The sequence below is a fragment of the Lepidochelys olivacea genome (genome assembly GCF_965140295.1).
Source record: "Lepidochelys olivacea isolate rLepOli2 genome assembly, chromosome: 13".
NCBI lineage: Eukaryota > Metazoa > Chordata > Testudines > Cheloniidae > Lepidochelys > Lepidochelys olivacea.
This window is the reverse complement of record NC_140423.1, coordinates 36,289,156-36,361,244: the sequence shown is the minus strand read 5'-3', so window position 1 is coordinate 36,361,244 and position 72,089 is coordinate 36,289,156. Positions and strand designations below refer to the sequence as shown.

The following is a 72,089-nucleotide window of genomic DNA, read 5'->3' as shown; positions in this document are numbered from 1 at the left end:
TCAGGTAGTTGAAAGCAGCTATCAAATCCCCCCTCTTTCTTCTCTTCCACAGACTAAACAATCCCAGTTCCCTCAGCCTCCCCTCATCAGTCATGTGTTCCAGTCCCCTAATCATTTTTTGTTGCCCTCTGCTGAACTCTTTCCAATTTTTCCACATCCTTCTTGTAGTGTGGGGCCCAAAACTGGACACAGTACTCCAGATGAGGCCTCACCAATGTTGAATAGAGGGGAACGATCAGGTCCCTCGATCTGCTGGCAATGCCCCTACTTATACACCCCAAAATACCATTGGCCTTCTTGGCAACAAGGGCACACTGTTGACTCATATCCAGCTTCTCGTCCACTGTAACCCCTAGGTCCTTTTCTGCAGAACTGCTGCCGAGCCATTCGGTCCCTAGTCTGTAGCAGTGCATGGGATTCTTCCATCCTAAGTGCAGGATTCTGCACTTGTCCTTGTTGAACCTCATTAGATTTCTTTTGGCCCAATCCTCTAATTTGTCTAGGGCCTTCTGTATCCTATCCCTACCCTCCAGCATATCTACCTCTCCTCCCAGTTTAGTGTCATCTGCAGACTTGCTGAGGGTGCAATCCACACCATCCTCCAGATCATTTATAAAGATATTGAACAAAACTGGCCCCAGGACCGACCCTTGGGGCACTCCACTTGATACCAGCTGCCAACTAGACATGGAGCCATTGATCACTACCCATTGAGCCCGACGATCTAGCCAACTTTCTATCCACCTTATAGTCCATTCATCCAGCCCATACTTCTTTAACCTGATGGCAAGAATACTGTGGGAGACCATGTCAAAAGCTTTGCTAAAATCAAGGAACAACACGTCCACCGCTTTCCCCTCATCCACAGAGCCAGTTATCTCGTCATAGAAGGCAATTAGATTAGTCAGGCATGACTTGCCCTTGGTGAATCCATGCTGACTGTTCCTGATCACTTTCCTCTCCTCTAAGTGCTTCAGAATTGATTCCTTGAGGACCTTCTCCATGATTTTTCCAGGGACTGAGGTGAGGCTGACTGGCCTGAATAAGAGTATCCACACAGGGAGTGGTACCAGTATAAGTATATTGGTTTAACTATAGGAGTATAATTATCCCAGTGTAACTGGTAAAACTTTCTTATGCAGACAAGCCCTTATTATTCAAAATAATGTTATTTTTTTCTTTGTCTTTTCAGTTTTTCTTTCTCCCGCACCTGTCCCCCAATTCAGTCTTGTGTTTCCTTTTCCTGTTTTGCTACTGAACTCTGTTGAAAATCTATGATTTTGGAAAGTTTGTTTGTTTTGAAGAAGGTACATCACCAACAGGAATTCACTAAGTGTGTCAATAAAGCAGTCAGACATGGGTTAAGGAGAGAGAACACATTTTGGCTTTAAGAACAAAACAAAAGAGATTGAGAAGATTAGGAAGATTTAGGAATCATAGAATCATATAATATCAGAGTTGGAGGGGGCCTCTGGAGGTCATCTAGTCCAACCCCCTACCCAAAGCAGGACCAATCCCAACTAAATCATCCCAGCCAGGGCTTTGTCAAGCCTGACCTTAAAAACTTCTAAGGAAGGGAATTCCACCACCTCCCTAGGTAACGCATTCCAGTGTTTCACCACCCTCCTAGTGAAAAAGTTTTTCCTAATGTCCAACCTAAATCTCCCGCACTGCAACTTGAGACCATTATTCCTTGTCCCGTCATCTGCTATCAATGAGAATAGTCTAGATCCATCCTTTTTAGAACCACCTTTCAGGTAGTTAAAAGCAACTATCAAATCCCCCCTCATTCTTCTCTTCCGTAGACTAAACAATCCCAGTTCCCTCAGCCTCTCCTCATAAGTCATGTGTTCCAGACCCCTAATCATTTTTGCTGCCCTTCGCTGGACTCTCTCCAATTTCTCCACATCCTTCTTGTAGTGTGCGGCTAAAACTGGACACAGTACTCCAGATGAGGCCCCACCAATGTCGAATAGAGGCGAACTATCAGGTCCCTCGATCTGCTGGCAATGCCCCTACTTATACACCCCAAAATACCATTGGCCTTCTTGGCAACAAGGGCACACTGTTGATTCATATCCAGCTTCTCATCCACTGTAACCCCTAGGTCCTTCTCTGCAGAACTGCTGCTGAGCCATTCGGTCCCTAGTCTGTAGCGGTGCATTGGATTCTTCTGTCCTAAGTGCAGGACTCATCAGATTTCTTTTGGCCCAATCCTCCAATTTGTCTAGAGCCCTCTGTATCCTATCCCTACCCTCCAGCATATCTACCACTCCTCCCAGTTTAGTGTCATCCACAAACTTGCTGAGGGCGCAATCCACACCATCCTCCAGATCATTAATGAAGATATTGAACAAAACCGGCCCCAGGACCGACCCTTGGGGCACTCCACTAGATACTGGCTGCCAACTAGACATGGAGCCATTGATCACTACCTGTTGAGCCCGACAATCTAGCCAACTTTCTACCCACCTTATAGTGCATTCATCCAGCCCATACTTCCTTAACTTGCTGACAAGAATACTGTGGGAGACCATGTCAAAAGCTTTGCTAAAGTCAAGAAACAATACATCCACTGCTTTCCCTTCATCCACAGAACCAGTAATCTCATCATAGAAGGCGATTAGATTAGTCAGGCATGACTTACCCTTTGTGAATCCATGCTGACTGTTCCTGATCACTTTCCTCTCCTCTAAGTGCTTCAGAATTGATTCCTTGAGGACATGCTCCATGATTTTTCCGGGGACTAAGGTGAGGCTGACCGGCCTGTAGTTCCCAGGATCCTCCTTCTTCCCTTTTTTTAAAGATTGGCACTACATTAGCCTTTTTCCAGTCGTCCGGGACTTCCCCCGATCGCCATGAGTTTTCAAAGATAATGGCCAGTGGCTCTGCAATCACATCCACCAATTCCTTTAGCACTCTCGGAAGCAACGCATCCGGCCCCATGGACTTGTGCATGTCCAGTTTTTTTAAACAGTCCCGAACTGCTTCTTCCTTCACAGAGGGCTGGCCACCTCCTCCCCATGCTGTGCTGCCCAGTGCAGTAGTCTGGGAGCTGACCTTGTTCGTGAAGACAGAGGCAAAAAAAGCATTGAGTACATTAGCTTTTTCCACATCCTCTGTCACTAGGTTGCCTCCCTCATTCAGTAAGGGGCCCACACTTTTCTTGGCTTTCTTCTTGTTGCCAACATACCTTGTTACTCTTAACATCCCTCGCTAGCTGCAACTCCAGGTGTGATTTAGCCTTCCTGATTTCATTCCTACATGCCCGAGCAATATTTATATACTCATCCCTGGTCATTTGTCCAATATTCCACTTCTTGTAAGCCTCTTTTTTGTGAGGAGCCTCATAACATTTTCAAAAGTATTTAGAAGCCAAAGTCCCATTTTCAAAAGTGCCTTAGCGACAAATTTTTTAAAGTATTTAGGTGCCTAAAGCATCTAGGCGCCGAAAACTCATTGATTTCATTGGGTGTTTGGCACCCAGATGCCTTTGAAAATCCCACTAGGCACCTAAATACCTTTAAAAATCTGGCCCTAAAACAAGTTTGAACACAGGACTTAGGCTCTTAAATACTTAGACTCTTAAATAGAAATCAGTTTTCTAAGTGTCTTAGGTACTTTGGAAAATAGGATTCAGCATCCCAAATCAAATATAAATTTTACTCTTAATTTAAGAAGAATGGTAAGGACGTTCTAAGGAATCTAGGGGAGTTAGGCAACCCTTTGAAATTCAGTGGAATTTGGTTGTATAGCTGCCTTCGGCTCCTCTGACAATCCCTGCCAAAATGACAAAGAGGGAACAAGAAAAGGTAAGTAAAATAAGGGATGGTATCAAATAGATCAGCCATGAACTTCTATTCACTCTTTTTCGTAAAGCGTTGCCACTGAACGTTGTATTTAGCTCATTTAGGATTTATGAAGGAAATAATTTTTACACAATGTGGATAGAGCCTGTGGAAACTCACTGCCGAAGTAAAGGGACAGTAGGAGACAGAAAAAGATAATCCATTTCTATGGGTACAAAGGTTATCCACAAATACACAAGTTAGCTGAAAATGTACAAAGAATATCAGCTTCCATTCTTCAAGTCATAGGTCATCAAGTAACTGCCAGGGTTTGGGGATAAACTTTCCCTAACATGGGCTGGGATTTTCAACGTTAGTTAGGCATCCAACTCAATTGAAAATCAATGGGAGTTGGGTACCTATCTCTCGTAATTGTCCTCTTAAGGATCCTACATAAGAACATAAAAACGGTCATACTGGGTCAGACCAAATGTCCATCTAGCCCAGTATCTTCTGACAGTGCCAATGCCAGGTGCCCCAGAGGGAATGAACAGAACAGGGAATCATCTAGTGATCCATCCCCTGTAGCCCATTCCCAGCTTCTGACAAACAGAGGTTAGGGACACCATCCCTCCCCATCCTGGCTAAAAGCCATTGATGGACCTATCCTCCATGAATTTATCTAGTTCTTTTTTGAATGCTCTTATAGTCTTGGCCTACACAACATCCTCTGACAAAGAGTTCCTCAGGTTGACTGTCTGTTGTGTGAATAAATACTTCATTTGCTTTTTTTTAAACTTGCTGCCTATTAATTTCATTTGGTGACCCCTAGTTCTTGTGTTATGAGAAAGAGTATATAACACTTCCTTATTTACTTTCTCTACACTAGTCATGATTTTATGGACTCCTATCATATCCCCCCCTTAGTCGTCTATTTTCCAAGCTGTAAAGTCCCAGACTTATTAATCTTTCCTCATATGGAAAGTGTTCCATATGCCTAATAATTTTTTATGCCGTTTTCTGAACCTTTTCCAATTCCAATATATCTTTTTTGAAATGAGGCGAACACATCTTTACGCAGTATTCAAGATGTGGGCAAACCATGGATTTATATAGCAGCAAAATAATATTTTCTGTCTTATTATATATCCCTTTCCTAATAATTCCCAACATTCTGTTAGCTTTTTGGACTGCTGCGGCACACTGAATGTATGTTTTCAGACAACTATCCACAATGACTCCAAGCTCTCTTTCTAGAGTGGCAAAAGCTAATTTAGATCCCATCATTTAATATGTACAGTGGGAATTATGTTTTCCAATGAGCATTACATTGAATTTCATCTGCCATATTCACAAAAAGAAAAGGAGGACTTGTGGCACCTTAGAGACTAACAAATTTATTTGAGCATAAGCTTTCGTGAGCTACAGCTCACTTCATCGGATGCATTCAGTGGAAAATACAGTGGGGAGATTTATATACACAGAGAACTTGAAACCATGGATGTTACCATACACACTGTAATGAGACTGATCACTTACGGTGAGCTATTACCAGCAGGAGAGCGGCGTGGGGGGAACCTTTTGTAGTGATAATCAAGGTTGGCCATTTCCAGCAGTTGACAAGAATGTCTGAGGAACAGTGGGAGGTGGGGGGGGGGAATAAACATGGGGAAATAGTTTTACTTTGTGTAATGACCCATCCACTCCCAGTCTTTATTCAAGCCTAAGTTAATTGTATCCAGTTTGCAAATTAATTCCAATTCGGCACCTGGAAATCCTGGAGCCTTGTGCCTGGAGCCTTCACCAATCACTCATCTCAGGCATTAGCACCCTGACAGCAGGATTGCCAGACTATGGAGACTCCCTCCTCAGGCCCTACGCTACCAGCACTCCCAGATATCTTCGAGACACCACTGACTTCCTGAAGAAACTACAATCCATTGGTGATCTTCCTGACAACACCATCCTGGCCACTATGGATGTAGAAGCCCTCTACACCAACATTCCACACAAAGATGGACTACAAGCCCTCAGGAACAGTATCCCTGATAATGTCATGGCAAACTTGGTGGCTGAACTTTGTGACTTTGTCCTCATCCATAACTATTTCACATTTAGAAAAGGAGTATTTGTGACACCTTAGAGACTAACCAATTTATCTGAGCATAAGCTTTCATGAGCTAGATCTACTCACTTCATCGGATGCTGTAGCTCACGAAAGCTTATGCTCAAATAAATTGGTTAGTCTCTAAGGTGCCACAAGTACTCCTTTTCTTTTTGCGAATACAGACTAACACGGCTGATACTCTGAAATATTTCACATTTGGGGACAATGTATACCTTCAAATCAGCAGCACTGCTATGGGTACCCGCATGGCCCCACAGTATGCCAACATTTTTATGGCTGACTTAGAACAACGCTTCCTCAGCTCTCGTCCCCTAATGCCCCTACTCTACTTGCGCTACATTGATGACATCTTCATCATCTGGACCCATGCAAAAGAAGCCCTTGAGGAATTCCACCATGATTTCAATAATTTCCATCCCACCATCAACCTCAGCCTGGACCAGTCCACACAAGAGATCCACTTCCTGGACACTACAGTGCTAATAAGCGATGGTCACATAAACACCACCCTAAACCGGAAACCTACTGACTGCTATTCCTACCTACATGCCTCCAGCTTTCACCCAGATCACACCACACGATCCATTGTCTACAACCAAGCTCTACGATACAACCGCATTTGCTCCAACCCCTCAGACAGAGACAAACACCTACAAGATCTCTATCAAGCATTCTTACAACTACAGTACCCACCTGCTGAAGTAGAGAAACAGATTGACAGCGCCAGAAGTGTACCCAGAAGTCACCTACTACAGGACAGGCCCAACAAAGAAAATAACAGAACGCCACTAACCATCAGCTTCAGCCCCCAACTAAAACCTCTCCAAAGCATCATCAAGGATCTACAACCTATCCTGAAGGACGACCCATCACTCTCACAGATCTTGGGAGACAGGCCAGTCCTTGCTTACAGACAGCCCCCCAACCTGAAGCAAATACTCACCAGCAACCACACACCACACAACAGAACCACTAACCCAGGAACCTATCCTTGCAACAAAGCCCGTTGCCAACTGTGTCCACATATCTGTTCAGGGGACACCATCATAGGCCTAATCACATCAGCCACACTATCAGAGGCTCGCTCACCTGCACAACTACCAATGTGATAGATGCCATCATGTGCCAGCAATGCCCCTCTGCCATGTACATTGGTCAAATTGGACCGTCTCTACTTAAAATAATAAATGGACACAAATCAGATGTCAAGAATTATAACATTCAAAAACCAGTCGGAGAACACTTCAATCTCTTTGGTCACTCGATTACAGATCTAAAAGTTGCAATTCTTCAACAAAAAAACTTCAAAAACAGACTCCAAGGAGAGACTGCTGAATTGGAATTAATTTGCAAACTGGATACAATTAACTTCGGCTTGAATAGAGACTGGGAGTGGATGGGTCATTACAGAAAGTAAAACTATTTCCCCATGTTTATTCTCCCCCTCCACCCCCTCCCCCCACTGTTCCTCAGATGTTCTTGTCAACTGCTGGAAATGGCCCACCTTGATTATCACTACCAAAGGTTCCCCCCCACGCTCTCCTGCTGTTAATAGCTCACCTTGAGTGATCACTCTCGTTACAGTGTGTATGGTAACACACATTGTTTCATGTTCTCTATGTATATAAATCTCCCCACTGTATTTTCCACTGAATGCATCCAATGAAATGAGCTGTAGCTCACAAAAGCTTATGCTCAAATAAATTTGTTAGTCTCTAAAGTGCCACAAGTACTCCTTTTCTTTTTGCGAATACAGACTAACATGGCTGCTACTCTGAAATCTGCCATATTGTTTCTCAGTCACCCAGTTTTGTGAGATCCCTTTGTAACACTTCACAGTCTGCTTTGGACTTAAATATCTTGAGTAGTTTTGTATCATCTGCAAAATTTTCACCTCACTATTTACCCCTTTTCCAGATCATTTATGAATATGTTGAATAAGACTGGTCCCAGAACAAACCCCGGAGGGACATCATTATTTACATCTCTCCATTCTGAAAACTGACCATTTATACCTACCCTTTGTTTTCTATCTTTTAACCAGTTATAAATCCTTGAGAGGACCTTCTCTCTTATCCCATTACACCTTACTTTGTTTAAGAGCCTTTGGTGAGGGATCGTGTCAAAAGCTTTCTGAAAATCTAAGTACATTGTCATAAATATAAAGGGAAGGGTAAACACCTTTAAAATCCCTCCTGGCCAGAGGAAAAACCCTTTCACCTGTAAACGGTTAAGAAGCTAGGATAACCTCGCTGGAACCTGACCAAAATGACCAATGAGGAAACAAGATACTTTCAAAAGCTGGAGGGAGAGAGAAACAAAGTCTCTCTCTGTGTGTGTGATACATTTGCCGGGAACAGAAAGGAATGGAGTCTTAGAATTTAGTAAGTAATCTAGCTCGAGATGCGTTAGATTCTGTTTGTTTAAATGGCTGAGAAAATAAGCTGAGCTGAATGGAATGGATATTCCTGTTTTTGTGTCTTTTTTGTAACTTAAGGTTTTGCCTAGAGGGATTCTCTATGTTTTGAATCTAATTACCCTGTAATGTATTTACCATCCTGATTTTATAGAGGTGATTCTTTTACTTTTTCTTCTATGAAAATTCTTCTTTTAAGAACCTGATTGCCTCTTTCATTGTTCTTAAGATCCAAGGGTTTAGGTCTGTGGTCACCTATGTAAATTGGTGAGGATTTTTATCTAGGCTTCCCCAGGAAAAGGGGGTGTAGGGTTTGGGGAGGATTTTGGGGGGAAAGACTTTTCCAAGCGGGCTCTTTCCCGGTTATATATCTGTTAGATGCTTGGTGGTGGCAGCAATAAAGTCCAAGGGAAAAAGGAAAATAGTTTGTACCTTGGGGAAGTTTTAACCTAAGCTGGTAAAAATAAGCTTAGGAGGTTTTCATGCAGGTCCCAACATCTGTACCCTAGAGTTCAGAGTGGGGAAGGAACCTTGACATACACTATATCCACTGGATCCCCCTTGTCCACAAGCTTGTTGACCCCCTTCAAATAATTCTAGTAGATTGGAGAGGCATGATTTCCCTTTACAAAAACCATGTTGACTCTTCCCCAACAAGTTATGTTCATCTGTGTGTCTGACAATTCTGTTTTTTGTTTACTATACTTTCGACCAATTGGAAAGTCAGGCTTACTGGCCTGTAATTGCCAGGATCACCTCTTGAGCCCTTTTTAAAAATTGGCATCACATTCGCTATCCTCCAGTCATTTGGTACAGAAATGATTTAAATGATAGGTTACAAACCACAGTTCGTAGTTCTGCAAGTTCACATTTGAGTTTCTTCAGAACTCCTGGGTGAATACCATCTGATCCTGATGACTTTTACTCTTTATTTTATCAATTTGTTCCAAAACCTCCTCTAATGACACCTCAGTCTGGGACAGTTCCTGAGATTTGTCACCTAAAAAGAATGGATCAAGTTTGGAAATCTCCCTCACATCCTGAGCCATAAAGACCGATGCAAAGAAGTCATTTATTTTCTCCGCAATGGCCTTAATGTCCTTTAGTGCTCCTTTACCATCTTGATTGTTCAGTGGCCCCACTGGTTGTTTAGCAGGCTTCCTGCTTCTGATATACTTAAACGTATTTTTGCTATTACGTTTTGAGACTTTCGCTAGCTGTTCTTCAAATTCTTTTTTGGCCTTCCTAATTATATTTTTCCACTTCACTTGTCAGAGTTTAATCATAGACTCATAGAATCATAGAATATCAGGGTTGGAAGGGACCTCAGGAAGTCATCTAGTCCTCAAAGCAAGACCAATCCCCAATTAAATCATCCCAGCCAGGGCTTTGTCAAGCCTGACCTTAAAAACTTCTAAGGAAGGAGATTCTACCACCTCCCTAGGTAACGCATTCCAGTGTTTCACCACCCTCCTAGTGAAAAAGTTTTTCCTAATATTCAACCTAAACCTCCCCCACTGCAACTTAAGACCATTACTCCTTGTTCTGTCTTCTTCCACCACTGAGAATAGTCTAGAACCATCTTCTTTGGAACCACCTCTCAGGTAGTTGAAAGCAGCTATCAAATCCCCCCTCATTCTACTCTTCTGCAGACTAAACAATCCCAGTTCCCTCAGCCTCTCCTCATAAGTCATGTGTTCCAGACCCCTAATCATTTTTGTTGCCCTTCGCTGGATTCTCTCCAATTTTTCCACATTCTTCTTGTAGTGCCCGAGCAGCATTTTTATACTCTTCCCTGGTCATTTGTCCAATTTTCCACTTCTTGAAAGCTTCTTTTTTATGTTTAATATCCTCAAGGATTTCACTGTTAAGCCAAGCTGGTCGCCTGCCATATTTACTATTCTTTCGACACATCGGGATGGTTTGTCCCCGTAACCTCAATAGGGATTCTTTGAAATACAGCCAGCTTTCCTGGACTCCTTTCCCCCTCATGTTATTCCCCCAGGGGATCCTACCATCAGTTCCCTAAGGGAGTCGAAGTCTGCTTTCCTGAAGTCCACGGTCCGTATTCTGCTGCTTACCTTTCTTCCCTGTGTCAGGATCCTGAACTCGACCAACTCATGGTCACTGCCTCCCAGATTCCTACCCACTTTTGTTTCCCCTACTAATTCTTCCTGGTTTGTGAGCAGCAGGTCAAGAAAAGCTCCCCCCTAGTTGGCTCCTCCAGCACTTGCACCAGGAAATTGTCCCCTACATTTTCCAAAAACTTCCTGGATTGTCTGTGCACCGCTGTAGTGCTCTCCCAGCAGATATCAGGATGATTAAAGTCGCCCATGAGAACCAGGGCATGCGATCTAGTAGCTTCTGCGAGTTGCCGGAAGAAAGCCTCATCCACCTCATCCCCCTGGTCCAGTGGTCTATAGCAGACTCCCACCACTACATCATTCTTGTTGCTCACACTTATCATAGAATCATAGAATATCAGGGTTGGAAGGGACCCCAGAAGGTCATCTAGTCCAACCCCCTGCTCAAAGCAGGACCAATTCCCAGTTAAATCATCCCAGCCAGGGCTTTGTCAAGCCTGACCTTAAAAACCTCCAAGGAAGGAGATTCTACCACCTCCCTAGGTAACTCAGTCCAGTGTTTCACCACCCTCTTAGTGAAAAAGTTTTTCCTAATATCCAATCTAAACCTCCCCCACTGCAACTTGAGACCATTACTCCTCGTTCTGTCATCTGCTACCATTGAGAACAGTCTAGAGCCATCCTCTTTGGAACCCCCTTTCAGGTAGTTGAAAGCAGCTATCAAATCCCCCCTCATTCTTCTCTTCTGCAGGCTAAACAATCCCAGCTCCCTCAGCCTCTCCTCATAACTCATGTGTTCCAGTCCCCTAATCATTTTTGTTGCCCTTCGCTGGACTCTCTCCAATTTATCCACATCCTTCTTGAAGTGTGGGGCCCAAAACTGGATACAGTACTCCAGATGAGGCCTCACCAATGTCGAATAGACATTCTAATAGACACTTCTAAACTTAATCCAGAGACACTCAGGTTTTTCTGCAGTTTCATACCGGAGCTCTGAGCAGTCATACTGCTCCCTTACATACAGTGCTACTCCCCCACCTTTTCTGCCCTCCTGTCCTTCCTGAACAGTTTATAACCATCCATGACAGTACTCCAGTCATGTGAGTTATCCCACCAAGTCTCTGTTATTCCAATCACATCATAATTCCTTGCCTTCACCAGGACCTCCATTATGCTCTGTCCTTTTTATTTTCTTCACTAACATTTAACTTTCACTTTTTAAAGGATGCCTTTTTGCCTCTCACTGCTTCTTTTACACACTCACCTATAGCATCAGCTTCTGGCTACTGATGGAGACAACGTACAAGATGATAAGAAACTATCTTCTGATGTGGTGTGGCAATTGTTATATTCTTGTTTCCTTACAATGTTTTAAAATGATCATTAACTTAGTCCTCGAAGAGTGGGGCAGGAGACTGAGTTTGCTTCTTGGACATTTTAAGGTGAACTGGCTGAATACTGATTCTAGTTATTCTGGTATATTTGTATATTGTTATTACTTTTCTTTATTGAGATAGCTGCATGGAAAGGAGGAAAGGAAGTGGGGAAATCAGATGTTCATCAGAGAATTCATCCTTCTGGGATTGGAGAATCTCCCTGAACTGCAAGTTCTTCTCTTCCTCCTGTTCCTAGTGATCTACATTGTGACCATGGTGGGAACATTCTCATCATTGCCCTAGTTGTGGCTAATCGACACCTTCATACCCCCATGTACTTCTTCCTGGGGAACTTGTCCTGCCAGAGACCTGCTACAGTTCCATCATCCTGCCCAGGATGCTGGCCAGTCTGCTGACCGGGGACAGAAACATTTCTGTTAGTGACTGCATCACGCAACTTCATTTTTTTGGTTTCCTGGCAGCTACAGAATGTTACCTCCTAGCAACGATGTCTTATGATCGGTATCTGGCGATATGCAAACCACTGCATTATGCCATCCACATGAATGGTAGGAACTGCCTCTGGCTGGCATCTGGGTCTTGGATCAGTGGATTTCTGGGCAGTACAATAATGACATTTTTGGTATCACAATTAACTTTCTGTGGCCCAAATGAAATTGACCATTTCTTTTGCGATTTCACCCCAATGATTAAACTCTCCTGCAGTGACATCAGCCTGACCTGGGAAGCAAAAGTGGGATCAGCCTGACCTGGGAAGCAAAAGTGACATCAGCCTGACCTGGGAAGCAAAAGTGGATGGGAATCTGGGAGGCAGTGACCATGTGTTGGTTGAGTTCAGGATCCTGACACAGGGAAGAAAGGTAAGCAGCAGGATACGGACCCTGGACTTCAGGAAAGCAGACTTCGACTCCCTCAGGGAATGGATGGGTAGGATCCCCTGGGGGACTAACATGAAGGGGAAAGGAGTCCAGGAAAGCTGGCTGTATTTCAAAGAATCCCTATTGATGTTACAGGGACAAACCATTCCGATGTGTCGAAAGAATAGTAAGTATGGCAGGCGACCAGCTTGGCATAACGGTGAAATCCTAGCAGATATTAAGCATAAAAAAGAAGCTTTCAAGAAGTGGAAAATTGGACAAATGACCAGGGAAGAGTATAAAAATATTGCTCAGGCATGTAGGAATGAAATTAGGAGGGCCAAATCGCACCTGGAGCTGCAGCTAGCAAGAGATGTTAAGAGTAACAAGAAGGGCTTCTTCAGGTATGTTGGCAACAAGAAGAAAGCCAAGGAAAGTGTGGGCCCCTTACTGAATGAGGGAGGCAACCTAGTGACAGAGGATGTGGAAAAAGCTAATGTACTCAATGCTTTTTTTGGCTCTGTCTTCACGAACAAGGTCAGCTCCCAGACTGCTGCGCTGGGCAACACAGCATGGGGAAAAGATGGCCAGCCCTCTGTGGAGAAAGAGGTGGTTAGGGACTATTTAGAAAAACTGGATGTGCACAAGTCCATGGGGCCGGATGAGTTGCATCCGAGAGTGCTAAAGGAACTGGCGGCTGTGATTGCAGAGCCATTGGCCATTATCTTTGAAAACTCATGGCGATCGGGGGAAGTCCCGGACGACTGGAAAAAGGCTAATGTAGTGCCCATCTTTAAAAAAGGGAAGAAGAAGGATCCTGGGAACTACAGGCCAGTCAGCCTCACCTCAGTCCCCAGAAAAATCATGGAGCAGGTCCTCAAGGAATCAATTCTGAAGCACTTAGAGGAGAGGAAAGTGATCAGGAACAGTCAGCATGGATTCACCAAGGGCAAGGCATGCCTGACTATTCTAATTGCCTTCTATGACGAGATAACTGGCTCTGTGGATGAGGGGAAAGCAGTGGATGTGTTGTTCCTTGACTTTAGCAAAGCTTTTGTCACGGTCTCCCACAGTATTCTTGTCAGCAAGTTAAGGAAGTATGGACTCGATGAATGCACTATAAGGTGGGTGGAAAGTTGGCTAGATTGTCGGGCTCAACGGGTAGTGATCAATGGCTCCATATCTAGTTGGCAGCCGGTATCAAGTGGAGTACCCCAAGGGTCGGTCCTGGGGCCGGTTTTGTTCAATATCTTCATAAATGATCTGGAGGATGGTGTGGACTGCACTCTCAGCAAATTTGCGGATGATACTAAACTGGGAGGAGTGGTAGATATGCTGGAGGGCAGGGATAGGATACAGAGGGACCTAGACAAATTGGAGGATTTGGCCAAAAGAAATCTGATGAGGTTCAATAAGGATAAGTGCAGGGTCCTGCACTTAGGACAGAAGAACCCAATGCACAGCTACAGACTAGGGACCGAATGGCTAGGCAGCAGTTCTGCGGAAAAGGACCTAGGGGTGTCAGTGGACGAGAAGCTGGATATGAGCCAGCAGTGTGCCCTTGTTGCCAAGAAGGCCAATGGCATTTTGGGATGTATAAGTAGGAGCATAGCGAGCAGATCGAGGGACATGATTGTTCCCCTCTATTCGACATTGGTGAGGCCTCATCTGGAGTACTGTGTCCAGTTTTGGGTCCCACACTACAAGAAGGATGTGGATAAATTGGAGAGAGTCCAGCGAAGGGCAACAAAAATGATTAGGGGTCTGGAACACATGACTTATGAGGAGAGGTTGAGGGAACTGGGATTGTTTAGTCTGCAGAAGAGTAGAATGAGGGGGGATTTGATAGCTGCTTTCAACTACCTGAGAGGTAGTTCCAGAGAGGATGGTTCTAGACTATTCTCAGTGGTGGAAGAGGACAGGACAAGGAGTAATGGTCTCAAGTTGCAGTGGGGGAGGTTTAGGTTGGATATTAGGAAAAACTTTTTCACTAGGAGGGTGGTAAAACACTGGAATGCGTTGCCTAGGGAGGTGGTGGAATCTCCTTCCTTAGAAGTTTTTAAGGTCAGGCTTGACAAAGCCCTGGCTGGGATGATTTAATTGGGTATGGGTCCTGCTTTTGAGCAGGGGGTTGGACTAGATGACCTCCTGAGGTCCCTTCCAACCCTGATATTCTATGATTCTATGATTCTATGACCACCCTGGTGACTCAGATACTTTCTTCCACTGAAACCCTGATCCCGTTTCTTTTAACCATGACATCCTGTGTTTGCATCATGATCACCATTCTTAGGATCCCTTCCACCAGCAGGAGGCAAAAGGCCTTTTCCACCTGCTCCTCTCACCTTGACGTGGTCACAATTTTTTATGGCACCATAATTATCGTCTATGTGATGCCAAAAAACAGTACACTGAGAGAGCTGAGCAAAGTGTTCTCCATCTTCTACACCATCCTTGCTCCCCTGGCCAACCCCCACATCTACAGCCCGAGAAACAGAGAGGTCAAGGAGGCCCTGAGAAAAGTTTGCTCTTAGTATCTTGCATTCACGTGTTTTAATGCATTGGAATAAATCAGTCTGGATTTATTAGCCAGGAAGCACTATTTAGGACACATCTAGCTCTGGCCGACCCCCTCATCTACAGCCTGAAAAACAATGAGGTCAAGGAGGCCTTCAGAAAAGCTCTCAGTAAACTCATTGCACAAAATTCTCAGCACCGTCTCTGTAGAAGTAAATGGAGCTATGCTGGTTCAACCAGCTGATTGGCTGCTCCATGGTGATCACAAGACATCAGATGGGATTCATTAAATGAGAATTAATCCCTATGGTTTAAAAAGTCTGGTTGGGCTGCAACTAGGTTGATGAACACTCAAACCATCCGGCACCATCATAAAAGAATGTTGGGATGTATTGAGTTCTCAGACAACTGCATCGACTTTAGGACAGGTGTTTGCTTCACTTCGCACCTGTGGGATGCATGGGGTGGGTTGTGGGGGGTAGTGGGTGTCTCAGGGGTGCAAAGGAGGCTAAATAATGAATCCCACCATGTGGAGGATCTGAAATGGAGTAGATAAATCTGACCAAGATTGCAACAGACAAGATCCATTCTAGGGTTGAAGGTGCTAAAATATATAACTCGGTGAAAACATCATTTACCGATGGCTGTCTGTCAGGGTTTCCTCCCCACTCTGAATTCTAGGGTACAGATGTGGGGACCCACATGAAAGACCCCCTAAGCTTATTTTTACCAGCTTAGGTTAAAAACTTTCCCAAGGTACAAACTTTGCCTTGTCCTTGAACAGTATGCTGCCACCACCAAGTGATTTAGACAAAGAACAGGGAAAGGACCACTTGGAGTTCCTCTTCCCCCAAAATATCCCCCCAAGTGCTTACACCCCCTTTCCTGGGGAGGCTTGAACAGTTCCCAGCAAAGGTATCACACAGACAGACAAAAGCCTTTCCCCCCCCCTCCAGATTTGAAAGTATCTTGTCCCCTCATTGGTCATTTTGGGTCAGGTGCCAGCCAGGTTACCTGAGTTTCTTAACCCTTTACAGGTAAAAGGACTTTGCCTCTGGCCAGGAGGGATTTTATAGCATTGTATACAGAAAGGTGGTTACCCTTCCCTTTATTTTTATGAAAATGTCCATGGTGGTTGTCTATGTAGCATTTTAATATTTTGACTAATATTTCCATTATAATGAAACAAAAACAAAGCAAAGTATCAGTCTTATTTATTGTGTCTGTCTTTCCTTTCAGTTAATACACTTCTCATAATATCTGCAGTTATGAGCATTCATTTTCAGATATCAGTTTTGGCAGCAGAGAAATCAAGACTGATCAAAGGTCAACAAGCAAAACAAAATGACACACACAACACAAACATAAAATCTTCCCTCTTTTCTTCACATTACAATCCACCAGCTCAAGCCAGCTTAGACTTCAGTAAGCATTTAGCAAGTGGCATGATGATCTAAATCAATGGTTTTCAACCAGTAGTTTGTGGACCTCTCGGGGTCTGCAGACTATATCTAAGATTTTCAAAAGGGGTCACACCTCCATTTGAATTTTTTTAGTGGTCTGCAAATGAAAAAAAATTGAAAACCACTGATCTATATACAAGGCTCTTGTTTTGAGGTCGGGAAACACCAGCTTCAAATCCTTAGCCAAATCTAGCTGTTAGTAGGAAAGTTATTGCATGATGAGAGATCTCTTCACGGATATACTCTGTGTTTGACATAGGAATCACTTAGTGAAATTCTACAGCCTCGTAGGGGTCCTTTCTTCTGCTAAAATTGACAGGTGAAGTTGTGTCTTGGCTTTTACTTCAATAGGACCAAGATCTCATGTACTGCCCACTGAACAGAGCCTGGCCCATTGACCAAATCATGGGAGTGAAATTTAGGAGAGTTGGGAACACATGCTGGGTGTGACACATATGGTATAATTTATTAATCCCATATCATGTTGGCCTTGTTGTACAATGGGGTTTTCTGCCCAAATGTTTTTGATTCAGGTGCTTCTCAGTGGAGGTGAGGGGGAGTGATTCAGGATGGTTCAGGCAAGACATAAAAACAAACACCTGACATGCTTGGCTTTTGGGGAGAGGTATCAGCATACATTGAGTAGTATGATTCCTGGACCCATCTCAATCTTGACTGACCTGGGGAGAGGAAAAATTGCTTCCCGAAGGCCTGCCTGTACCTCCCTACACATGCTTGGGGTGGGACTGATGCCATGACCTTAGCACTGATTGACCAGAGTGCATGCCAAGAGGGGTGTGAAACATTTGATGGGGGTATGGAAAAGTTTGCCTGAGTGCCTGAAAAAGTTTGACAACTTGGGATCACCTAAATTATTATCCTGGAATGGTTGATAGGGAGCAACAGAGCGTAATGATGGGGAAGGGGTGGCTATACTGTATAATGGAAACTAGGGGCAGCAGAGAGTAGGGACAGGGAAGGGGCAGCTATACTCTATAATGGGCACGAGAGACAGTTGGGGGTGAGGGATGGGAAAGGATCAACCATCTCACCAATTTAAGTGCATTTAGGATCAGATTCTGATCTCAATTCCAGCTGAATATGGAACTCTGAAGTCAAAGCCTTTCCTTCCTGTTTCCAACAGTCTAACTAAGGTCAGAATCTGGCCTGTTATCACTGACATTGTACATACTGTTACATTTTCATTCCATCCAACCATTATAACATAGACAAATATCCTTCCAAGCATTAAAATCATGATTCATCATTATATTTCATGTTCTCCCCACATAGTCTTTCGTGAAATAAGGATGAGTGGGAATTGTTGCTAGCAAAGCTTTGATGCACAACATTATTCCAAATGGAGGTAGACTGGGTCCATGTTAAAGTATTTTAGATTAGGTATTTCTGTTTGGTTAGTTGGGAAGAACAATTGTCTACTTTGTTTTGTAGTGAGAAATATAAAGATAACCTTATTCATCCCCAAGAGCTGGAGAAAACAAACCAATTCTCTTCAGGGAAAGAGATGACAACAAGAAGATGCTTTCAAAGAAGCATCCCACAGCAAATGGTAGCTTCTACATAGCTGGGGTATGTAGTATTCCAATGTGCAAAGGCAATAATGATATAGACTATGGATAAAATGTTCAAAACACCTAAGTGATGTATGTGCTTAAGTCCTATTGTAAATCAATGGGATCTAGGATATATGCAGTTGTGTCTTTTCTAAAGCCCCACCAGGCCTGATGTTGACCTAGGAATACCTAGCATCTTTAGATGCCCTCACTGTGGTGTTGTGTATATTACTCTGATTCCCCTTAAATTACTACCCACAATTGATAGAGGAATCCTTAGGGCCTGCTGCAGTTCTTTCAATCTTCTGTGTTCACAGGACTTTGAGCCATATCAAAGCAGTCCTGTAGGCTCAATAGGAAAGCAAGCCAAAATCATCAAAGTTAATAATTTTGGCACTGTCCCTGAAGGGTTTGTGGAAAGGTGCCTTACCTTTTCCATCCTGCCTGTTTTTTTTTTAAATAGTCGCCTGTTGAGTTAACCCCATATTGTCATACAGAAAACAGTGTCAGTAACCAGGCCAACATACAACATTAGTAAATTATTACACAGCAGCTCCAGATCCATGCTCTAGTTTCACACCAGGTTCCTGGGATGCAGGGATCATTGAGTGAGACTCTCTGCCCTTGTTTGTATGGGAGGTCAGATTAGATGCACATAATGGTTCCTTCTGGCTTTTAAATATAAGGATCTATGAACAAATGAAAGCTGCAGATGGAGATGGTGCTTATTTCAGTGGTTTCTTAGGAGTGAACCAAAATTGCCAAGACTATGATAGGGAACAAGACATTGATTGATTGCCTTTCAGATTCAAAAACAGCTCAGGGTATCACGTTTTAGTGTAACCTAAATGAGTTAGCTCAGTGTCACCAAATTCTCACAAAAGCCACAAATCGATTGAGAGATTTCCTCAAAGCCTCCTTGACCTCTTTGTTTCTCAGGCTGTAGATGAGGGGGTTGAGCATTGGAGTCAGGACTGTGTAGAAGACAGCGAACACTTTGTTCAGGTTTCTCAGTGTATGTGTTTTTGGTACGACATACACCATGATTAGGGTCCCGTAGAAGGTTGTAACTACAATCAGGTGAGAGGAGCAGGTGGAAAATGCCCTTTGCTTCCCAGTAGTGGATGGGATTCTTACGACAGTGGCTATGATACAGATATAGGATGTCAGGGTGAATAGAAATGGGGGAAAGATATCTATGGAAGCAAAACAGAAAGCAACAAGTTCTATCAAGTAGGTATCACTGCAGGACAGTTGGACCACTGGGGTAAAGTCACAGAAGAAATGGTCAATTTTACTGGGGCCACAAAAAGTTAATTGTGACATCAAACATATTAATATGGTGACAACCACAAAGGCAATGATGCAAGATCCTGCTGCTAACTGGAGGCAAAACTTGCCATTCATAACAGTTCCATAATGCAGTGGTTTACATATAGCTAAATACCGATCATAAGACATCACAGATAAGAGGTAACATTCTGTAGCTGCCAGGCCACCAAAGAAATAATACTGTACAAAACAACCACTAACAGAAATGGTTCTGTCCCCAGTCAGGAGACTGGCCAGCACCCTGGGCAGGATGGTGGAGATGTAGCAGGTCTCTAAGCAGGACAAAATCCCCAGGAAGAAGTACATGGGGGTGTGAAGGCACTGATCAGCCACAACTAATGCTGCAATGAGGATGTTTCCAGCCAGGGTCACAATGTAGATCAGTAGAAAGAGCAGGAAGAGAAAGCTCGTCAGTTCAGGGAGGTCTCCAAAGCCCAGGAGGATAAATTGCTTGACGGCCGTTTCATTTCCTAGTTCCGTGTCTGCCATGGGTTCTACCTTTGGAAGAGAAAACTGAACTGGCAGCTGAAAAACATCAGGGTACTTTTCAATGTACTGCTTCTATTTCATTGCACAAAGGCTTAGTCCCCCATATCCCCTTGTGGTGATTTGTCCGAATGGCTGATGCATCATCTGACCTTCTGCTTTGGATCATGTATATTCCTGTTTCCCACCTTCTCCAAGAAAAGATCAAAGAAATTCTCTACTGATCCATACCCCTGACAGAACTCTGAAAGTTTCATTTTTTTATCCTCAGTGGTACCCTAAACTCCTATTATTTTACAGCAGAAACAATATCCTAGGCTGGGATTTCACTTCTGATCATGTTTGCTTTTTTTCCCCCTTGTTTCAGGAAATAGACATTAATAAGAACATAAGAATGGCCCTACTGGGTCAGACAAAAGGTCCATCTAGCCCATTATCCTGTCTTCCAAGAGTGGCCAGTGCCAGGTTCCCCAAAGGGAATGAACAGAACAGGTAATCATCAAGTGATCCATCCCCTGTTGCTCATTCCCAGCTTCTGGCAAACAGAGGCTAGGGAAACCATTCCTGCCCATCCTGGCTAATAGCCATTGATGGACCTATCCTCCATGAATTTATATAGTTCTTCTTTGACCCCTGTTATGGTCTTGGCCTTCACAACATTGTCTGGCAAGGAGTTCCACAGGTTGACTGTGCACTGTGTGAAGAAATACTTCATTTTCTTTGTTTTATACCTACTGCCTATTAATTCATTAGACAGGGCCATCCCTAGCCATTTTGGTGCCCTACACAGCCCCCCTGAGGGCTGTGGGGGGGCAGGCCTCCTGGGGGGGCAGGAGCAGGCTTGGGGGGCAGGTGGGAAACTGCGCCCCTCAACACACCGGCAGCGTGGAGTGGGCTGGGGCTGGGTTGCTCCACTTACTGCCGCTGGTGAGTGCAGGTCCAACCCCTGCTGTAGTCCTCAGGGGAGTGGGGGCTAGGCTGGGGCAGCGCAGGGGTGGGAAGAGGTGGGGCTGGGATGTAGCAGGGGTGGAGGCCATGGTGAAGAGGCAGAGCAGGGGGCTGGAGCAACACCCAGCTGCATAGGGCACCAGGAAATTTGGTGCCCCAAATTTCTTGGTGCGCTACTCAGCAGCATACTTTGAGTATGGGTAGGGACGGCCCTGTCATTAGTTGACCTCTAATTCTTGTATTATGAGAAGTAGTAAACAACATTATCTACTTTCTCTACACCAGTCATGATTTTATAGACCTTAATCATATTTCACCTTAGCCATCTCTTTTCCAACCTGAAAAGTCCCAGTCTTATTAATCTCTCCTCATACGGAAGCCGTTCCATACCCCTAATAATTTTTCTTGCCCTTCTCTGAACTTTTTCCAAGTCCAATATATCTTTTTTGAGATGGAACGACCACATCTGCACGCAGTATTCAAGATGTGGGCGTCCCAAGGTTTTATATAGAGCTAACATTATTTTCTGTCCTATTATCTATCCTTTTCTTAATTATTCCCAGCATTCTGTTCCCTTTTTTGACTACCACTGCACACTGAGTGGATGTTTTCAGAGAATTATCCACAATGACTCCAAGATCTCTTTCTTGAGTGGTAACAGCTAATTTAGACCCCCATCATTTTGTCTGTATAGTTGGGATTATACTTTCCAATGTGCATTACTTTCCATTTATCAACATTAAATTTCATCTGCCATTTTCTTGCCCAGGTCACCCAGTTTTGAGAGATCCTTTTGTAGCTCTTCACAGTCTGCCTTTGTCTTAACTATCTTTAGTAATTTTGTAACATCTGCAAATTTAGGCACCTCACTTTTTACCTCTTTTTCCAGATGATTTATGAATATGTTGAATAGGACTCATCCCAGAACAGACCCCTGGAGGACATCACTATTTACCTCTCTCCATTCTGAAAACTGACCATTTATACCTACACTTTGTTTCCTATCCTTTAACCAGTTACCAATAAATTTACCATTTACCATTATATACTAATAACCCTTAATGTCATCCATTTTTAAAAGAAGTATCGGACACAACTCTTCTAAGCTATAGAGTTGACTTCTCAATCCTGATCTCTTTCTTTATCTCCCTATCTCTCCCTTTTAATACACTGATTTCTCTCTTCACCATTTTTGAAGAGTTGATGATTTTTATACTTAGGCATTATTAAATAGAACATGGGAACTGTCATACTAGATCAGAGGAGTGTTTTGTTCAGTGTCCTGTCTCTCACAATTGACTGATCCTTTCTCCCAAGGAAATGCTGGTTTTTAGTTGAAAAAAAAGTTAAAACATCAAAACATTTAAAAAAATATATTCATTTGTCAGTTATTTTTGCTTTGGCCACTGAACTGGCTGAAAATTACTGAACATCTTTTAACCCCAAACCAAAATATTTTCTGGTTTTGCCTCAAACATTTCTCTCTTATTTTGTGTTCTTGGTGTTCCAAGTAAAAGTGAAAGACTTTTGCAGGAAAGCAGACCCTTTTGGAGAAAGCTGTTTTTTATCAAAACCTCAGTTTTCCAGTCTAGAAAACTTTGGATGGAAAATTTTGGACCAGTCTTAATATCAACACAAAAGTTGGATTTTGATTTGAATCATCTGAATATGCCCAAGTACATTAGATAATCTAGTTTCATAAGAGAAATAAATACCTTTTTTTCGGGTCTTAAAGCAATGTATATCTCTCTGGGACAATGAAGAAATGTGTTATATAATTCTGTTGCTTCCCCAGGAGCATTTGATACTGGTCACCATCAAACAGAAGCTACTGATTATATGGACCACTGAACTGCTCCGTTCTGGATCCATTCCTATGTTCCTGGTCACCTATAGGATCTTCCTCTTATTATGGTAGGAGAATTTTAGGACTTAAGTGTTAATGAAGACATTTGACCTCCTGCCTGTGACATCTTCATGTCCAGAGTGTGTCTGGACCCCTTTTAGCTACCAACAATGTTGCTTGGTGTTACTATGAAGTGTAACATATGAAGCTGCCCACAGCTTCTCTTCTCACATAAGAGTTATAAACAAACTCATGTCTGCTCCTTCTAATTCTTCAGTCTCTGCAGATTTATATTTATCAGACTTGGGTTCATTGACTCATAGATTATATGACTAGAAAGGATCACGGTGATGATCTAGTCTGACCTTGCATCTCATAAGATATATCTACAGTGCATTGTAAACCCAGGTCTCAGTGTTTCCATGCCTGCACTTGAGCATCCAGACTGCACTGCTTACAATGTCTGGGCCTGAAATTATGTGCAGTCTGGACATACAGGGATAGGACTTTCCTGAATTCATTCCTCTTTGAACTAGAGGAGATCTTTTAGAAAACCGAGACAAATATATGTTAGCCCTTTTCTACTTTTTCCCTTTACAGTAACTCCTCGCTTAACGTTGTAGTTTTGTTCTTGAAAAATGCTACTTTAAGCGAAACAATGTTAAGCGAATCCAATTTCCCCATAAGAATTAATGTAAATAGGGGCGATTAGGTTCCAGGGATTTTTTTGTGTGCATATATATATGTACACACACACACACACACATATATACAGTATAAGTTTTAAACAAACAATTTAATACTGTACACAGCCGTGCTGATTGTGAAGCTTGGTTGAGGTGGTGAAGTAAGAGGGTGGAAGAGGGTGGGATATTTCCCAGGGGATGTCTTGCTGCTAAATGATGAACTAGCACTCGGCTGAGCCCTCAAGAGTTAACACTTTGTTGTTAATGTAGCCTCACACTCTACAAGGCAGCAGGAATGGAAGGAGGAGAGTCAGCATGTCAGAGAAAGAAAGAGACACACACCCTGTGTGTGAGAGAGAGAGACGTATTTCCCCTTAAAGTACGCTGACCCCACGCGAAGTACATTGCCTTTTTAAGTAGATAAGCAAATTGAGACAGCAAGCTCCCTCCCTCCTGAGTCCTCCCCTCTCCTCCCGCCCCCCCACCCCCCGCTGTGTGGAGATAAGGTACAGGAGCGGGGGGAGCAGGAGTGAAGGGAGGGGGACACCCTGACATTAGCACCACTCTTCCCCTCCACCCTCTGCACGGCAGCAGGAGGCTCCGGGGAGCAGCTCCAAGGCAGAGGGCAGGAGCAGCACAGGACAGTGCGGGGTGGGACACCTGAATTGCCAGCAATTGGTAGCCTGCTGGGCGGCTGCCACACAGCGAACTTAGGGGAGCTGATAGGGTGGCTGCCGGCCCACCCTGGCTCCGAGCCTCCACCACCTCCAATGGCTGCTCTCCCTGCAAGCAGTGGACAATGGAGGCAGCTGCCAAACAATGTTATAAGGGAGCATTGCGCAACTTTAAACCAGCATGTTCCATAATAGATCATCAATGTAACAATGAAACAATGTTAACCAGGAAGACAATAAGTGAGGAGTTACTGTATCTCTTTTTCTTTTTTCTGTAGAAATTCAGGGTTGTGTCTCCATACCATGGTCAAGATATCCAGAAGGGACCAGAGAATTTGGGTGTTCTGCCTGAAATATGTTAAGGGCACCTGGTTTTCAGAATGTGCATCTTCAAGTTGTCTCAGTTCAATCTCCTTAAAACTTAGGTACCACAAAATGGTTAGAAATTTTTGAAATTCTTGGCCACTGCCCTGAGAACGTGATTACTTCCAGTGTGAATGCAAGCAGAAATGAGTCACTCCTGATTCATACTGATTTAAATGAGAGAACCTCACATATTGATTTATATGGGATTACACCAAGTCTGCTATTACAGCTAGAGTTTTCAGCTCAATGTTCTGGATTTAAGAGAGAGAGAGAGAGAGAGAGAGAGAGAGAGTCTCTGCAGGGAGTCTATAGTGATGAGAGAAATAAAGACAGACAGAGAAAAATGGGGGAGGAGAGAGGTGTATGAAAATTGTTAGATAGATAGATAGATAGAGCGGGTGTATGGGGAAAGAAAGAAAGAAAGAAAGAAAGAAAGAAAGAAAGAAAGAAAGAAAGAAAGAAAGAAAGAAAGAAAGAAAGAAAGAAAGAAAGAAAGAAAGAAAGAATCTAGCCCCATACACATCTATCTATCTTTATATCTGTCTATCTATCTATCTCTGAACCCTTCTGTATTTTTTTCTGACCTTCTTAGTATGTGTATCTTCTTTTAATTCAATTTCATATAATAATAGAATTATTCCTCATTTTAGTCTGGTCTATGGAATTATTCAGATCAGTCAATTATTCACATTCATCAACATTCCCAGTGATTCTGGAAAAGAAGAAGCATGATAAGACATAGTTTTGACACAGCACATTGAATATACCTAGCCTGTTTAAGATCATTTTCCCCACCACCCCAGTGAAGTGGCTGGAGTAGCGTGTAGGGAAGCCTTAGCTCACATTTGCTACTTTAAAATCCCATGATTTAATTGAAACAGAAATGGTGGAAATGTTTTACCTTTAAATCTGTTCTAAGTGAGGCGGATTTTCAGATACTGCCCCTTTTCCCAGTGATTCAGAGACCAGGATACTGGTTCTGCAGTTTATCTTCTACCATCATCTGCTTCACGTTCTTTAACAGTGCCAGGAAAGAGATCTACTCCGAGTGTTCTATATGGTGCTATTTGCCTTGTGCCCAGTTCCTACAAGAGAGACTCTCTCAAGATTTCACTTTTATCCTTTCTGTGGGAAGGCGACATCTCCCTTGATGCTTACATTGATTAATGAGAAGGAAAACTCAATAACATGCTAGCACTGTCGACGGTACAAACACCAGAGTGAATGGAGGCAAATTTCTATCCTCCAAGGAAATGGCCTTCCTTACTACATGCAGGTGATGAGGTCACTGGTCACCTCCAATTATGGTGCCACAGTCCAAGAAGAGATGCTTACAAGAAACCTATTGCAGATTTTCCCACCCAATCGCTGTTTAGGAGACTCTTTAAAAAAACAGAGTGGAGTCCCTCACCCATGTCTTCAGGGTGGCCAGAGAAAGGGAGGGTGTGACACCTGGTTATGTACTCAGTGTAAGATACCAGTGAATGGTTGGGATTTTCCGAGATGCCGCTGACTTTCAAATGGACCTGTGCTCTTAAATCACGTAGAAACTCATGAAAATCCCACACATTGTATCTTCTGTTCCACCCTGGGAAGGATGAGAGAGGACATTCAGGCTGGAAGTTTTTAGTAAAACCATAGTGTATTTGATTCCATTTACAATTTACCTCTATGACTTTAATTACCCTCTCTTTCAATATTTGTTCTAAGAGCTTACAAACAATTGAGATCAAACTAACAGGCCTGTAGTTTCCTGAATTATTTCTCCCCCCCCCCCTTTTCTTAAATATAGGTTCTATATTTACAGTTCTCCAGTCATAGGGTAAGATGCCTGAGTATCTCAAGTCTCACTGTCTTGATTTAAACTGAGAACCATCCACTCTTCATTTTGACTGAGAGTTTCTGCACTCCAGTTTGATCTGAGTTCACAGTATGGTGGTGTGCGGGAGGAATGGAGGGCATCTAGCTGGTTTCATGTGTGATTTTAAGGTCCCTAAAGAACTGCCTTGACCAAGGTGGGTCTCACTATCTGCATCCAGTGGGAAAGTTGTAAGTTGACTTCTCAACTTTGTCATGTCTCTCTTACCTCCAGACTGGCCAAGTGCAGTATATTCTTGGGGTGCTAAGAGCCCCTCAGTGCCAACTTGCAGAGGACCCACTGTGCAGCGACTCATATTAGTCCTGACATACTCACTACACCTAACACTTTGCTGTCATTATTACCTCTTCGCATAACACGAGACCCAGGGGTCACCCAATGAAAATAGTAGGCAGCCAGTTTAAAACAAACATAAGGAAGTAGTTCCTCGCACAATGCAGTCAACCTGTGGAACTCATTGCCAGGGGATGTTGTGAAGGCCAAAAATATAACTGGGATTAGATAAGCTGATGGAGGATAGGTCATCTATGGCTATTAGCCAGGATGGTCTGGAACACAACCCCATGCTCTTTGTGTCTCTAGCCTCCAATTGCCAGAAACTGGGATGGATCACTCAATAATTATCCTGTTCTGTTCATTCCCTCTGAAGCATCTGGCACCAGTCACTGTTGGAAGACATAATACTGGGCTAGATAGACCATTGTTCTCCCCCAGTATGGCTGTTTTTATGTTCTTATGTGATAATATTTATGTATAAAGAATGTCATGTGAAGTATCAAATGAAAGATGGTGACATGTTGGCCATTCATATCATTGCATTATGTATGGATGGATGGTGTGTAAAGAATAATCAATGTGTGCTGGAAATATGTTCCTGTAATGTGTTTTGGAGGAAGAGTTGGGAAACATGCTTGTCCTGGACAAAGGAATGTTGATTTGCCTGCGTCTCGATCATAAATCAAGCAGGATGCGCTAGAGACAATGGGCATTTCATTTGTAAACCCCAGTTATCAGGAGGTTGAGGAAACCGCATGGCACTAAAACACCAGAGGACACACTAGAGTCAGAACCCAGGGGGTCATCCTAACTCTTGAGACAAAGAAAATTAACTTTGGTGAATATAAGGAGAAACAAAAGGGCATCTTGTTATCCATCACTGAGGGGGAAAAGAGGTCAGCGCTCTTTGCGTCTAGGAAAAGCCGTTCCTCAGCCATGTGGGTTGGTGACGCTATGAAGCAGCTGTAGGTGAGAAAAATGTCTTTGACAAGCATTATAACCTGTTGAGTTACATTTTAGTCATGAGAAGGCATGATTATATGTTTTGTTTTATTTGTAACCATTTTCTGTGTCTATGATCTCAGGATCCCTGAAATGTCTGTTCTTTGTTAATACACTTAATCTGGTTTTATTATACATTCATCTCAGTGCTGTTCTACTAAAGTGAGGTGGGCATGGTTGAGATACCCTCTGGGCCATAGATGCCAACTTCCTCTCTACCTCGGGGGAGCTCAATTTCTCCCCAAGCCCCCATCCCCTCCCCACCTCTTCTCCTCCTCTTTCCACCCCCTTCCCCAAGCATGCCCCATCCCTGCTCCTCCTCCTACCTCCCAGCACCTCCTGCATGCCGTGGAACAGATTGTCATGGTGGACGTCTCCCATTCCCAGCTTCTGCTAAATCTCATTGCATTGATTATAAATTGCATTACACATTTTTGGATTGGCTTGGTTACTTTGCAGGAAAGAATCCCTGTGCAACATATATGAGTAACCCATAGATCAGTGGCTGGAGCACTCTGCAGTACTGTGAGCCATCAAAGTTCAAATCCTTTCTCCCCAGGCATAGGGGGTATTGAACCTTAGTCTCCTACATGCCAGGTGAGTGCCCTCACCACTGGGCTAAAAGCTCTAAAGAGTGCAGTGTCACCACTGCCAACTGTATTGTGAAAGGCATCCTTCATTTCCTTTCCTTTGTGTTAAAAAGATCCCAGAAATGAAATGAAACGAAAGACACATTATGTTTGACTCAAAACTAAATTACTATTGACATTTTCTATGCAACATTTTCTGGCATTTTTTGATGCCCTTTGACCAAAACTGATTTTTAAAAATTATTTCTGAGAAATGAAAAATCAGTTATTCGCCCAGATCTAGTTTTAGCAACATTTCAGAATATCTTTTTGTCACAGTGGCATTCATTCACTCGAGAGGTGATTTTTGCTGTGGGGCCCTATGATGGTTTCTATCATCTTTCATATTATCATTGACCATATGGTCCGTATGATTCTGTGGTCATGCCTGCAAGTTCCTGGTCTCATTTCAGAGGGGTCAAGGGATTAGATAAGTATATGGAAAAGAAGAAGTTTGAAGTGCTGGAGAAAATGCCTAGAAGTGAGAGACTTAAGGAGAATAGCCTGTTTAGCTAATAAAATAGAAGACTGCGAGATTACTTGAATACCATATATAAGTACATTTCTGGGGAGACAACAAGAGTTACTAAGGGGCTCATTAATATAGTGGAGACAGACAGAACAAGACTAATGGTTAGAGGCTGAAGCCAGACAAATTCAAATGAAAAATAAGGCACAATTTCTAGCAATGAAGGACGTTAACCATTGCAAAAAGAAAAAAAAAACAAGGAAAGTGCTGGATTTTCCATCCCTTAACATCTTGGATGCATTTTTGGAAGATATGACTTAGTTAAACACAAGTTATGCTTTAGTCAAATGCAAAAAAATTAAAGAAAGGCAATGTAACTAATGCCAATCAACATGGGTTTATGGAAAACAGATCCTGTTGCACTAACTATCTTTCTTTGATGAGATTACAAGTTTGGTTGATAAAGGTAAGAGTGTTGACCAAATATACTTAGAGTGAGGTAAGGCATTTGACTAAACAATATTTTGATTAAAAAAACTTGAATAATAAAGTTAACATGGCACACATTAAGTGTTTTAAAAAGCGGATGAGTGGTAGGTCTCAAAATGTATAAACAGGGACTCATCACTGAGTATGTGTGTTCTCAGTGTGGTCCTGCAGGGATAGTTTCTTGGCCCTACACTATTTAACATTTTTATCAAAGAGCTGGAAGAAAACATAAGCCATCACTGATCAAATGTGAGGATGACACAAAAACTGGGAAAGTGGTAAATAATGAAGAGGACAGGTCATATGTTCAGAGACATCTGGATCATTGGTAAACTGGGTGCCAGCAAAGAATCTGTGTTGTAATGCAGCTAAATGAAAACATATACATCTAGGAACAAAGAATGTGGGCCTTATTTACAGGATGGGGGACATGAGCTCCCAGTGTACTGCTGTGGTCAAGAAAGCTAATGTGATCATGGGATGCATAAACAGGGGAATCCTGAGTCAGGGTAGAGAGGTTATTTTTCCTTTGTATTTGACACTTGTGCAACTGCTGCTGGAATCCTGTGTCCAGTTCTGGTGCCCACAATTCCAGAAGGATATTGATCAATTGGAAAGGGTTCAGAGAAAATCCATGAGAACGATTAAACATTTTGAAAACCTGCCTTGTCATGGTAGACTCAAGGAGTTCAATCCATTTAGATGAACAAAGAGAAGGTTAAGGAGACACTTGGTTATAGTCTATAAGTATCTACATAGGGAACAAATATGTAATAGTTAGCTCTTCAATCTAGCAGAGAAAGTTCTAACACGATCCAATGGCTGGAAGTTTAAGCTAGACAAATTCAGACAGGAAATAAGTTACACATTTTTAACAGTGAGATTAACTAACCATTGGATAAATTTGCCAACCGTGGTTTTGGATTCCCCATCACAATTTTAAATCAAGATTGCATGTTTGTTTGTTTTTCTAAAAGATCTGCTCTAGAAATTATTTTGAGGATGTTCTCTGACCTGGGCTATATAAGAAGTCAGACTAGATGATCGCAACAGTCCTTTCTGGCCTTGGAATCTATAAATTATAAATTATTGGGCTCAACACAGGGGTAACTGGGTGAAATTTAATGGCCTGTTATTTCCCGGTTCTTTAGAAAGTCTTCCTAGTTGCTTTGGAAATCTCAGTCACAGTGGATTGTGGAGCTGTTGTCATTCCAGTGAACACACTGCCGGGGAGGTGCACATCACCTAGGGTAAAGGAGTCAGTAATCTGCATGCACATGGAAGCGTTTGCCTGGCACTGCAGGGGTCCATATATATATTGGGATGCAGCAGTGCTAAAACACCACTGAGTGGTGGATACTTGCACAGCAGCTTCAGCATCTATAAGAGGAAGGATGATAGAAGTGGATGATGTTAAAGGACGGAGAGTAGAACAGGAACACATGATATAGTTATCCGTCTCTATGCAGCAGTCTGATGTTGTCATTAGTGTGGTATTATGGGGAGATGGTGCCAGGTATCCAGACAGTCCTACTCCGTACACTGTATTGTTAGTTACGTATCCAATACACTTGAAACAGAAAGAAGAAGGAAACACATGAGTAGGAATAACAGAGGGATACACAAGGAGGAAATTAAAGGAGAAGGGTGAGTCTGGAGGAAGTAAAGAGGCCACAATGAGTTGAGTGGAAATGCTTGCAATGTGGGCAAGGGTAAGGGAAGAAAGGGTATGGGAAGGGGGGAAACCCAGGCATACATCTAGCATGTCTTCTTTTGCAATATTAAATAGGTCATGAGCTAACATATCACAAGCACAGCCTTTAGCTTGTGACTTGGCCAGAATGACTATAGAGTCTGAGGTCTTTTCAATGATTTGGTAAAAATCCTTTATTGCTACATCAATTTCAGTAAGAGCATAGGATAAATCTGTGTTTGTATATCTAAGGGCTTGGGTGGTTTGGCTTTTGACCCAAGAATTGTATGACCTTTCAGAGTTTAGGTTAAGGGTATTTAGTATAGAATTGGTGCTTCTAAAGAATCCTCCAATATCACCTAACATGCTACATTTTTGTCTTTTGGCTGTGTGGGCCCGAATAACATACTGGTGCATTAGAAACTGTAGCTGATCCTGCAGCCATTGCAGGAAGCTGTGGTGCTCTGAGCATACATTTTGCAAGGGTGCCAAAAAATTGGATAAAACATATTTAAACTGAACAGAGACCATAAGGGCATCATCCAAAAGTGTTTTGTTGTGGTGTAAAGGTTGGGACTCACCCGGCGGTGCCTCCTGCTGGTCGTCGTCAGGAATTAACTCGTCCAGCCACCGGAGCGCCCTCTGTACGTCCATCCAGGAGGAGGTCTCTGGAGGGTTCCGGGCTTCTTGTCGGTCTTGGACAGTTAGTTTTAGGGGGTGCAAGACTTCATTTAGGCCTTTGATATATTCCTGTGCAGTGTCAGAGATCAGGAGAGGGGAGCTGGGACTACACATCCTTCCCCCAGTGACATAGTCATTACAGTAATGAGTTCAAAGTGAAACTCCAGTACTAGCTGGTTTCAGAGTAACAGCCGTGTTAGTCTGTATTCGCAAAAAGAAAAGGAGTACTTGTGGCACCTTAGAGATTAACCAATTTATTTGAGCATAAGCTTTTGTGAGCTACAGCTCACTTCATCGGATGCATACTGTGGAAAGGGTAGAAGATCTTTTTATATACACACAAAGCATGAAAAAATACCTCCTCCCACCCCACTCTCCTGCTGGTAATAGCTTATCTAAAGTGATCACTCTCCTTACAATGTGTATGACAATCAAGTTGGGCCATTTCCAGCACAAATCCAGGTTTTCTCACCCCCCCCCCACCCACACACACACACACAAACCCACTCTCCTGCTGGTAATAGCTTATCTAAAGTGACCACTCTCCTTACAATGTGTATGATAATCAAGGAGGACCATAAGAATGAGCTTTCAAAAATGGATACTCTCATAAAAAACAACCTTCCACACAAACTTCCTCGTGGCTGGACTTTACTAAAACTAGACAAGCCATTTACAACGCACACTTTGCTTCTCTACAAAAGAAAAAGGACACTAAACTTTCTAAACTACTACATGCCACAAGGGGCCACAGCAATGGTTCCTTCAACCCACCCAGCAATATTGTTAACCTATCCAACTATACTCTCAGCCCAGCAGAAGCAGCTGTCCTATCTCGGGGCCTCTCCTTCCGCCCCTCCACCCCCACGAACATGATACAGTTCTGTGGTGACCTAGAATCGTATTTTCGACGTCTACGACTCAAGGAATATTTTCAACATACCTCTGAACAACATACTAATCCACAGAAACCTCCCTACCAACACTACAAAAAGAAGGACTTCTAGGTGGACTCCTCCTGAAGGTCGAAACAGCAGACTGGACTTCTACATAGAGTGCTTCCACCGATGTGCATGGGCTGAAATTGTGGAAAAGCAGCATCACTTGCCCCATAACCTCAGCCGTGTGGAACACAATTCCATCCACAGCCTCAGAAACAACTCTGACATCATAATCAAAAAGGCTGACAAAGGAGGTGCTGTTGTCATCATGAATAGGTCGGAATATGAACAAGAGGCTGCTCGGCAGCTCTCCAACACCACTTTCTACAAGCCGTTACCCTCTGATCCCACTGAGAGTTACCAAAAGAAACTACAGCATTTGCTCAAGAAACTCCCTGAAAAAGCACAAGATCAAATCTGCATAGATACACCTCTGGAACCCCGACCTGGGATATTCTATCTACTACCCAAGATCCATAAACCTGGAAATCCTGGGCGCCCCATCATCTCAGGCATTGGCACCCTGACAGCAGGATTGTCAGCTATGTAGACTCCCTCCTCAGGCCCTACGCTACCAGCACTCCCAGCTACCTTCGAGACACCACTGACTTCCTGAGGAAACTACAATCCATCGGTGATCTTCCTGATAACACCATCCTGGCCACTATGGAGGTAGAAGCCCTCTACACCAACATTCCACACAAAGATGGACTACAAGCTGTCAAGAACACTATCCCCGACAATGTCACGGCTAACCTGGTGGCTGAACTTTGTGACTTTGTCCTTACCCATAACTATTTTACATTTGGGGACAATGTATACCTTCAAATCAGCGGCACTGCTATGGGATCCCGCATGGCCCCACAGTATGCCAACATTTTTATGGCTGACTTAGAACAACGCTTCCTCAGCTCTCGTCCCCTAAGGCCCCTACTCTACTTGCGCTATATTGATGACATCTTCATCATCTGGACCCATGGAAAAGAAGCCCTTGAGGAATTCCACCATGATTTCAACAATTTCCATCCCACCATCAACCTCAGCCTGGTCCAGTCCACACAAGAGATCCACTTCCTGGACACTACAGTGCTAATAAACGATGGTCACATAAACACCACCCTATACCGGAAACCTACTGACCGCTATTCCTACCTACATGCTTCCAGCTTTCACCCTGACCACACCACACGATCCATCATCTACAGCCAAGCTCTGCGATACAACCGCATTTGCTCCAACCCCTCAGACAGAGACAAACACCTACAAGATCTCTATCAAGCATTCTTACAACTACAATACCCACCTGCGGAAGTGAAGAAACAGATTGATAGAGCCAGAAGAGTTCCCAGAAGTCATCTACTACAGAACAGGCCTAACAAAGAAAATAACAGAACGCCACTAGCCGTCACCTTCAGCCCCCAACTAAAACCCCTCCAACGCATTATTAAGGATCTACAACCTATCCTGAAGGATGAGCCAACACTCTCACAAATCTTGGGAGACAGGCCAGTCCTTGCCTTCAGACAGCCCCCCAACCTGAAGCAAATACTCACCAGCAACCACATACCAGCAGAGCAGCTCACAGCAGGAGTTTGCCTGGGACTGGTAAGTATCCGAGTGTGTGTGTGTTTGTTTGTTTGCTTGCTGAGGAAGTATCTGAGCGTGTGTTTGCTGAGAGGGCAGTGTGAGAGCCTGAGTGAGTGTCTGATTGGCTGCTAGCCTGCAGGGGGCGGGCAGTAGGGTGTCTGTTTGTTTGCATCAGGGAAGCCTGGCTGTTTAAAAATAGCCAGAGCTTCGCGAACCAGCTGAGCAGCGGGGGACAGCAGAGCAGCTCACAGCAGGAGTTTGCCTGGGAGTTCGCCTGGAGTGAGCCCAGTGAGGCTTACGTCTTGCAAACTGCTCTGAGGAAGCTCGTAGTAGGAAGGTGATATGGAAGGGGGGGGTTCAGCTGTTGTGACCTGCACTGGATGTGCCATGTTTGTCTTTCTTCCACAGGACAGAAGCGACTTTGTCTGTACAAAGTGCAAGCTGGTCTCCATATTGGAAGAGAAGATTGAAGGTCTGGAGCAACAGATAACAACCCTGCATTGCATACGAGAAACTGAGGATTTTCTGGACAAAACTCAGGATAGGCTTCTAGGGGCACAAAGCTCTAAAGATATAGAGCAGGTTGCACAGAGAAGCCAAGAGGCCAGTGAAGAAGCTTGGCAACATGTGACCTCCAGAAGAGGTAAGCGGAATGTCCGGGTTCCAGTAACACAGACACAGGTAACTAACCGCTTTTATGTTCTCTCCACAGGTATCGTTGCGGAGAGTGGACCAGATGATATGTCTGGGGCAAGAAAGCAGAAGGAGACTCCGCTGGTTGGAAGGCATGAGATACTATGTCCTGAGGTTGGGGGTTCCACGACCACCACTCCCAAGAGGAGAAGGCGGGTGGTGGTGGTCGGGGACTCTCTCCTCCAGGGGACTGAGTCATCTATCTGCCGCCCTGACCAGGAAAACCGAGAAGTCTGTTGCTTGCCAGGGGCTAAGATTCGCGATGTGACGGAGAGACTGCCGAGACTCATCAGGCCCTCGGATCGCTACCCCTTCCTGCTTCTCCACGTGGGCACCAATGATACTGCCAAGAATGACCTTGAGTGGATCACTGCGGACTATGTGGCTCTAGGAAGAAGGATAAAGGAGTTGGAGGAGCAAGTGGTGTTCTCGTCCATCCTCCCCATGGAAGGAAAAGGCCTAGGTAGGGACCGTCGAATCGTGGAAGTCAACAAATGGCTACGCAGGTGGTGTCGGAGAGAAGGCTTTGGATTCTTTGACCATGGGATGGTGTTCCATGAAGGAGGAGTGCTGGGCAGAGACGGGCTCCATCTTACAAAGAGAGGGAAGAGCATCTTTGCCAGCAGGCTGGCTAACCTAGTGAGGAGGGCTTTAAACTAGGTTCACAGGGGGAAGGAGACCAAAACCCTGAGGTAAGTGGGAAAGCAGGATACCGGGAGGAAGCACAGGCAGGAATGCCTGTGAGGGGAGGGCTCCAGCCTCAGACTGGGAATGAGGGGCGATCAACAGGTTATCTCAAGTGCTTATATACAAATGCACAAAGCCTTGGAAACAAGCAGGGAGAACTGGAGGTCCTGGTGATGTCAAGGAACTATGACATGATCGGAATAACAGAGACTTGGTGGGATAACTCACATGACTGGAGTACTGTCATGGATGGTTATAAACTGTTCAGGAAGGACAGGCAGGGCAGAAAAGGTGGGGGAGTAGCACTGTATGTAAGGGAGCAGTATGACTGCTCAGAGCTCCGGTACGAAACTGCAGAAAAACCTGAGTGTCTCTGGATTAAATTTAGAAGTGTGTGCAACAAGAGTGATGTAGTGGTGGGAGTCTGCTATAGACCACCGGACCAGGGGGATGAGGTAGATGAGGCTTTCTTCCGGCAGCTCACGGAAGCTACTAGATCGCATGCCCTGATTCTCATGGGTGACTTTAATTTTCCTGATATCTGCTGGGAGAGCAATACAGCGGTGCATAGACAATCCAGGACGTTTTTGGAAAGCGTAGGGGACAATTTCCTGGCGCAAGTGCTAGAGGAGCCAACTAGGGGGGGCGCTTTTCTTGACCTGCTGCTCACAAACCAGGTAGAATTAGTGGGGGAAGCAAAAGTGGATGGGAATCTGGGAGGCAGTGACCATGAGTTGGTTGAGTTCAGGATCCTGACGCAGGGAAGAAAGGTAAGCAGCAGGATACGGACCCTAGACTTCAGGAAAGCAGACTTCGACTCCCTCAGGGAACGGATGGCCAGGATCCCCTGGGGAACTAACATGGAGGGGAAAGGAGTCCAGGAGAGCTGGCTGTATTTCAAGGAATCCCTGTTGACGTTACAGGGACAAACCATCCCAATGAGTCGAAAGGATAGTAAATATGGCAGGCGACCAGCTTGGCTTAATGGTGAAACCCTAGCGGATCTTAAACATAAAAAAGAAGCTTACAAGAAGTGGAAGGTTGGACATATGACCAGGGAAGAGTATAAAAATATTGCTCGGGCATGTAGGAATGATATCAGGAGGGCCAAATTGCACCTGGAGCTGCAGCTAGCAAGAGATGTCAAGAGTAACAAGAAGGGTTTCTTCAGGTATGTTGGCAACAAGAAGAAAGCCAAGGAATGTGTGGGCTCCTTACTGAATGAGGGAGGCAACCTAGTGACAGAGGATGTGGAAAAAGCTAATGTACTCAATGCTTTTTTTGCCTCTGTTTTCACTAACAAGGTAAGCTCCCAGACTGCTGCGCTGGGCATCACAAAATGGGGAAGAGATGGCCAGCCCTCTGTGGAGATAGAGGTGGTTAGGGACTATTTAGAAAAGCTGGACGTGCACAAGTCCATGGGGCCGGACGAGTTGCATCCGAGAGTGCTGAAGGAATTGGCGGCTGTGACTGCAGAGCCATTGGCCATTATCTTTGAAAACTCGTGGCGAACCGGGGGAAGTCCCGGATGACTGGAAAAAGGCTAATGTAGTGCCAATCTTTAAAAAAGGGAAGAAGGAGGATCCTGGGAACTACAGGCCAATCAGCCTCACCTCAGTCCCTGGAAAAATCATGGAGCAGGTCCTCAAAGAATCAATCCTGAAGCACTTGCATGAGAGGAAAGTGATCAGGAACAGCCAGCATGGATTCACCAAGGGAAGATCATGCCTGACTAATCTAATCACCTTTTATGATGAGATTACTGGTTCTGTGGATGAAGGGAAAGCAGTGGATGTATTGTTTCTTGACTTTAGCAAAGCTTTTGACACGGTCTCCCACAGTATTCTTGTCAGCAAGTTAAGGAAGTATGGGCTGGATGAATGCACTATAAGGTGGGTAGAAAGCTGGCTAGATTGTCGGGCTCAACGGGTAGTGATCAATGGCTCCATGTCTAGTTGGCAGCCGGTATCAAGTGGAGTGCCCCAAGGGTCGGTCCTGGGGCCGGTTTTGTTCAATATCTTCATAAATGATCTGGAGGATGGTGTGGATTGCACTCTCAGCAAATTTGCGGATGATACTAAACTGGGAGGAGTGGTAGATACGCTGGAGGGGAGGGATAGGATACAGAAGGACCTAGACAAATTGGAGGATTGGGCCAAAAGAAATCTGATGAGGTTCAATAAGGATAAGTGCAGGGTCCTGCACTTAGGACGGAAGAACCCAATGCACAGCTACAGACTAGGGACCAAATGGCTAGGCAGCAGTTCTGCGGAAAAGGACCTAGGGGTGACAGTGGACGAGAAGCTGGATATGAGTCAGCAGTGTGCCCTTGTTGCCAAGAAGGCCAATGGCATTTTGGGATGTATAAGTAGGGGCATAGCGAGCAGATCGAGGGACGTGATCGTTCCCCTCTATTCGACATTGGTGAGGCCTCATCTGGAGTACTGTGTCCAGTTTTGGGCCCCACACTACAAGAAGGATGTGGATAAATTGGAGAGAGTCCAGCGAAGGGCAACAAAAATGATTAGGGGTCTGGAACACATGACTTATGAGGAGAGGCTGAGGGAGCTGGGATTGTTTAGCCTGCAGAAGAGAAGAATGAGGGGGGATTTGATAGCTGCTTTCAACTACCTGAAAGGGGGTTCCAAAGAGGATGGCTCTAGACTGTTCTCAATGGTAGCGGATGACAGAACGAGGAGTAATGGTGTCAAGTTGCAATGGGGGAGGTTTAGATTGGATATTAGGAAAAACTTTTTCACTAAGAGGATGGTGAAACAGTGGAATGCGTTACCTAGGGAGGTGGTAGAATCTCCTTCCTTAGAGGTTTTTAAGGTCAGGCTTGACAAAGCCCTGGCTGGGATGATTTAACTGGGAATTGGTCCTGCTTCGAGCGGGGGGTTGGACTAGATGACCTTCTGGGGTCCCTTCCAACCCTGATATTCTATGATTCTATGATTCTATGACCACACAACAGAACCACTAACCCAGGAACCTATCCTTGCAACAAAGCCCATTGCCAACTGTGCCCACATATCTATTCAGGGGACACCATCACAGGGCCTAATAACATCAGCCACACTATCAGAGGCTCGTTCACCTGCACATCCACCAATGTGATATATGCCATCCTGTGCCAGCAATGCCCCTCTGCCATGTACATTGGTCAAACTGGACAGTCTCTACGTAAAAGAATAAATGGACACAAATCAGATGTCAAGAATTATAACATTCATAAACCGGTCGGAGAACACTTCAATCTCTCTGGTCACGCAATCACAGACATGAAAGTTGCCATATTACAACAAAAAAACTTCAAATCCAGACTCCAGCGAGAAACTGCTGAATTGGAATTCATTTGCAAATTGGATACAATTAACTTAGGCTTGAATAGAGACTGGGAGTGGCTAAGTCATAATGCAAGGTAACCTATTTCCCCTTGTTTTTTCCTACCCCCGCCCCCTCCGTCCTCTGACATTCTTGTTAAACCCTGGATTTGTGCTGGAAATGGCCCACCTTGATTATCATACACATTTTAAGGAGAGTGATCACTTTAGATAAGCTATTACCAGCAGGAGAGTGGGGTGGGAGGAGGTATTTTTTCATGTTTTGTGTGTATATTAAAAGATCTTCTACACTTTCCACAGTATGCATCCAATGAAGTGAGCTGTAGCTCACGAAAGCTTAAGCTCAAATAAATTGGCTAGTCTCTAAGGTGCCACAAGTCCTCCTTTACTTCCTGTACTAGCGAGAGGGGTTGCCCTCATGGGAAGAAGGGCAGCAGGTGGTTGAGCTACCCAGTTGGTTCCTTAACAATAGTATCCTCAGAAAGAGGGCACTGATGAGGTTCCCCTTAGTCGGCATCAAAGTAGCAGGATTAAGAAGATTAAAGTGTGCAATTGTAATGTGCGGGTTTACGAGGGTGCATTCCCACAAGGAACCAATATACCTTGCTGAAGTAAAGAGTGAACAATGTCACCTACCATGTCCACAGCCTCAGGTTTGAGAGGGTATTGCTTGGTAGGTGGAGGGAGTTGACTGGTAACCTGTATGGGTGGGCAGCGATGAGCTGGCACCAAAATGCAAGACAGCTTATTTTCTGCCCAAACAGAGGGGAACCTGGAACATAATTCTTGAAAAGCGTTAGAGGTGTCCCAAGTTAGAGCCATGGATTTGGCAGCTGCAACAGAAGTGAGAGAGTTATCATTATGGAGAGGAACTGTATGCATATGCAGAAGTTTATCAGCAAAGGCACCTGTACTCTGAGAAAGGTTAAGAGTCACTGCATTGCAGAGGGCGTCCGTGCCCAAAATAGTCCCCTCTGCATTTGGAGCTACATAAAAAGACTGAGTCCAGAAGATTAGATTCTGCAAGAACAGTCTATAAGACATAAGTTGTGCACCTCCTACCCCTGAAATAGTAAAATACTGTTTAGTAGTGGGGAGGGGGAGGTCAGTAATGGAAACAGATGCTCCCGTGTCCACAAGAATTGTGCATGACTGGCCCCTTATCCAGGCTTGTAGGTGTGGCCTCAAGAGATTTATATCTGCATCAGCAGTACTGATGAGTAAGGGGGCTGCTGGATCCTAGCAGGTCATGGAATTTAAAAGCCTGGCCATTTGCTCTTTTCTTAGGTGTTAGTAAGGGTTAGCAGCTGGTTGAGATACCTGTTGGGGATGGTTGCCCAGGGCTACTCGGCTTGGGCATCCAGCTGCCCAGTGTCTGGTCTCCCCACATACAAAACACTGTAAGGTAGGGGAGGCGGTGGGGGCAGGATCAGGACCAGATTGAAAGGGCAGTGAGGTACTGCAGGGATTCAGCTGACCATGATTCTGTCCCTGACTGGACTTTTGGATCTTGCACCTGCAGTTCTGCTGGGTATGCACGAGAAACCCACAATTATAACAGGATAATTTACTTTTTGCTGTTACCACAGGAATGCAAGTAGCCTTGCTCTTTATATATTTAGCTTGACTGGCTTCACATTCAGAGGCCCACATACAGATGGATTCATAATCAGAGCCTGGATTCACTCCCAAGTTAGGGCTATTTGCAGGTGGGAGTTAAAACCTTCCTTTAACATTTTTAGAAATGCCTGATCAGTTTTCTTTGGATCGCCAGTGCCTGCATTACTTAAATACATTTCCCATGTCCGCTCACAATATTGAGCAGCAGGTTCGTACTTGCCTTGTACACATCCCACGATTAGTCCCCAATTACCGGCTCCATTCCCCAAGGCATTTTGGACAGCTTCCTTAAAATCAGTGCAGGCACGAGTCATGTCACTTTCTGATACAAATTTGACAGAGGCCCAAGTACCATTCCAGTGCTCTTCTGAGGGGACCTTGACCCATGAAAGGTGAGGGCATTTAGCCTTAGTTAGGATCTGAAGATCCCAGGGATGTAATGTATACGTGGTAACCATCTAACTTTTTTTTTTCCAAAATACCAAATTTGGATCTTTGGGCTTTAAATCAGGGAGATCTTTCAGTAAGCCCCTCATTTTCTCTGTGCTGAGAGGAGTGTACTTATAAGTATTATGAGCCACTCTGTTATCTTCTGGCCCTGACCACCGCGTGGTTACTTGAAGAGGGGTCAGGGGAGTGCTGTCACTTAAGTCTGGGTTAAAAGGAGGCCAATTATCCCAGTTTTTCCCCATGTGTGCCAGGTTCCAATACTGGATTTGTTTTTCAAGGTGTTTCCAATTGATTTAGTTTTGGTCTTTATCAGTCTCACTGCTTGAACCAGGGTCAGTAAAATTACCCTTCTGTTGTATGCTAGCAGCAATCTGGCATGCAGAGGAGCTGCTTTCTTTTATTTTTGCTTTTAGAATGTTGTTCTCTGCTTGAAGGTCACTTAATCTGTGGTTTAAATCTGTCTTTTTGTTCAGCTCTGATGTAAGAGTCTTTTGGAGCGTTTCCAATTCCCGTAACTTTCTTTCATATTCACAATACAGTATCACAATTCCTTTCTCTAACTTTCCTTTCATCTGACCAGACCACCACAACATGCTATCCTTCATACTCATACCCTCATTCCATCCATCCTTTGCCATAGTCTTTTGAACTGTCCCATGTTTTATAAAATCAAAGATTCTCCCTCCTTTAGAGGGTATCATTGATACACCCTGGAGCCAGTCATACAACATTATTACCCAGCTTCCTGAAACCCACTCAAGCGGCATTTCAGGGGAACTGACTGAGCACACTCTTGTACGCAGCACTACTGAAGAACACTCTGGTGCTCAGTACTTGTACTGCAGCCTTCACTTACAGTGATCCCTGCAACCCGAAAACCCTGGCCACAAACAAAATCCTGTTCCATCCTCTTCTCTGTGCATCCTATATGTGGTTCATATTAAAAAAAAAAGGTGCTAAGGGGTGTCTCGGGGAGTCCCAAACCAAGGTGTGCACTAGAGGTGGTAAGTAAAAGGATACTCACCTCTATCCCTGGTTGTGAGAAACTCTCTGAGGATTCCCGATCACACCCTGCTCGCTATGCCAAACTGTGAAGCAAGGAGATTCTTTTCCCCAGGAATCAGGCAGGCACAGATAATACTGAAGGGGTTTATTCACGGTACCGGGAAGACTGACAGAACAGCTTCAAAAGTGTAGTACCACAGTGACCAATTATATACTTTTTCTTATCACTCCATTTGCACATATCTTATACTTACAGAGACAAACATGGTTTCAGAGAGAAAGAAAGCATTTAACATGACATTGACAGGAGCAGAACATACACATAAAACTATTTTAATTACATCAATTATCTATGACTACCTTAAAGTGAAGGGATGGAGTGGAGGAGGGGTGAGTGTTTACAGATATCCGGAGGGCTGTGAAGGCAGGGTTTGTTCTGTTCTAAGAGCCAAGTTACTGGGCAGACATTTGACCATACAAGTTTATCAAGTGTTTACAGCTGCCAGTGTCCTTGGGCTTCCAGTGTTCCTGCATGTTAGTTATGTGGGTTTCTGTCTCAGCTGCTAACTGAATTTGAACTCTTGCCTAACAGGGTCTATCTATAAGCTGCTAGAAAGAATTTCCCCTACCAGAAGGCTTTGATTCTAATGTAAAATAGCATATATAGAGACTAACTAACCCAGTGTTGAATCAGGCCCACAATGTTGAAATACGCCTTAAAAGAAAGAGTCCAGAGCACCAGTTTCTGTGAATCAGTGTATCTCCATTGGCCAGCTCAGTAAATCTAGGGTAATCAGAGACACTGAAAAGTCCAGATAGAAGGGAGTGGGAAACATAGATGGCAGGTCAAGTTCTTTGGCCTGTGTCATGCAGACTAGATGAGAGTCCCTTCTGACCTTAAAATATGACTCAAAGACCAAAAAAATATTGACACACACTTTTATGCAGTTGCTCTATTTTATTATTATTTATTATTAGATTTGAAAAGGAAAAAAAATATGTAATCTCACAGGCACATACAACAGTTAACATTGCATTTGAATTCAGAGTTATTTTTCTCACTCATGCAATCATTGTTTCCCCCTGCCTGCTCCCCTCTCCCCAAATTATCCTCCATCACCTGGAAAAGAAAAATATCAGCCAAAACGTATCATACAAACACTGCTCCCTAAAGGAAGCAGCAGCAAGTATGAGTCCTAAAATTCAGTGAAATCTGTGTCTGCCAAAGCTTTAGGGCAGGATTTTCAAAGAAATGTGAAGGAATTAGGTGACACAACTTCCAGTGAAGTTTAGGTGTTTAACTCACTTCAACTGCTTTGAAATATCACCCTAAGTAACCCTCCAAAGTTTCTGGAAAATTCAAGCATGGAATACAGTGCTCCTAACCCCTAAAGTCCCTTTTAAAAATCTCAATCTTATTTTACAACTGCAAAGATCAAAATTAGCTGATTGGGGAGAGGTGCCAGTCTTCCAGAATCTCCTGCTGTAGGTGACTGATAGAGATCTGTTAATTTTACAGTCTGAAGTCTTGCAAAAGCCAGAAACTTACTGACAGCCCTTCTCGGGGCCTCTTTGACCTCTTTGTTCCTCAGACTGTAGATGAGGGGGTTGACCGTGGGGGCAGGACAGAGTAGAAGACAGAGAATATCTTGTGTAAGTCCTTTGAACGGTGGGCAGTTGGAACCATGTAGCCAATAATCAGAGTCCCATAAAATGTTGTGACAGTGACAATGTGAGAGGAGCAGGTAGAAAATGCCTTTTGACTCCCAGTGGTGGAAGGAATTCTCAGGATGGTGTTGAAGATGCAAACGTAGGACGCCAATGTGAATAGAAATGGGACCAGTGACCAGACAGAGGAGAGCATGAAAATCGTGAGTTCTAGAAGCTGGGTATCACTAAAGGACAGTTTTATGGTGGGTAAGGAATCATAAAAGAAATGGTCAATTTCATTGGAGTCACAAAACTTTATTTTAGTCATTAAAATGATTACTATGATGCTGCCCAGAAAGCCACTTGTCCAGGAACAAGCCGCGAGCTGGAAACAAACACTGCCGTTCATCAGAGTGGCATAACAGAGTGGATTGCAGATCACTAGATACCAATCGTAAGACATCACTGCTAGCAGATAGTATTCTGTGGCTGCTAGGATACCAAAACAATAAAATTGTGTCATGCAGCCACTAACAGAAATGGTTCTGTCCCCCGTGAGGAGACTGGCCAGCACACTGGGCAGGATGGTGGAGGTATAACAGGTCTCCAAGCAGGACAAGTTCCCCAGGAAGAAGTACATGGGGGTGTGAAGGTGCTGATCAGCCACATCTAGCACAACAATGAGGATGTTCCCGGCCATGGTCACCATGTAGATTGCTAGAAACAGCAGACAGAGAAGAATCTGAAGTTCAGGGAGATTCCCAAATCCCAGGAGTACAAATTTCTCCATGGACATTTGATTTCTACAGTCAGCATTTGCCATGGGATGTACCTAGGAATGAAGCAAATTCATTAATATATTTTAAAGATAAACTCAACTATATGCTTTTCACCAAATTTCATCTGAAATCTATAAATCCAAAACTTTTTTTAAAATCAGAACACGTTTTGGTTTTGAGCAGCTTTTGGCTGAAAATATTTAGTGCTTTGAGAAATATGTTTGCATTCAGTTCCTCAAAAAACAAAACACCCACCTCCACCAAAAAACAATTTTCAGGTTGTGACTTTTTCAGTGAAAAGTCAACATTTTCCATGGGGTTATACCAGTCAGCTCTGTGTTTTTGGGAAACCAGGATGTAGTATGTAGCCTGTCTGACTCATGAAAGACACCCCCCACCACCACCAGTCTCTTGTTGAACCAAAATCGATCAGAGAAAAGGTTTGCAGAGAGCAATGAAGGCTGGATGGGAGACAAACCTAGACCCCTCCTGACAAGGGTGAAAAGATTAAGACATCTCCATTTGTATACAGAATGGAAAACAGAGACAACTCCCCTAGCCTCATCTGCATGAAAGATGGGACAGGGAGACATTTCAATTTGCATACAGAATGGAAAACAGAGAACCGCACTGAACTCTGGGATCAGAAAAATTGGGATGCACTGCATCATGGGACTCTCTGCTCCAGATGTTAATGAACCGACACCTGCACACACCCAGCTCAGCAATTATCAGACCAATTCTAGTAATGAATCCTTGACTGATATCCAAAATACTAAAGCAGCCTAATTGCATTGTAAGCTCCCTGGAAGAAAACACCACCCATAGCCAAGACTGATCAGCTTCTATTATCTAGCCTAAAGAAAACCCTTAAGTCATCAGTTTACCCATAAACAAATCTAGTGTTCTCCCTTGAATCATTGTATTTTCTCTACTAAAACCCCTACCTATGCCCAAGTAAGTGTTCTGATGCTTAGATCCAAACTATGCATCAGTTCCATGGGACTCCATCTTCTCCTGACTGATCGTGCTGGGGGCACTGCCTGTCTCCAGTACTCAGGACCCAGAGCTACCACCATCACCTGGGAACCCTGACCAGTTCAAACCTCATGGAATGGGTGAGATCACCCTCTTTCTCTCTGGTTTCAGAGTAGCAGCCATGCTAGTCTATATTCGCAAAAAGAAAAGGAGTACTTGTGGCACCTTAGAGACTAACAAATTTATTTGAGCATAAGCTTTCGTGAGCTACAGCTCACATCACTGGATGCATTCAGTGGAAAATACAGTGGGGAGATTTATATACATAGAGAATATGAAACAATGGGTGTTACCATACACACTGTAACGAGGGTGATCACTTAAGGTGAGCTACTACCAGCAGAAGAGGGAGGGGGGGAAACCCTTTTGTAGTGATAATCAAGGTGGGCCATTTCCAGCAGCTGACAAGAACGTCTGCGGAACAGTGTGTGGGGGGGGGGGAATAAACATGGGGAAATAGTTTTACTTTCTGTAATGACCCATCCACTCCCAGTCTCTATTCAAGCTGAAGTTAATTGTATCCAGTTTGCAATTTAATTCCAATTCAGCAGTCTCTCCTTGGAGTCTGTTTTTGAAGTTTTTTTGTTGAAGAATTGCAACTTTTAGGTCTGTAATCGAGTGACCAGAGAGACTGAAGTGTTCTCCGACTGGTTTTTGAATGTTATAATTCTTGACATCTGATTTGTGTCCATTTATTCTTTTACGTAGAGACTGTCCAGTTTGACCAATGTACATGGCAGAGGGGCATTGCTGGCACATGATGGCATCTATCACGTTGGTAGATGTGCAGGTGAATGAACCTCTGATAGTGTGGCTGATGTTATTAGGCCCTATGATGGTGTCCCCTGAATAGATCTGTGGACACAGTTGGCAACGGGCTTTGTTGCAAGGATAGGTTCCTGGGTTAGTGGTTTTGTTGTGTGGTGTGTGGTTGCTGGTGAGTATTTGCTTCAGGTTGGGGGGCTGTCTGCAAGCAAGGACTGGCCTGGCTCCCAAGATCTGTGAGAGTGATGGGTCGTCCTTCAGGATTGGTTGTAGATCCTTGCTGATGCGTTGGAGAGGTTTTAGTTGGGGGCTGAAGGTGATGGCTTGTGGTGTTCTGTTCTTTTGTTTGTTGGGCCTGTCCTGTAGTCGGTGACTTCTGGGTACACTTCTGGCTCTGTCAATCTGTTTCTTCACTTCAGCAGGTGGGTATTGTAGTTGTAAGAATGCTTGATAGAGATCATGTAGGTGTTTGTCTCTGTCTGAGGGGTTGGAGCAAATGCGGTTGTATCGTAGAGCTTGGCTGTAGACAATGGATCATGTGGTGTGGTCTGGATGAAAGCTGGAGGCATGTAGGTAGGAATAGCGGTCAGTAGGTTTCCGGTATAAGGTAGTGTTTATGTGACCATCGCTTATTAGCACTGTAGTATCCAGGAAGTGGATCTCTTGTGTGGACTGGTCCAGGCTGAGGTTGATGGTGGGATGGAAATTGTTGAAATCATGGTGGAATTCCTCAAGGGCTTCTTTTGCATGGGTCCAGATGATGAAGATGTCATCAATGTAGCGCAAGTAGAGTAGGGGCATTAGGGGATGAGAGCTGAGGAAGCATTGTTCTAAGTCAGCCATAAAAATGTTGGCATACTGTGGGGCCATGCGGGTACCCATAGCAGTGCCGCTGATTTGAAGGTATACATTGTCCCCAAATGTGAAATAGTTATGGGTGAGGACAAAGTCACAAAGTTCAGCCACCAAGTTTGCTGTGACATTATTGGGGATACTGTTCCTGACGGTTTGTAGTCCATCTTTGTGTAGAATGTAGATGTGGAGGGCTTCTACATCCATAGTGGCCAGGATGAAGTTTTCAGGAAGATCACCAATGGATTGTAGTTTCCTCAGGAAGTCAATGGTGTCTCGAAGACAGCTGGGAGTGCTAGTAGCATAGGGCCTGAGGAGGGAGTCTACATAGCCAGACAATCCTGCTGTCAGGGTGCCAATGCCTGAGATGATGGGGCATCTTAAGTGATCACTCTCGTTACAGTGTGTATGGTAACACCCATTGTTTCATATTCTCTATGTATATAAATCTCCCCACTGTATTTTCCACTGAATGCATCCGATGAAGTGAGCTGTAGATCATGAAAGCTTATGCTCAAATAAAATTGTTAGTCTCTAAGGTGCCACAAGTACTCTTTCTCTCTGTTTTCCTTTCTACCTCAGGTATTAACCTTTAATAATGTATGTTATGTTGGTTTAGCCCTCCTTGTGTAGTTATCACTATTGTTCAATAAATAACTTTTATGGTAAAGCTGGTTGCTTCTCTCTCTCTCTCTGAACTTTACTCTTTTGTGTTTTTATCTTCCCACATTTACTCTGAGAATACAGACTAACACGGCTGCTCCTCTGAAATCTGTCATTATGCAAGGCACTGAATTTAGCCGTATGGAGTGCAAATCTATCAACTTCATGAGAAAACTCGTACAGAAACTACAATCCATCTGTGATCTTCCTGAAAACACCATCCTGAAAGCCGCAGACAGAGATGGTGCTTATTTCAGTGGTTTCTTAAGAGTGAACCAAAATTGCCAAGACTATGATAGGGAACAAGACATTGATTGATTGCCTTTCAGATTCAAAAACACAGCTCAGGGTATCACGTTTTAGTGTAACCTAAATGAGTTAGCTCAGTGTCACCAAATTCTCACAAAAGCCACAAATCGATTGAGAGATTTCCTCAAAGCCTCCTTGACCTCTTTGTTTCTCAGGCTGTAGATGAGGGGGTTGAGCATTGGAGTCAGGACTGTGTAGAAGACAGCGAACACTTTGTTCAGGTTTCTCAGTGTATGTGTTTTTGGTACGACATACACCATGATTAGGGTCCCGTAGAAGGTTGTAACTACAATCAGGTGAGAGGAGCAGGTGGAAAATGCCCTTTGCTTCCCAGTAGTGGATGGGATTCTTACGACAGTGGCTATGATACAGATATAGGATGTCAGGGTTAATAGAAATGGGGGAAAGATATCTATGGAAGCAAAACAGAAAGCAACAAGTTCTATCAAGTAGGTATCACTGCAGGACAGTTGGACCACTGGGGTAAAGTCACAGAAGAAATGGTCAATTTTACTGGGGCCACAAAAAGTTAATTGTGACATCAAACATATGAATATGGTGACAACCACAAAGGCAATGATGCAAGATCCTGCTGCTAACTGGAGGCAAAACTTGCCATTCATAACAGTTCCATAATGCAGTGGTTTACATATAGCTAAATACCGATCATAAGACATCACAGATAAGAGGTAACATTCTGTAGCTGCCAGGCCACCAAAGAAATAATACTGTACAAAACAACCACTAACAGAAATGGTTCTGTCCCCAGTCAGGAGACTGGCCAGCACCCTGGGCAGAATGTTGGAGGTGTAGCAGGTCTCCAAGCAGGACAAAATCCCCAGGAAGAAGTACATGGGGGTGTGAAGGCACTGATTAACCATAACTAATGCTGCAATGAGGATGTTCCCAGCCAGGGTCACAATGTAGATCAGTAGAAAGAGCAGGAAGAGAAAGCTCTTCAGTTCAGAGAGTTTTCCAAATCCCAGGAGGATGAATTCCTTGACAGCCGTTTTGTTTCCTAGTTCTGTGTCTGCCATGGGTTCTACCTTGAAAGAGAAAACAAACTGAACTGGCAGTTGAAGAACATCAGGGTACTTTTCAATGTACTGTTTCTATTTCATTGCACAAATGCTGAGTCCTCTACTTCCCCTTCTGGTGATGTGTCCATATCGCTGGTGCATCTCTGACCTTCTGTTTTGGATCATGCACATTCTAGTTTCCCACCTTCTCCAAGAGATCAACAAATTCTCTACCAATCCATACCCCTGACAGAACTCTGAAAGTTTAATTTTATAAATCCTCAGTGGTACCCTAAACTCCAAATATTTTACAGCAGAAATAATTTCCTAGGCTGAGGCTTCACTACTTATCATGTTTTTTTTCTTGTTTCATAAGATAAACATTTACCATTATGAACTAATAACCCCTAATGTCACCCATTCTTTAAAGGAGGGTCAGACACAATTCTTCTAAGAGTTGTCCTCTCAATCCTGATTTCTTTCTTTATCTCCCTATCTCTCCCTTTTAATATATTTGTTTTTCTCGTCACCATTTTTGAAGTGTTGAACATCATTATACTTAGGCATTATAAAATGGAACACACTGAAGAAGATCAGAGGAGTGTTTTGTTCAGTGTCCCATCCCTCACAATGTCAACAGACATTTTCTCCCAAGGAAATGCTGATTTTTAGTTGAAAAAAAAAGTTAAAACCTCAAAACATTTTTAAAAAAATATTTGTCAGTTATTTTTGCTTTGGCCACTGAATTGACTGAAAATTACTGAACATTTTTCAACACCAAAAAAACATTTCCTGTTTTTGCCTGAAAGTGTTCTCTCTTATTTTGTATTCTTGGCATTTCATGTAAAAATGAAAGAATTTTGCAGGAAAGCAGAGCCTTTTGGTGAAAGCCCTTGTTTTATCAAAATCTCAATTTTACAGAAAACTTTGGATGGAAAGTTTTGGACCAGTCTTAATATCAACACAAGACTTGGATTTTGATTTGAATAATCAGAATATGTCCAGGTACATTACATAATCTATAGTTTCATAAACAAAATAAATACCTTTGTTTCAGGGCATAAAGCAATGAATATCTGTCTGGGATAATAAAGAAATGTGTTATATAATTCCTTTGCTTCCTCAGAAGCATTTGATACTGACCACTGTCAAATAGAGGCTATTGATTATATGGACCACTGAACTCCTCCATTCTGGATCCATTCCTATATTCCTGTCCAACTATAGGATCTTCCTCTTACTATGGTGGGAGAATTTTAGGATTTTGATTTGGTTGTGTCTCCATACCGTGGTCAAGAAGGGACCATAGATTTTGGATGTTCTGCCTGAAATATGTTCAAGGCATCCGGTTTTCAGAAAGTGCATCTTTGAGTTGTCTCAGTTCAGCCTTCTTAATATTTAGGTACCACAAAATGGTTAGACAATTTTGAAATTCTTGGCCACTGCCCTGAGAATAACTCCATTACTTCCAGTGTGAATGCAAGGAGAAATTAGTCACCCCTGATTCACACTGATTTAAATGAGAGAACCTATTGTATTGATTTAAATGGGATTACACCAAGTCTGCGATTATAGCTAGAGTTTTCAGCTCAATGTTCTGGATTAAAAAAAAATATTTGGACTCTGCAGTAAGTCTATAGTGACGACAGAAAGAGAGAGAAAAAGGGGGAGGAGAAAGGTATATGGAAATGGTTAGATAGATAGATAGATAGATAGATAGATAGATAGATAGATAGATAGATAGATGAGGTGTATGGGGAAAGAAAGAAAGACCTATCCCCATACACATTTATCTATCTATCTATCTATCTCTGAACTCTTCTCTATTTTTTCAGACCTTCTTGAATTGTGTATGTTCTTTTAATTCTGTTTCATATAATAATGGAATTACTCCTCATTTTAATCTGGTCTATGGAATTATTCAGATCAGTCAATTATTCACATTCATCAACATTCCCAGTGATTCCGGAGAAGAAGAAGCATGATAAGACATAGTTTTGACACAGCACATTGAATATTCCTAGCCCGTTAAAGACCATTCTTCCCCACCACCACGGTGAGGTGGCCGGAGTACGGTGCAGAGAAGCTCATGTTTGCCACTTCAAAATCCCATGATTTAATTGAAACAGAAATGGTGGAAATGTTTTACCTTTAAATCTGTTCTAAGTGAGGCGGATTTTCAGATACTGCCCCTTTTCCCAGTGATTCAGAGACCAGGATACTGGTTCTGCAGTTTATCTTCTACCATCATCTGCTTCACGTTCTTTAACAGTGCCAGGAAAGAGATCTACTCCGAGTGTTCTATATGGTGCTATTTGCCTTGTGCCCAGTTCCTACAAGAGAGACCCTCTCAAGATTTCGCTTTTATCCTTTCTGTGGGAAGGCGACATCTCCCTTGATGCTTACATTGATTAATGAGAAGGAAAACTCAATAACATGCTAGCACTGTCGACGGTACAAACACCAGAGTGAATGGAGGCAAATTTCTATCCTCCAAGGAAATGGCCTTCCTTACTACATGCAGGTGATGAGGTCACTGGTCACCTCCAATTATGGTGCCACAGTCCAAGAAGAGATGCTTACAAGAAACCTATTGCAGATTTTCCCACCCAATCGCTGTTTAGGAGACTCTTTAAAAAAAAAGAGTGGAGTCCCTCACCCATGTCTTCAGGGTGGCCAGAGAAAGGGAGGGTGTGACACCTGTTCATGTACTCAGTGTACAGTTCATGGTTGGGATTTTCCGAGATGCCGCTGACTTTCAAGTGGACCTGTGCTCTTAAATCATGTAGACACTCGTGAAAAGCCTAGCCTCAGGTCCCAGACTGCTATGGAGACACAAATGTCTACACACACACATCTTAGTGACTTCACATTTTTCGTTATCTAGGCTCTAATATGCCCATCAATGTGGCATCAGGGAGTGTCACACACATTCATGGATTTATTCTCCCAGCATCCAAGTGCATCATTATGCACAAGGGAAACTGAGGCAAGGGGAGATTCAACAGCATCTCCAAGACACACAGTGAATGTGTGAGAGAGCCAAGTAGAGTCTTAGACTCACAGACTTTGAGGACAGAAGAGATCATCATGATCATCTAGTCTGACCTCCTGCACATCACAGACCAGAGATGCTCAGCAGCCCGCTCCTGTAAGAGGCCCATAACCTCTGGCTAAGTTACTAAAGTCTTCAAATCATGATTTAAAGATTTCAAGTTACACAGAATCCACCATTTACTCCAGTTAAAACCAGCAAGTGACTGACAAAAAGTCAGAGTAGATGATCACAACCGTCCTTTCTAGCCCCGGAATCTATACATTTATAAGTATCAGAGGGGTGGGCTGTGTTAGTCTGGATCTGTAAAAGCAGCAAAGAGTCCTGTGACACCTTATAGACTAACAGATGTATTGGAGCATAAGCTTTCGTGGGTGAATACCCACTTCATCGGTAAATTTATAAATTTATAAATTGGTAATTTATAAATCTGTAAGTTATTGGCCTCAACACAGGGGTAACTGGGTGAAATTTAGTGGCCTGTTATTTACCGGTTCTTTAGAAAGTCTTCCTAGTTTCTTTGGAAATCTCAGTCACAATGGGTCTATCTATAAACTGCTGGAAAGAATTTCCCCTACCAGAAGGCTTTGATTCAAATGAAAAGTAGCATATATAGAGACTAAGTAAGCCAGTGTTGAATCAGGCCCACAATGTTGAAATATGCCTTAAAAGAAAGAGTCCAGAGTTTCTGTGAATCAGTGCATCTCCACTGACCAGCTCAGTAAATCTAGGGTAATCAGAGACTCTGAAAAGTCCAGATAGGAGGGAGTGGGAAACATAGATGGCTGGTCACATTCTTTGGCCTGTGTCATGAAGACTAGATCAGAGTCCCTTCTGACCTTAAAATATGACTCAAAGACCAAAAAAATATTGACCCAAACTTTTATGCAGTTGCCCTGTTTTATTATTAGATTTGCAAAGGGAAGCATGATGTAATTCCACAGGCATCTACAACAGTTAACATTGCATTTGAATTCAGATTTATTTTTCTCACTCATGCAATCATTGTTTCCCCCTTCCTTCTCCCCTCTCCCCAAATTATCCTCCATCACCTGGAAAAGAAAAATATCAGCCAAAGCATACCATACGAATACTGCTCCCTAAAGGCAGCAGCAGCAAGTATCAGTCCTAAAATTCAGTGAAATCCGTGTCTGCCAAAGTTTTAGGGCAGGATTTTCAAAGAAATGTGAAGGAATTAGGTGACTCCCAACTTCCAATTTAGGTGATTAAATCCCTTTGGTGATTAACTCCAATGTAGGTGTTTAACTCCCTTCAACTCCTTTGAGATATCACCCTAAGTAACCCTCCAAAAGTTTCTGGAAAATCAAAGCATGGAATACAGTGCTCCTAACCCCTAAAGTCCCTTTTAAAAATCTCAATCTTATTTTATAACTGCAAAGATCAAAATTAGCTGATTGGGGAGAGGTGCCAGTCTTCCAGAATCTCCTGCTGTAGGTCACTGACAGAGATCTGTTAATTTTACAGTCTGAAGTCTTGCAAAAGCCAGAAACTTACTGACAGCCCTTCTCGGGGCCTCTTTGACCTCTTTGTTCCTCAGACTGTAGATGAGGGGGTTGACCATGTGGGTCAGGACTGTTTAGAAGACAGAAAATACCTTGTATAAGTCCTTTGAATGGTGGGCAATTGGAACCATGCAGCCAATAATCAGAGTCCCATAAAATGTTGTGACAGTGACAATGTGAGAGGAGCAGGTAGAAAATGCCTTTTGCCTCCCGGTGGTGGAAGGAATTCTCAGGATGGTGTTGATGATGCAAACGTAGGATGCCAATGTGAATAGAAATGGGACTAGTCACCTGACGCAGGAGACCATGAAAATGGTGAGTTCTAGAAACTGGGGAACAGTAGAGGATAGTTTTATGATGGGTGAGGAATCACAAAAGAAATAGTCAATTTCATTGGAGCCACAAAACTTTATTTTAGTCATTAAAATGATTACTATGGTACTGCTCAGAAAGCCACTTGTCCAGGAACAAGCCGCGAGCTGGAAACAAACACTGCCGTTCATCAGAGTGGCATAACAGAGTGGATTGCAGATCACTAGATACCAATCGTAAGACATCACTGCTAGCAGATAGTATTCTGTGGCTGCTAGGATACCAAAACAATAAAATTGTGTCATGCAGCCACTAACAGAAATGGTTCTGTCCCCCGTGAGGAGACTGGCCAGCACCCAGGGCAGGATGCTGGAGGTGTAGCAGATCTCCAAGCAGGACAAGTTCCCCAGGAGGAAGTACATAGGGGTGTGAAGGCGCTGATCAGCCACATCTAGCACAACAATGAGGATATTTCCAGCCATGGTCACCATGTAGATCACTAGAAACAGGAAGCAGAGAAGAATCTGAAGTTCAGGGAGATTCCCAAATCCCAGGAGGACAAATTCCTCAATGGACATTTGATTTCTACAGTTAGCATTTGCCCTGGGATGTATCTAGGGGAAATGAAGCAAACTTGTTAATATATTTTAAAGATAAACTCAACTTTTAAGTCAATTCATTGTCGAACTAGATGAAAACTAACAAACTCTGCAATATAAGTTGAATATCGCAGTGAACTGAAATGTCATCAGTTTAATTGCAGAAATGTTCAAAAATCTATGCCCTCTCTTCATAGAATCCCCATCATTAGAGATGGTTAAGAAAAGGTTAGACAAATAGCTCTCAGGGATGGTCCAGGTTTCCTTGGTTTCCAGGTGGTCTGGACTTGAAAACTTCTTGAGCTCCCTTCCAGCCCTACAATTCTATAATTTTCTGTTACTTGATCAAGCCTCCAGGAAATTGTCCAGGTTGCTTGGTATCAGGACTACTGTGATATGTTATTTAAGATGTGAGTACCTATCTTCTTCACTAACAGAGCAAAGAAAAACTGTGTGTCTCTGGAAACTCCACTACACTTCAAAAAATCAGAAAACGGCTTCATTTCCCTTTGGATTAGGACTGATTAAGATTTTGTATTGGAATACTGGGGTTTGGAGTAACTGAAAGTCTTCATGGAAAGTATATGATTTTCACCAAATTTCGTCTGAAATCTGTAAACCCCAAACGTTTTTTTTTTTTTTAAAATATGAACATGTTTCAATTTTGAGCAGCCTTTGGCTGAAAATATTTAGTACATTGACAAATATGTTTGCATTCAGTTGCTGAAAATCCCAGAACATCCACTCACTCTCCACCAAAGAAACAATTTTCAGGTTTTGGCTTTTTCAATGAAAAATGAAAAAATTTCCATGGGGATGGAGGATTAAACCCATCCAATGGGAGTCCTGATATATTAGAGAACAAAGGGGCTGCTAAAATGAGATTACACTTCTGATGCCAGGAATTAATATCACAGCACAGCCCAAGTAAAATAAAATAAAATACAGTCTAATCTGGTTCGCTGATGTTTCACTTTTTAACCTGACAAGGAAGTGTTCTTCAAATGCAGGGTTTCCACAGGATACATCACTATCAAAGGCACAGCTGGAATTGCAGAAAATATTATAACAGATCATACAAATGTTCTGTTCTTTCTAAAATTCAGCCACAGAATTAGCTCTGATGGGGATACCTGATGTGAACACCATGAAACACAAAGATATGTTTGGTTGCACTGGTGGGAAAAATATTGTTGTTTATTTTATTCATTGTCCAGATCATCTTGTGTTTACAAAAATTTCTTAAAGCAGCTGATCTCTCTCTCTCTCTCTCTCTCTCTCTCTCTCTCTCTCTCTCTCAGTTTCAATATGCACAACATTTTATTAGCCCAGCACAAATGCATATTAGTAAAAATAATATCAATGGCATCTAATTTGCTTTCAAGACTGAAATTGTATCAGTCTAAAATAATATTTTGACAGACCTTCCAGTCAAAACATCCAGACGGAAAGCACTGAATTCTATATAGGTATATGAGCCTTGCTCTCTCCTTCCTTTGCAAAGGGATTTAAAAGTTGTGGGGGGAAATTCCAGACTGGATGTTTCTATTCTCCAGCAGCAATGGTAATATTTTTGCATCTACTTTACACTCAAATTTTTAAATAGCCCAATGGACTTAGGAACCTTAGTACTATTGACTGTCAATAAGACTTAGGCGAAGGGCCAGAGTTTTAAAGGTATTGAGGTATTATAAAGGTATTTTAAATCAATAGATGTTAGGGATATAGGTGCTTTTGAAAACCACACTAGGCACCCTACATACCCTTAAAATGTGTGTCTGAGTGCCTAGGTGACTTTTGAAAATGGGATTTAGAATGTTAAGCTGCTTAGGGGTGCTTTTGAAAATTTTACCCCTAATTCCCATTTAATTTCTGTAGCAGTAGCGAGCCTAAATTCTTTAGGGCCCCATTTGAGAATCCCATTTTACGGCTTATAATGAAATTTCCTCTGCATCTTAATAATTATAAATGATTCCGTAACGAGCAATCACTAATAAGATAAATAAAAAGCCCCTGAACATTTAAACTAAAAGCCTAGAGATAAAACTAGTAAAGTTTCTCTTAAAAAACAAAACTCTAGAAGCCTATAGAATTCAATAGAGAAAAAAATAATTGCTTTAAAGTTTTTAAACCAACCTAAACAATATAAAATCTTTGCTAGGCTGGTTTAAAAATTACTCAGAGAAGTTATCATTGTCTATTCAGTGTCTTTAGCATTATCCGGTTAGGAGAAGAAAATAAGATAATTAGCATAAAGTACATCGATCCTGATTTAAAAAAAAAATCATGATTACATTCAAGACACAAGTTACTATGGACTTGACTTTAATCATGTTCTGAAGTCCTGTTGGAGTTAATGGGTGAAATCTTAGCAAAACTCCTCTTGATTTAAATAGTCACTGAATTTGCTTAGAAAGGACTTAAAGCACATATTTAAAGTTAAGCACATCCTTAAAGTCTATCCTGAGTTGGAGCCATAAAACATTCCTTTTTCCCTCAAAACGATTTATTAAAATCAACAATTAATTCATTTTCTCAGCAATCATATATGACAGACATTTTACTGTAGCAAGCACTGGATGAAAAATGTTGAAAGGGAAACATCAAAGTTGTCCATGAAAATATGGAATTTTGGAAAACTGGATAACCAAAATGTTTTCATTTTTTGGTATTCAGTGAAAGAATGAAAGAAAACCCCAAACTTAAACACACTGAAAAATACTTTTTGTTAAATAAATTTGGGGGAAAAATTTAAAAAAAAACAATTTTAGTGAAATTTTCATTTTTGAAAAAAAGTAATTTGAAATGAAACAAATGTTGAGCAAGGATATAATGTATTCAAAACACTGAGTGAAGGCCATGTAAAAGTGGTGATATTTTATTTTGGTTTATTTTATCATATTATGTATACACATTATTATACATTAATTTTTATTTTATATCAATTATTTTTATTTAAAAAGTTAAACTGACATATATACACACATAGCAAAGTTCTGATTTCAGTTAACAAAAAATAGCCATTTTTAAAGGTATTAACGTGCATAGGGGGATTTTCAGAAACACCCTAAGGCACCAAAAACTAAAGAAAAACTAGAGAATGCTGTTGAAAAATCCAACTAGGCTCCCGATACCTTTTTAAAATCACTCCCAAAATGACCTCAAAAGTAATCACATCGGTTTCCATCTCCAAATCTGATGAACAGACATTAACAGACATTAAACTTTAGAAAATGACAGAGGAAGTTTTCCACCTCTAAGATGAGGCACCAGTCGGGGGATGAAGGGGGCAGCTTGAATTGCAGACATCAACCTTTGGACTCTGGATTCTTGCATCAGGATATGGTCCAACAAGACTATTTTCTATCCTGATTCCTTTAACCTACCTAACTCAGAATCTATATATGGAAGGAGACCCTACCCATAATGCCTGGTTTTACTGCCTTAATTGTATCATTTTGTCCTGCATCCATTCCCACACAATGTTAATGTCTCTTTGGATGCATTGTTCATCCCCCATACGAGAAGGGTAGCAAGTACCATTGGCCCGCGATGGGCACTTCAGATGAGAGGGAAGGGAAAGGGACTAGCTCATTTATGATCCCAGACGGAATAAACACCCGTGTTCCTTCCATGTGACGAAACTGCTGCTACTTCCCTCCGTGGTCGTTCCACCCCCCATGGAGCAGCAACCGACAACGCAACACATGTCGCCCTCAGAGGAAAACTAGACACCTATTCTGAATCTCAAAGGAAAAGAAATGAAGAGAGGTAAATAAATAAATAAATAAAAAAGATGTGAACTTTGAAACTGAAATGTGGTGGGTGAGAGACCATGGGACCTGACCCGTGCGCCCAATCACAGCTGAGGAGCTTCTCAGCAGTCCGTCCCCACCCTGCCCCCCGCCCCCGCACTGTGTGTGTGTGGACAGTTTTAACAATCCCCCCCCCCCCCACCCCTATCGGGTACGAGTTGAGGTAGACCCAGTCAGTCCTTTCCAGATGCCTGACTGGGCCTTGTTCACCTGCTGAGGGTGAGACTGATCACCAGGTTTAGGTTCAGGAAGGAATTTTCCAGAGGCCAGACTTTCTCAGGACCCCCTGCTGTTATCATATGGGCATGTCTCAGCTGCTCCTCCTATATGGGGGATGTATGATCGCTATAAGGGTGACCAGATAGCAAGTGTGAAAAATCGGGAGGGGTGGGTGGTAATAAGAGCCTCTATATAAGAAAAAGACACAAAAATCGGGCCTGTCCCTATAAAATCAGGCCATCTGGTCAACCCCAATCATCACAGGGGCAAGGGCTTCTTCAGCAAACCCCCCTCTCTCTGTGCCCCATGCGGACGGGGCTGGACAGCAGTCTCACTCCGGCCATGCGGCCACCCCAGTCTGGGAGTGAGGGGCGGCGCCCACCCGTGGCTTCTGGACCCACAGACAAAGCTCGGGGGGAACCAGTCCCATTTATACTTGCTGGACACAAGGCTCTTGCTCTTGTTGTACAGGAGGCTATATGCGACCCCCCTGTTATACACTGAGCAATGAGGGCTCCCCTCCGTGTGGGCAGAGGCGAGACCCTGCGCTCCAGGGACGAGGTAGCTGGTGTACAGACCCCGCCGGAGCGGGGCGTGTCGGCAGGCGCCACTCTGCCTTGGACGGGGGTCATCTCCGCTTGAGCAAGCGAGACTCCCCGCAACCTCCAGGCACCTCTTCCGTCAGTGGACGGTGACCCTGACTCCGGGAGAGACCCCCGGGAGAGCGAGAGAGAGACGGGGTGTCCCTCGGCTGGGCCCCCTGGGGCGAGATTCAGCCCAGCCGCAGCGGGGTACACAAGGTAATAGGTGGAGAGGGGAGGGAGGGAGCGAGCCAGGCTGGAGGGCCTCCGGGCTCCGCTCCCCTCTCTGCACCTGCCTGAGTCCCCCCACTCAGGGCTTTTCCCAGCGTGTACCCAGCTCACACAACCTTGTGTCACGGCTCCGGGCCAAGCCTTCGGAATGAGCCAAGTGAAAAGGGCAACGCGGCCCCTGGCCGGGCTGGGCGGGGAATCGCCCCGCCCTCCTGGAACTGCCTCCGGGGACGCCGCGCGGATCGCAGCTCATGGAGACTTCCAGAGCCGGGCCCCGTTGCGCTCGCAGCAGGAAGGGGACAGAAACACCTGCCTTTAACGTTCCGTTTCATCTGATTGGTGACCACAGAGACTGAAACACCATCGCCACACGGGGCTGGTTACCGGAGGGCCTCTGACACCGACGCTATGCTCGCACTTCCGTCCGCAAAACCTGGCTACGGGAGCGCTCCGCTCAGCGGCGGGCTCCGCTACGCTGCTGTCAACTCGTCAGTGCGGACACGGCCTCAGGTTTGTTTCAGAGAGACAAGGCGGGTCCGGGCATATCTGTTACTGGTCCCACTGCCCTTGGTGAGAGAGACAAACTTCCAGCTTACACAGAGCCCTTCAAGTTTTATTTCGACATTTTAAAAACTACGCCTTTCAAAAACCTTATTTATAAACCTTAACTATCGTCTGTGCACCTACTCAAAATCGCTAAAAATCCACCCAAAATATTTCTTTTTTTCCAGATTGTATTAAACTGTTTTTCATTTCAGTAAGAAAACATACGTAATTGTTGTTTTGAGTCAATCCTGATTAGATTTAAGGATCGTTTCGTTTAGATTTAACGCTGGTCGGTTGCCTAACTGGACATTTCTTACTGGAACAAACGTGGCTTTCTTTTCAATGTAATCTTAGCTCAGCTTTTCAGTGTCTGCAGTGCTTGGTTTTAGGTTAATTACAATGTCCCTCTACTGTTTGCGACTCTTATGAACTGCCCGAGAACTTACAAGTAAATACAGTAATGTGTTACAGTTGATTTTTAATGAGTACTTTAAAGAAATGTAGCATCTGTATCAGAGAACCTCCGATACCCATCCGAGTGTGATGATGGTGTTTTAGTGTCTGAGGTTCCCGCCGGGCTTTGCCTGTGGGGTTCGGAAGCCGGGGCGGCGCCGCCCCTCACTCCCAGGGCTGGGGTGGCCCCCATGGCCGGAGTCAGACTGCTGTCTAGCCCCGTTCCTGAGGGGTAGAGCGAAATGAATGGGGAGGGGGCCCAGAAGCTCCTAAAGTGTAACTGGGAGCACAGGTCTCATTGACTCATACCAGCACATTTCGTTTCCATTTTTATTTTTAAATTACACTTTTAAACTTCTATGGTTACTTTTTTTAAAAAAAAATTACAAATTCTCTACTTTTACGTTATTTTTGTTTGTATTATTTTATTTTTAATTTTGATTTAAGTAGTTTTTGTTTCATGTTCTTTTGGTTTATTTTGTAATATATGCATACACATTATTCTATGTTTTTTTATTTTATATCAATTCTTTTTATTTAATACAATGAAATTGACATATACACATGGCAAGTTCTGATTTCAATCCACATTATTTTCTGTAATAAAAATGTTCCAAATGGAAATTTTTAATCTGCTTTAATTTCCATTAATATCTGAATCAATGTGATTACATAGGTTCTGGATTCAGGGGTGCATGAGGCAGTGACCTTGTGGTTAGGGTTTAGAGGGATCGATTAGGGGTTGTGGTGTTCTTGGGGGCTGGAGGTTTAGAGGATCAGAGAGCATCCTTTACCTGGACCACCAAATGGGTGGGCCTGAATGCTAGTGAACATCAGGCTTCTGGTAACTTTTTCTGGTAACTAGTACCTCCTCCCCATCTCCCTTCCCAGCCCCTCTCAGACAGTTCTACCCAACACAAACAATAGGGTGTAGCTGTCTAGGGTAAAGGATCTAAGGTAATACAGTGGTAGATAGATTAGGTTAGATTAGATTAGATTAGATTAGATTAGATTAATGACAAATAATACCTAGCACTGGAGGACCAAATTTCATCAAAAGCTGGGAAAAATTCCAGAGACCAAAACAGTAAGTTTGCTATTTAAATTAAATATGTTAGGGTATTAATATAGAGAGCAAATTTAAGCATATAATTGTTAGGATATAGATATTCAGGCCTGTCGGTAAAGGCCTGTACTCAAAGAATTTAGGTGTATTCTTATCACTTGGCTAGTTATACAGGTATACAAGAAAGAATCAAAATCACTGTCTGCCGGTGCAGGGTCCTTCTCTTACTGTGACAGTCTGAGGCCCTGTTCTTAGGCCAAGGCCTTTGGCTAAGCAGCAGAGGCAGCCGTAAGCTGGGAAGCGAACGGTCACAGCCTCACATTCCAAACTAGTCACACTGAAAGAAGGTGCTATTTGGCTGTTAGGAATACAATCCTGTCCTAATAGTGCCCATGGCCTCCAGAGAAAGGGAAGTGCCTAGAAAATGTAAAAGGAAACTTAGTTTGATAGCATCCTGTCTGGCAAGAACTCACTTCTCACTAGCTGGGATGTGAAATCCTCACTTCTGTATTCTTTTGTCATTATAGTTCCCACTTTGCTATTGTTTGCCTGCATAATCTCTGTCTGGTTCTGTGATTGTTCCTGTCTGCTGTATAATTAATTTTGCTGGGTGTAAACTAATTAAGGTGGTGGGATATAATTGGTTACATAATCATGTTACAATATGTTAGGATTGGTTAGTTAAATTTCAGGAAAATGATTGGTTAAGGTATAGCAAAGCCGAACTCAAGTTTTACTATATAGTCTGCAGTCAATCAGGAAGTGAGGGGGTGGGTGTGTGGGTGGGGGAGATGGGAACAGGGAATGGGGGTAAGGAAATTGGAATCATGTTTTGCTAAAGGGGGAAATGGGAACAGGGAATGGGGGTAAGGAAATTGGAATCATGTTTTGCTAAAGGGGGAAATGGGAACAGGGAATGGGGGTGGGGAAATTGAAATCATGTTTGGCTAAGGGTAGGAATGGGAACAGGGACACAGGTGTAAGGCTCTGTGGTGTCAGAGTTGAGAAGGGGGACACTAAGGAAGGAAACTGGATTCATGCTTGCTGGAAGTTCACCCCAATAAACATCGAATTGTTTGCACCTTTGGACTTTGGGTATTGTTGCTCTCTGTTCATGCGAGAAGGACCAGAGAAGTAAGTGAGTGAAGGAATAAGTCCCCTAACAATAATTATGAATTACAATTGCAACATTTGCTATCTATTCAATCAGCATCTAGAGCCTGGCAGGTTTTTTTGTTTTTTTGTTTTTAGCAGAAAAAATGACTGTTCAGAGAAGTCCAGAAAAAATCCCATATATTTTGGTTTTGGCAACAAAGAACCAAACATTTTTAGCTAAAAACTGCTGAAAACTTAACATTTTCAGCTGAAATTCTCCACAAAAGAAGGAAACAAACAAACAAACAATAAAACCTTTCTCTTTTCCAAGAGAAAGAGAGATGCTAGTGGTGATGATGATGGCCTCCACTACAGCCGGGATTGACGCTGTGGCGATCGATTCACCGGGGGTCGATTTAGCGGGTCTACTGAAGACCCACTAAATCAACTGCCGATCGCTCAGACATCAACTCCGGTACTCCACCGGAATAAGTAAGGGCAGGTCTACACTACGTCAGGGACTGAAGCTCTGAGACTGATCCACTGGTGGTCGATTTAGCGAGTCTAGTAAAGACCCGCCAAATCAAGTGCAGATTGCTCTCCAGTCGATCCCTGTACTCTACCCCCGATGAGAAGAGTAAGGTAAGTCGACTGGAGATTTTCAGTCAGTAGCTGGAGTTGCGTAGCGTAGGTCGACTTACCGCAGTAGTGTAGACATAGCCTAAGAGGAGTTGATGGGACAGTTTCTCCCATCAACCCAGGGCAGTGTGGATCCTGTGGTAAGTAGATCTAAGCTATGTTGACTTGAGTTATGCTACTAATGTAACTCAAATTGCGTCGCTTGGATCAGCTTTTCCCCCTCGTGCCGATCTGCCCTGAGACTTACTATGAAAAAAGTACCAGGAAAAAGAGTCAGGAAGACTCCGTGAGAATTTATTCTTTAATTCAGTTTTTTGGTCAAACCTTGGTGGTAAAGATTTATATGTGTATAGGGTGTTACCGTGTGTGGCAAGGGAGGCCCATGTGACACTATTTAGGCTGAGATTGGCAAAGTTGCCTAGTGCTTTTGGGTGCTCATTTCCCGTTCGTTTTAATTCATTCATTTCTTTTTATTTGGGTGGGGGAGGGAAATCAGGTCTTATGAGCTTTGAAAATTTTGGCCAGACATTTTCTGTTAGCATTTTATATATATGTATCGATGTCTATATTGATGTCAGTATCAATATAGAAATAGATATGTTAATGTTGCCTTCACCATGCAAAGATGGATGAATAGGCAGGACATTTTACATGGCAGGACACTGAGACTCCCAACCCTCCACAGACTTTCATGTTTTGTTTACCCAGCTACAGATCTGCAGAGAATACTACCTAATCAAAGCTCTTCAGTCACAGCAGCGGCAACATTGTTTACCTACTTTTCAGAGGCATAATTGACAAGAGATGATCCTAATCACTGGAGAATTAATGTCATTGGCATCAATGGTGTGTGGAAGAGACCCAGAAGCACTCAAAAGATATTAAGCTCCTTGCAGAATTTGAGCCCTAGTGTTCATGTACGGATGACTGAAGCAGAGTGCTCTACTGAAACGTTTGTCTTTTCAAAAAGAATGTCTCTTACAGTATCAAGTTTTCTATAAAGAAATGTGCATTAATTGTATGAAAGATGAATGCTCAAAATGTAGCAGAGTCACAGAAAGAAAGAAAGAAAGAAAGAAAGAAAGAAAGAAAGAAAGAAAGAAAGAAAGAAAGAAAGAAAGAAAGAAAGAAAGATGAATAAGGGGTAACCCTTTTCTGAAGGAATGAAATGGGCCATGTCTAAGAAACTGTATCAGTTCATCTCTATTTTACTATAGGCTAAATTTTTTCCTTTAAGCTTCTATGTCTGTTTCTGAAAGCAACCTGTTTCAGAATAGTTTTTCTCAGGGACTCTTTGACCTCCTTGTTTCTCAGGCTGTAGATAACAGGGTTGATCATGGGAGTCAGGACTGTGTAGAAGAGAGAGAATATTTTGTGTAGGACCTTGGGAGTGTTGCTTGTTGGAAACACATAGACAGTAATCACGCTCATGTATAAAATTGTCACCACAGTGAGGTGGGAGGAGCAGGTGGAAAAGGCCTTTTGTCTCCCTGTGGTGGAAGGGATTCTCAGAATGGCCGTGATGATATAAATGTAGGATGTCAGGGTCAGTAGCAAAGGCACAAGTGTCCCAATGGTAGAGACAGTAAATGTCGCCAGTTGCAGAGTCTGGGTGTCACCACAAGACAGCTTTATCATGGGTGAAAAATCACAAAAGAAATGGTCAATTTCTTTGGAACCACAGAATGTTAATGGGAACAAGAAATAATTTAGTGTGCCATTGACCAGAAAACTATATACCCAGGACCCTGCCACTAGCTGGAAACAAACCCTGCCATTCATCAGAGCAGCATAGCGGAGTGGATTGCATATTGCTAAATACCGATCGTAAGACATTGCTGCGAGCAGCAGATTTTCTGTTGTTGCTATGATAGCAAAAAAATATGTTTGCACAAGGCAGCACTTAACAGAAATGGTTCCATCCCCAGTCAGGAGACTGGCCAGCAGCCTGGGCAGGATGGTGGAGGTGTAGCAGATCTCCAAGCAGGCCAAGTTCCCCAGGAAGAAGTACATGGGAGTGTGAAGGTGCTGATCAGCCACAACTAGGATAATGATGAGGATGTTCCCGACCATAGTCACAATGTAGATCACTAGAAACAGCAGAAAGAGAAGGGTCTGCAGTTCGGGGGCATTCCCAAATCCTAAGAGGATGAATTCCATGATCAGGGTTTCATTTCTTCCTTCCGCTTTCTCCATAATATGTATCTAGAAACACAAAACCATTATATCTTGATGGAGTACACGCAGTGAGGTTGTGCTGTCAGTTACATGGTTGAAAGCTGGAGTAGTTAACCTCATGCCACTGCATCTCTCCACTGGAAAAATGAAGTTGTCAATAAACAGAGGAAGACTCATATCATTAAGAAGTTGAGCTTCCAATATAGGTGAACCAAGAGCATGGAACCCTATTGAACTACAGAAATGTCCCATCTGAGACCCATAAGCTCTCTTGAACTCTAAATAGAGACTTTTAAGTTCGGATTTTGAAGTATCTTTATCACATCAGTGTCACATCAACAAATCTAGAAGATATGACAAAAATCAATAGATTGGAAATGAAAGATGTTTAGAGTTCAACCGCGGGTACGACTCCCCTGCAGCAGGGAGGTGTAATTCCCAGCTTGGATAGACACACATGGACTAGCTTTGATCAAGTTAGCAGGAGAAAATGAGCAGTGAGAACATGGCACTAGAGGCAGCGGCTTGGGATAGCCACCTGTGTACGTACCTGGGACTGCCGATGGGATCGGGCTCGGACAGCTAGGCTGTGCCACTGAGGCTACACTGCAATTTTTAGCACAATAGCTCAATCAAAGCTAGTGTGTGTAGGTCTACCAGAGCAGGGAATTACATTGCCCAGATGTAGTATAGATGTACCCCGTAAGACACAAACTGAAACACCAAAGAGGCTGTGGTTTGTCTGAAGGTCTATCCAGCTGTCCTCTAGCACAGTAGATTCAAAGAAAAATTTGCACCATTTGATAGATGGAGCTGAGAAACAGACAAAGATGCACAAAAAAAACCCTAAACACACATCACAGGCTGTTTCCTGATCTCAGTTACTCCAGGGTAAATTGCATCAGCTTCATATGGATTTACAAAAGTGCAACTGAGATCAGAATCCAACCCCATATAAAGAAATGTAAGGGAAATAAAAATGAAAACTCATCAAGAGAGAAATTAGAGAGTCATTTTTATCCAGAAGGAAGAATGTGCCTGTAGAAAAATGAAAAGCTGGAGAATTACAGAGATATATAGACAGAATGAGATGAATATATGGAGAGAGAGAGAGAGGTTGTTTATTTTTCCAAATTTTATGAGCAATAAAATACATATATGTTTAAAGAGAAGTAGCAGATCCTTGCTATTAAAGCAAAGGTATCAGAGACAATAACTCTGAAATCTCTTCCTGCTTTTTCTCCTACACACTCAGAATAATAGAATCATAGAAGATTAAGGTTGGAACAGACCTCAGGAGGTCATCTAGTTCAATCCCCTTGTCAAGATTCCTTCCCCACTCTGAACTCTAGGGTACAGATGTGGGGACCTGCATGAAAACCACCTAAGCTTACTTTTACCAGTTTAGGTTAAAACTTCCCCAAGGTACAAACTATTTTACCCTTTGCCCTTGGACTTCCACTGCCACCACCAAACGTTTATCTGGGTTTATTGGGAAAACATTGTTTGGAAACGTCTTTCCCCCCAAAATCCTCCCAACCCTTGCACCCCACTTCCTAGGGAAGGTTTGGTAAAAATCCTCACCAATTTGCATAGGTGACCACAGACCCAAACCCTTGGATCTTAGAACAATGAAAAAAGCATTCAGTTTCCTTACAAGAAGACTTTTAATAGAAGTAAAAAAGAATCATCTCTGTAAAATCAGGATGGTAAATACCTTACAGGGTAATTAGATTCAAAACATAGTGAAGCCCTCTAGGCAAAACTTTAAGTTACAAAAAAGACACACGGACAGGAATAGTCATTCTATTCAGCACAACTTAATTTCTCGGCCATTTAAAGAAATCATAATCTAACGCATATCTAGCTAGATTACTTACTAAATTCTAAGACTCCATTCCTGTTCTGTCCCTGGCAAAAGCATCACACAGACAGACCCAGACCCTTTGATTTTCTCCCTCCTCCCAGCTTTTGAAAGTATCTTGTCTCCTCATTGGTCATTTTGGTCAGGTGCCAGCGAGGTTATCCTAGCTTCTTAACCCTTTACAGATGAGAGGATTTTTCCTCTAGCCAGGAGGGATTTTAAAGGGGTTTACCCTTCCCTTTATATTTATGACACCCCTGCTCAAAGCAGGACCAACCCCAACTAAATCATCCCAGCCAGAGTGTTCTCAAGCTGGGCCTTAAAAATCTCTAAGGATGGAGATTCCACCACCTCCCTAGGTAACCCATTCTAGTCCTTCAACACCGTCCTAGTGAAATAGTGTTTCCTAATATCCAGCCTTGACCTGCCCCACTGCAACTTGAGACCATTGCTCCTTGTTCTGACAGCTGCCACCACTGAGAACAGCCGAGCTCCATCCACTTTGGAACCCCCTTCAGGTAGTTGAAGGCTGCTATCACATCCCCCCTCACTCCTCTCTTCTGCAGACTAAACAAGCCCAGTTCCCTCAGCCTCTCCTTGTAAGTCATGTGCCCCAGCCCCCTGATCATTTTCGTTGCCCTCCGCTGGACTCTCCAATTTGTCCACATCCTTTCTGTAGTGGGGGGCCCAAAACTGGACGCAATACTCCAAATGTGGCCTTCTTGGTAAATCTTAATATATCAATTCTTAATATATCCTAGCTTCTGATCTCTTCATCCACTGATTCATGATGCACCCATATGCACTATGTCTACAGCAATGGTACATTGACCCTGGTACAACATAAGTGCATGACAGAAAAATGGAAATGCAGAAAAACACACATGCACAGAGAAGTGAGACTATATTTTTGTTTCAAAATTTTAACAAGCAATAAAACTCATGTGGTGAAAAATACACACAAAAGGAGCCAATAAACTAGAAAAATTCCTGAAGGATAGATCCATCAATGGCTGTTAGCTAGGATGGACAGAGATGGTGTCCCTAGTTTCTGTTTGCCAAAAGCTGGAAATAGGTGAGAGGGATTGGGTCACTTGATGATCAACTGTTCTGTTCATTCCCTGTGAAGCACCTGGCATTGGCCACTGTTGGAAGACATGATATTGGGGTAGATGGACCTTTGGTCTGACCCAGCATGGCCATTTTTCTGTTCTAAATCTGAGAGCCATTCATTGCTCTTTCTTAGGCATGTTTTGCTATGACTCATCTACCTTTATTTACTTCCCTCCTGGATTGAACAAGCAAAATCCTATTCTTCCCTATATGGGGGGGCCTGAGCAGGTATTTTTCTTTTCTAAATCAGATTCTTTCATTTTTACTGTGCTGCTTTACCTGTCACACTGTTGACCTATTGCCAGCTGCACCCTGACCCTAACCCTTCCTTCAGATTTTCTGAGGTAAGATTGTAGTCTTTTCCACTCTCTTCTACTATTGATACACTTCAATTATCTCAGTAAACTGAGCTTTGGGTTCCTATCTGGATGTCGGATCTTACATTGCTTCTTGGTATATTTTGTTATTATTCCCTTTCACAGCAATTAATGTCTCTCCTGGGTGGTAATTTCTCCTTCCTATGAGATGATGTAATCTCCCCTGATATTTCTGCTGCTGGGAATCTGAAATTATTGCATAGAGGAAAGTTAATATTTGTTTTTGGAAAGGAAAAACAATGGTACAAGGACAGTCTTATTACTAACCTGTTAAGGAAAAGTTAGCACATGTGACTCCATTTTGGTTTGGGGCCCACCATTGTTTAAATGCCAGCACATCATACACCAGGAGGAGTAATCCTTAGATATTGAATCCCTGTGAAAATCCTCCTCCTTGTCTCCAGCCTGCCTTGACTCCCAGTATCTGGTTTTTGTCAGTCTCTAACTCCCTGTCTCTTGGCCTTGATGTGAGGCCTCCCATCCTGATAATAAAAGTTACTGATGCATAGATTTAGGACCATGCTGTGTAATTAACATACTGGTATAGCATGAGGAATGCACCAAGCAGGGATAGGTGGTAGATAAGACAAGGGTTTGTTTATTGGCTAAGGTTTCCAATGCACGAGGGCAATATGCTTTGCTAAAAGATATATAACCTTTGCATAATTTGCATTCAGGGTCCCCTCCTGGCTAGCAGGGGGGCACCACGCTCGAGCGTAATAAACTTAGTGTCTTTTGGGAACTCTGCAGTTGTGGACTTTGTTTCTGTGCCTCAGCCTAGATTCGAACTGTGCGTGACCTATCAGGTATAATTCGCAGCACTGGTGTGCGTATCCTAAGAGGTATAATTCGTAGCACTTATGTGCGTGTCCTACCAGGTGTAATTTGTAGCATTTGTGTGCGTGTCCTACCAGGTGTAATTCGTAGCACTTGTGTGCGTGTCCTACCAGGTGTAATTCATAGCACTTGTGTGCGTGTCCTACCAGGTGTAATTCATAACAGTTTTGGCGACCACGAAGGGACTCTAGGCTCGCCCCAACAAGCGAGACTACACTCCTCCTCTGGAACAGCTCCAGCCAGCACAGGGTGAGTTCACCTTTGAGAACTCCGAGGGGGGGCGGGGGTGTGAGCCGTCGCTTAGGCGATAAGGTGGCACATTTTGTGTTCTTTTGGTAGCCCATTATGGGTTCTGGGCAGAGTGTAAGTAAGGGGACCCCTTTAGCTGAAATTCTCGAGAATTGGGGGAATATCTCTGGCACCCATGGGTTAGGCAGGAAGAAAGCTGTTATTTTATGTAAGGTTGAGTGGCCAGCACTAACAACTCAAACATCTGTTGAATGGCCACCGGATGGGTCCTTTGCTGGGGATACATTAACAACGCTTAGAAGAAGGCTGGAGGACAAAGCTCCAGCCCAAATGGATTATTGGTATGTATGGGACAACTGGGCTTATGCGCGTGCGAAAGGACGTCCTCTTTCCTCCTCCTTTTCCTATCTATCTCAGGGGTCTTCAGCCCCGCTCTGTGCTATGCCTGTTTCTTCTCCTCCCCGGCCTGTTTCTGCCCCTCCCCCGGCTTACCCTCGGCTTTCTGACTTATGCCTATCATCTCCTTGCTCGCCACCCCCCTGCCCGTGCGGGCCCACCATTGACCCACCGGTTACTCTGCAAGCTCCCCCATTCAGCAACCCCTTGTTACTCATAATACGGACGGAAGTGAACGGTTTGCTTTTCCCTATGTTCACCGCCCTTTTGGCCCAGGCGATTTAGTAACATGGCAACAGCAGATGCCTCGCCTGCGTGACGATCCAGAGAAGGTTCTGCAAACCATTCGGTCTGTATTTACCGCATTTAATCCTACATGGGGAGATGTCCAGGTAATCCTGGACACACTTTTTACCCCTGACGAGAAATATTCCATTCTGGATGCTAATAGGCGCTGGGCAGGGGAGGATAGTACCCAGACTTCTTGGCCCCTGACTGATCCCAATTGGAATCCTAACGTGCCTACTCCGATGGGCCTTTTAAAGGCGGGTAGAAATGGCCTTTTAGAAGGTGTACGTAAAGCTGGTAGTAAAACGGCTAACTGGTCTAAAATCCGCGAATGTCGGCAAGAGCTTACTGAGCACCCCCCGCCTTTTTGGCCCGGTTGTCCAAGCAAGTTCGTGTATATGGGGGCGGTATAAACCCTGAGGCAGAGGAAAACCGTCCTATGATGGTCTCCTTTTATGTTGATCAGGCAGCATCAGATATAAAAAAATATTTTTCTAAGCATGTGCCCGATTGGCCAGGAAAACCCCTCCAGGAGGTTGTCCGCCTGGCCACCTTTGTGTTTAACGGCAGGGACGAGGAAAAAGCACGGGAAAAACGTAAACAGAAGAAGGAGGAAGTAAGTATGTTAGCTGCTGCCTTGCAGGCTCCTTCGGGAAACCAGCACTGGCGAGGGCGCGGAGAGATGAGGGGAAGGGGGCATGGACGGGGGACAGGAGGAGGGGGAGGTTGGGATAGAATGAGGGAGGGGAATTGTAATTATTGTAAACAACCAGGGCACTGGAGGAGGGAGTGTCCCCTGCTTCCCCGAGGGGCTCCTTGGAAGAGCCAGGTAGAGGCTAATCCTTCTTTTCCCCCTAACGCCCCCCAGAACCTTGTTAACCCCCAGTGACTAGAGGCGGAGGTTTTGGGAACTTTGGGAGAGTTGGAATGGGACTTGGGATTACAGTCACAAATTTATTTAAAGGTTGGGGAACACCTTGTGCCTTTTCTAGTAGATACTGGGGCCACTCTCTCCACTTTAACTTTTGTTCCGGGCTCTCTGTCCGATACCAAGGTTTGGGTGCAGGGTATAGAAGGTAATCCCTGCCCAGCCCCTTTATCCTACCCTGTCCCTATCGAGCTTGGTTCTTTAAAGCTATCACATAGATTTGTTGTAATGCCGGAGGGCCCCGCAAACCTCCTCGGGCGGGATGTGCTGGGCAAATTGGGGGCACATATATATTGCGCCCCCGAGGGGCTCCGCATGTCCGTCCCGGACTCGGCGGTTGCTTCTCTTATGACATCGGTTACCCCTATTCCTGGTGTGCCCTCTGAATTGTCCAGTGTTCCCCACGCTTTGTGGAGCACAAATCCTACTGATGTGGGTCTTCTTAAATCAGCAGTTCCAGTGAGTCTGAAAACAGGGGGAGGACCGCCTCCGTCCGTAAAACAATACCCCTTGCCGAGGGAGGCGGAAGAAGGCATCTCACTCCTTATTGACAGTTATTTAACTCAGGGGGTTTTAGTCCCTTGCAGTTCGCCCTGTAATACTCCCATTCTTCCAGTAAGGAAGCCTAAACCGGGACCAGACG

General features: G+C 43.5%; 4 protein-coding genes and 1 pseudogene across 5 annotated transcripts; 1 reads left to right on the top strand and 4 right to left on the bottom strand.

Moving 5' to 3' along the window:
* Positions 1-3,788: 3,788 nt before the first annotated feature.
* Positions 3,789-15,204, top strand: LOC311529496 (olfactory receptor 10A4-like; annotated as a pseudogene). The gene is made up of 3 exons: positions 3,789-3,812; positions 11,934-12,546; positions 14,884-15,204. The product of its transcript is annotated as an olfactory receptor 10A4-like (transcript).
* Positions 15,205-19,088: 3,884 nt separating this feature from the next.
* On the bottom strand, positions 19,089-20,045 carry LOC311529495 (olfactory receptor 6N1-like; the record flags this gene model as incomplete). Its single annotated transcript, XM_084645441.1, has 1 exon — positions 19,089-20,045. The coding sequence occupies one exon, from the start codon at positions 20,043-20,045 to the stop codon at positions 19,089-19,091; it is 957 nt and encodes a 318-aa protein (XP_084501567.1).
* A 23,550-nt stretch (positions 20,046-43,595) lies between these two features.
* Positions 43,596-44,480, bottom strand: LOC311529758 (olfactory receptor 6C4-like; the record flags this gene model as incomplete). Its single annotated transcript, XM_084645957.1, has 1 exon — positions 43,596-44,480. One exon carries the CDS (start codon positions 44,478-44,480, stop codon positions 43,596-43,598), a length of 885 nt encoding a protein of 294 aa, XP_084502083.1.
* A 3,663-nt stretch (positions 44,481-48,143) lies between these two features.
* Positions 48,144-59,926, bottom strand: LOC311529494 (olfactory receptor 8U3-like; the record flags this gene model as incomplete). Its single annotated transcript, XM_084645440.1, has 3 exons — positions 59,731-59,926; positions 54,256-54,471; positions 48,144-48,766 (listed from the first exon to the last, which is right to left on the bottom strand). Exons 1-3 carry the CDS (start codon positions 59,747-59,749, stop codon positions 48,144-48,146), a joined length of 858 nt encoding a protein of 285 aa, XP_084501566.1. The 5' UTR covers positions 59,750-59,926.
* A 4,508-nt stretch (positions 59,927-64,434) lies between these two features.
* Positions 64,435-65,412, bottom strand: LOC311529493 (olfactory receptor 1M1-like; the record flags this gene model as incomplete). The annotated part of the gene is made up of 1 exon (XM_084645439.1): positions 64,435-65,412. One exon carries the CDS (start codon positions 65,410-65,412, stop codon positions 64,435-64,437), a length of 978 nt encoding a protein of 325 aa, XP_084501565.1.
* Positions 65,413-72,089: the final 6,677 nt, after the last annotated feature.